The sequence below is a fragment of the Antechinus flavipes genome, chromosome 2 (genome assembly GCF_016432865.1).
Source record: "Antechinus flavipes isolate AdamAnt ecotype Samford, QLD, Australia chromosome 2, AdamAnt_v2, whole genome shotgun sequence".
Taxonomy (NCBI): Eukaryota; Metazoa; Chordata; class Mammalia; order Dasyuromorphia; family Dasyuridae; genus Antechinus; species Antechinus flavipes.
The window spans coordinates 249,489,666-249,561,754 of NC_067399.1; positions in this window are offsets into that span (position 1 = coordinate 249,489,666).

Consider the following 72,089-nt stretch of genomic DNA (forward strand, 5'->3'; position numbering starts at 1 on the left):
AGATAACATATAATAGTAGGAAAAAGAATATGATTTTTAATAAAGTGATTCATTTTTGAATTTCAGATCTGTCATTCTTATATGATCATATATGTAAGTCTTTTTAGTGTAGGGTATCAATGTAAAATGAAAGTATTGGAGTAGAAAATGTTTGTTTCCTTCTAGTTCTAAATTTTCCTGATCTATATCTGGCTACTGGACCCAGATGGCTCTGGAGGGGAAAGTATGGCAGGTGACCTTGCACAGCCCTCCCTCCTTTAAATCCAATTCATTTGCAAGTCATGGCATCACCTCCCTGATGCTATAGTAATCTTCAAGAATGAAGGATAAACAACAAAAACAATATATCTCTTGCTACTAAGGGGAAGCCCTTTTTTTCCTATTCACCAAAATTTTCCTATTGACCAAAATTTTCTTATTTACCAAAATTTCCTGGCTCCTTTCAGTATCCAGAAACAAAACCCACTAATTTTATTTTATTTTTTTTTTAGGAGATCTTTATTTTATTTTATTTTTTTACAACATTATCCTTTGCACTCGTTTCTGTTCCAATTTTTTTCCCCTCCCTCCACCCCCTTCCCTAGATGGCAAGCAGTCCTTTATATGTTGGATATGTTGCAGTATATCCTAGATACAATATATGTTTGCAGAACCGAACAGTTCTCTTGTTGCATAGGGAGAATTGGATTCAGAAGGTATAAATAACCCGGGAAGAAAAACAAAAATGCAGATAGTTCACATTTGTTTCCCAGTGTTCTTTCTTTGGGTGTAGCTGCTTTTGTCCGTCATTTATCAATTGAAACTCAGTTAGGTCTCTTTGTCAAAGAAATCCACTTCCATCAAAATATGTCCTCAAACAATATCGTTGTCGAAGTGTATAATGATCTCCTGAAAACCCACTAATTTTAAGAAATTTCTGACTGGCAACGTTAATTGCATTTTGCTAAGAGAAAAACATAAAACCTCAAACAAGATTTTTATATTCTTTTACTGGAAGAATTTTTCTTTTCTCATCATACACTGAGGAAGGAGAAAGGATGCCACCATTCAATACAATTCTATTCCACAAACATTTACATAGTGACTATAATGTGTATAGAAGGACACTCATCTAGGCATTTAAGGAGATCATAGAGATGAATAAGTTTCTTCTTCAAAGAGTATATAATTTAGTTAAAAAAGAAATTCATTGTAAAATTTCTAGTTAAAATAAATTTCAAAAAGAGAAATCCTAAAATCTTAAGTAGTCAAAAAATAGGATACTTGAGTTCTTTTATTCATACTACCTCATAACTGTAGAGTTAGAAGGGATCAGAACTCACCTCAAGTGCTCCTATATTTAGGAGGCCTTTCCTGACACCCCAATCCTGTAATGCCTCACTCAAATCTTATCTTGTATTTATATTGAAGACATTTTGCATAGACCCATTTATATATCTGTTGTCATCTCCCCCAATCCCAAAGTAGTGTTGCTATCAGAGACTGTCATTTTTTTACCCCTTTGTATTGTTTTCACATAGCAAAATACCTGACACATAGGCATTTAAGCAATATGTGTTGCTTAATTGTTTTTGAGAGCTCCTTTCATCCCCTTGAATTTTCAGATGAAACATGGCTTCAGCTGATCAAATTGTTTCTTGATCTCTCTATTGAAGAAAAATGGCATTTTTAAATAAAGTTCAATATCTTTTTGATTTAAGCTCCATGGGTCTTCCAGCAACACAGATCAGTATTAGGAAATGTTCTTTGTGATTTGCTATGGTTAAAAATAAAACAAACAAAAATAAAATATGATTCTGATGCAAACCAATGATGACTGTTTCTGTGCTTGGAAAGGCTGAACCTCAGGGAACATCACCAGAACAGTCTATCACCAGGCTTTTATACCTGAAGACTTTAGAGCTCAGTAGGACCCATAAAAGTCTAAGCTCTTCTGCACATGCCATGAGACATCAAAGCAGGATATTAGCAGAGGATTCACCCTTATGATGGTAACCCACTTTCTATACTACTTTACTGTTTATCAAGCACTATCTTCATGACACTTCTGTGTAATAGGTAATTAAAATATCATTACCTTCACTTTTCTTTGGATGAATATGAATCTCAAGCAGATTAACTGACTGCTCACAATTATAGCACCAGTGGAGGTCAGGACCAGGATTAGAACCTAGTGTTTTTGAATCTAATACAACACCATTCTCCCTGTCATAATTCACATCAATATAGCATTTTAAGATTTTTATAGAGCTTCTCTCACAAAAATCCAAATTAGCCTTATAAAAATGAAAAAACTGAGATCTAGAGAGTTTAAATATTTTGGCATAATTACATAGGTGGTAAGTATTAGATATTGGGATTTAAACCGAGGTATTCATGACTACAAGTCTCTTTCCACCTTAGTTCTAGCCCAAGTGTTTGATGCCAATGGAACTTGGATTTAATTTGTAGGAAATATAATGAAGGTGTCTCCATAAACTTGAATCAGAATTAAGGTCCACTTTCAGGTTCACCTCTTGGAAAAACATTCTCCTTCACTTAGCAGGGCAGCTAACACTCCATGATAACATTGCTATCTACACCAAGTATAACTAAAAGCCATTTTAATGTAATAACTGGAATCTTTCCTAGAGTAGGTGCCTTGTGTATGAAGATATAGGCAAACATTCTATTAAAGCAGGCATATAGATATATCTGCTCTGGCACTTTCATTTACATAGTAAAGAAATATTTTGCTGCTACTTGGTCCTCAAAATAACTGCCTCAGAGATGTTTGCTAAAACAGATGAATAACCTTAGCATCATTTTGAGTATGATATGCAACAATTTTAAACATTATCCAGTAAATCGCTTTCTTATTGACAAACTATAATCAGCCCTCAAAATAAATAAGGGTAAACTCAGAACAATAAAAGAGAGATGCAAAGCCCTCATTTCCCACAGTCAGTGGGGAATAAAATCCCTCTCACATATGAATAAGGAAAGCAGCAGGGTCATTTAATCTCATATTTTTAGCTCAAAGGAATGGGAAAAAAAAAATCTACTCAAGATATGTACTTTTCCCCTCCATTCCTCAGTCACATTCACTGATCCTGTTTCCATTAACAGTGATAAATAAATAAATAAAAAGATAGATAGATAAATGTGGCTCAGCAATCAGTACACAAAATGCTAAGATCTTTAAAATGTGTTTGTATAGTGCCCTATCACAGAAATTGGAATAGGAGAAGGAATGTAATGACATCTGTGCTATCAGATATAACACAATAAAGGAAAACATAGCTGACATTAGTGAGCACAGATTAGTAAATGGAAGATAGAGAGTTTTCTTCATCTAAAAAGGAAAAATATTTAAAATGACTGCAGTCAAAGGACATTAAATGTCTTGCTCTGAAATTCTGCAGGTGGGGAGAGTTTGGGGTCAGGAGCAAAGAACAGGCTGAATGGGCTAAGTTGCAATTGCATTCATTGTACTCATATCCTCCTCCCAGTGCCATCAATTTTTCATTAGCTTTGGAATTCTCACCCAGGAAATTTCCCTTGCAAAGCTGTACTCAGGGATCTGGCATCCTTAGAAATAGGTCATAAGTTCATAGGATGATAGATGTGAACTAGAAGTGAATTCAGAGGGCAGCCAGCCCAACTTTCATGAGGAATGATGTAAGAAAAATTAATTGTGATGAAGTTTTATAATGAGGGCACTTGATTCCTATCATAATCAATTTCTTCATCTGTAAAAAAGGAATAATAAGGAATCATTTCCTAGTACTGTTTCAAGGGTAAAATGAGGCAATATTTGTAACTTGCATTTGCAAATGAGATATTTGTAAATAATATAATATTCATATTTGCTTCATAAAACTTAAAGGTGTAAGTAAATGCTAGTTATTATTGTTATCATTATTATTATTTGTTATATTTCATAAATCTGAAGATGATAAAGCATTTCACAAATATGAACTCTCCACAGAAGACAAATAGGCATCCTGGTCTTTTTCTCAATTGTTTCAAAAACCAAACCAGAGTTTTAGAATACACACGCACACACACATTTTGCATGTGCATGTGCACCTGTGCATGAGAGACTAAACATGCGTGCTTGTATTAGCAACTATCTTCCATTCAGATATGAAAGCTAAAAACTAAGGATGAGAATTCTGGGAGTATCTTGGGAGAACAACCAAAGTGACTCTCATTGGTGCGTTTTCTTTCATTCCTTTTTTTATTATTATTGCACAGAAGCTTTGTTTTTGATAGGAAAAGTCTATTTGAGCATAAACAGTTTATGAACAGTTTGTAATGGAATGAAGGATGCCCCACTATATAGATGGACTTTTTAGCTGCCTCTTCCATACAAGGTAACGAGAGGCATTAAAAATACATTTGCCACTGATAGGTTGAATTCATTTTGGCTGGCATAAATAGGACAGATGAGCTATTCAAATGTCTGAAGAGTACCATAGAATGAAATATTGATCATCTTCTCATGGTCCCTGCATAAGGGGCCAATAATTTGTTTTCTCTCAGTACTAGTATTTGGTGGCACTTATAATGAATTATACATTGCAGCTCATATCCTTTGCCCATTTCTATTTACCTATCAAGCCTGAAATCTCATTTGTCAAAGCTTTAAAAATCCATGAATTTGAAGCTACACCCCTTTTCAGAGAACCTAGAATTGATAACTCAGGCATCCTCTAGAGAATTGGAGATTAAGTACCTGTTATAACTTGGCTTCTAAGTATGCAAAATAATGTTCATTTTTGTCATAATAAATGCCCCCTGTGTGTGGATGGACAGGAACACTTCCCTCATTTATCTTCACAAACTATGGGAACAGTTTCCTCCCTTTAACCCTGGTGATTTCAAGAAGGAATCAGGATCACAGAAATATTGTAGCCTTCAAGATATGAGGAATGCAATTTAATTTTTTTTTCTTTCATGAAGTCATTCCAGATATTCAATTAAAGTAAATAAATTGTTATTAAGGGTGTCCCATGTTTAAGGCACTATCCTAGGAATACATAAGAATAAAATTACAAAATAATTCCATGCCATAAAGGAATTTAGATCCCACTGAAATCCAAATTAAAGTTTTCCTATTAAACAGAACCACTTTAGCACTATCTGATGATTTAAAAAAATATTTGGATGAGGAATTCTAAGTTTTCTTTAGCTTGGAAATTCTAATCCTGACCCTCTGGATTCATAATTCATGTAATGTAAAGTTCCAGAGCATATTGAAAGAAATCACTTTTTTTGTTTTCCTAAGTGAATAAGATTATTCCTCATACCTGGAAGGCCCTCCCTTTTCACCTTTGACTCTTGGAATCATGAGTTCTCTTTATACCTCAAGCTCAAGTTCTATCTTCTACCTGAAAGAGCTAGGTGATACTGTGGATAGAATACTAAGTTTGGAGTTAGAAAGATGTGAATTCAGATTTGGTATCGTATATTTCCTAGTTGTATAAATTATTTAACTTCTGCCTGTTTTCTTAATTATAAAATGGTACATACAATAATAGCATCTAATTCTTAGAATTGTTAGGAGAATCAAATTAGAAATATTTGCAAAGTACTTAATGCTTGCCTGGAACATAGTAAGTAGGTGCTTAAAGTCTTTTCTGATACTTTAAATATCTTTGTTCCTTCCAAAGTCCCCATTTTGTATACAGATACATATTTGTATCCCTGTATACAATGTTAGATTCCTTGAGTTCAAATGTAAGGGGAGTAGATTTGTGACTTTGCTAGCATAGGAAACTTAAGAGGAGAGAAATTCCTTCTACCAATAAAGGTAGGCAGTTTTTCTTCTTAGGGAGCTGCTTAGAACATTAAAAGTTTAAATAAGAACCTCTTGCTCATAGGAAACAGAGTCAGTCAAGCCAGAGTTGGAGGTGGAGCTCTTCCTAGCTCTTAGACTCACTTTCTATCCCTTACACCAAACTACCTTTGAAGTCAGTGGTCATTTTTGTTTTTCTATTCTTCTCAGCACTTAATGCAGTGCTAAGAACATAAAAGTTGTTTAGTAAATGCTTGTTGATTGATTGATATCTTCCCATTTTCAGTTTTTAAGAGGCATTTCCTTCATTTTTTTTTCCACCAATTTGCTTAATATGGCTTCAAAATTGGGTACTTGTGGCAACAATAACAATAATGATTGGTAGCTCTTGTTATAAAGAGCTGTAAGTTTTTTTTTTTTTTTTTTTAAGTACTTTACATGCATTAGCTCATTTGAAACTTCATTGATATTGGATTCCAGTAAATCACTTGTGTATACAGATTTATGAATTGGCTTCTGGGCTAATCTAGAGAACAGTTTAGACATTCCATAATGATTACCTTTAGAGCCCTCTGATACCATTTAAAAGTTCTGCATAAACACCAAAAAAAGAACATGAATCGTTTCAGCTATTAAGTCAGGTTTTTTCCTGGAGACATTTAGAAAAGAGCTACAATTCAGCTTTTTCCAATAGTCCAAATGAAGGGTTTTCTTGACTTTTTAAAAAGCTGAATAGGCTTCAGTTCTTCATTTTTTAAGCTTTGCTACTTTTGTCTGTGGCAAAATGCTCATCATCTCCCAGAAACCTTAATTTGGACAGATCTCATTATGGTCACATTAGAAACATAAGATTAATGTCTGTTATTTCATTAAATTTATATTTGGAAAACAATAATAATCCTCCATTAGTATAAGTTTTTCAGGTTTCTTCATATAACTGGCTATCTAATGAAGAAAGGAGGAATATATTACGAAGAAGAGAAAAATGAAAGTATATTTTCTCCTTAAAAGTTACACTGTTCTTTGGCTTTGAAGTTTATCACTTTGACCATAGGACCTAGGCTCTTGGTAGTCTTATCTTGCTAAGAGCCAAAGATACCATTCACTTCCTGGTCATTTAAAAAACATGTTTTTCATCATACATCTTTCCAAATCTACTTGTTTGGTTGTGTTCTCTTAAGGGCAAAAGCCATTTATTTTGCTTCTATCTGTAATGTTACCTTTTAACACAGTGCTGGCACATAGTACATGCTTAATAAATTTTTTTTTTTTTTTTCTCATTCACTTCCTGAGCATGAAACAGAGAATACTTCCAACTATAATTATTACCTCTACAATCTAATCCTTTCAAAAACTCTCATGCTTAACTGGTTTTGAACTTGGAAGATTTTGACTTCAAATTCCAACTTTTTTTTTCTTCTCTATACTGCTTTCTCAGTATTAAGAATGACTCTGCTCCTTTCCTTCCAGTCTAGTTGAGATGGGTTCATTTACAATGCAGATTATGTCTCCAGAAACCAGAGAACTAAGAAAGCCTAGGGTTTTTTGCCAGAAGTTTTAAATAGGTCATACAGAACCAAGACTTAGTTACTACATAATGCTATGTACTATGTCGGAAAGCAGGACATGATCAGAAGTACTGATTAAGACTTTCTTAAGTCTTATCTGATTAAGAAAGTTCAATGAGCAAGTAAAAAGATATAGTTTGTTGATCAAGGAGACAGTTCTAAATCAGGAAAAACAGAAAACATTTGAGTATAACACAAGGTTTGACACAATTTGCAGGACAGTTTCTTGGGTATATGGTTGTTGTGTTTTTAACTTCCTCAACATGTGACCCTGATTTCCATTTCTCCTAAATTTGCTTCAGTTGTTTAGCTCTCAGCCGGCACTGACAACATTTTTCTCTGAGGAAAATAGCCTGTTTAAGCTTCAGCAGGCAGGACCACATCATATGCTTTGTATCTCCAGTCTGGAGCACAGCATTTTGATTGATTGAAATCTATAAGCAGCTATGTGTAATCAGCTACCATTTATTGAGTGCCTCCTAACTCTGACCACAGTGACTGGAGTGTACATGCTAATAACAGGCTGAGCAAAATCATTCAGGCCTTTACCCCCTCCAGATGGATTTCAAAACTAATTTTGCAAGATGAAAAGTGGAATGGGTGTCTGTCATGGTAGCTGAAGATGTAAGAAAGTGGGAAGGTTTATCAGAAGGCACAGCCATTTTAGATGAGTCTACTAAGAAATAATGGGATGGTTTCAGCCATCTTAACTCATTTTCCCTTGCCTATGAATTTATGTTTTGTGATAAGGAAAGCTAGAAAATCCTGTTTAACTAAGTTGGTGGCCAGAGTCAGTGGAAACTGGTGCCAGAATCACAATCCAATGGATTGAAATTGACAAGGGCAGTGGTGACATCTGGGATTTTGTAAGAAGCATGATTGACTAGCCTGAGTTAAATAAAAAAAAAAAATCACTGCTAAAATTTGATGGAATATAGCTTCTAGGGAAGAGAGCAACTCTTTTTAAGGTCACCTGACCTTAGGGTGCTTCTGTTCAACAATCTGTCAGTGATTCTCAAGTATTATGGCTTTGGAATCTGTGGTCTGAGGGTCCTTCTCTCAACCTTAGAGTACTATTGTTCTAGCAATCTGTCTGTCAATGACTGTAAAAGTTCTCTGGCCTAGGAATATAATAGTATTACTTTCCTTAGATTTTAGGCAAGACATATTAGTGATGCTAAGGCCCCCTGACTTTAGAGCTCTATTGTTCTCTTTCAATGATTCTAAAGTCTTCTGGCTTTCAGATAGTTCTGGGTCTGCTGGTCAGTGACAACCAAATTCCTGAGACCATTTCTCAGTTCTACTTTAAAGGTTATGAAATTAACACAATAATGACATGAAGAACTGGATAAAAATGTCTCCTTTCAGAGACTTATATGAACTGATACTGAGTGAAATGAACAGGACTAGGAGATCATTATATAATTCAACAACAATACTATATGATGATCAATTCTGATGGACTTGGGCATCTCCAGCAATGAGATGAACCAGATCAGTTCCAATAGAGCAGTATTGAATAGAACCAGCTACAACAAATAAAAGAATTCTGGGAGATGACTATGAACCATTACCTAGAATTCCCAATCCTTATATTTTTATCCACCTGCATTTTTTTATTTTCTTCACAGGCTAATAGTACACTATTTCAAAGTCTGATTCTTTTTGTACAGCAAAATAATTGTTTGGACATGTATATTTATATTGTATTTAATTTATACTTTAACATATTTAACATGTATTGGTCAATCTGCCACGCGGGGAGGGGTTGGGGGGAAGGAGGGGAAAAAATTGGAACAAAAGATTTGGCAGTTGTCAATGCTGTAAAATTACCCATGCATATAACTTGTAAATAAAAGGTTATTTTAAAAAGTCTCCTTTCTTTGAGTACCTTGTTAAATTCTTTTTGAATCTAGCTTGCTTCAATTGGTTTCACAATTACAATAAACTTTGCCCCTTGATTTGGATATGGCTTTAAACCTGCAAATTCTTTTGAGATACTTTGCTATACCAGTCTGTGACCCCCAACTTTTTGGGGTCCCTTCCCCATCTTAACAGTTTTGTGTAAGATTATAGTCATACAGGCAAAGACTAAGAGAGAGCAAAATCATCTATATTATTGATGTCAATAGCTTGCTCACAGACTGGAAAAACATAACTGAATCAGTAAGGTAGGAAATTCAGGTCTGATTACAAATAGGGATCCAGATAAATAGTGAAGATAGAAGGAATTGTATGATGAAATGAGGTCAGGGCAAGTGAAGGAAACAAATAGAAGATGAGATGTTAGCAGGGACATCTTAGTTAGTTTGTTGCCACCCTAAGAGTTTGTGTTCCACTATTAGTGACTTTTATCTAGAATTCATTGGACCTTTCATAGTTATTCTTTCTGTAATGTTAAGCTTTCATATGCACTATTTGTGCTCAACCTGTGTTAGAGTCTTCCAAGTTTGTGTTGGTCTGATCAGCCACAGTCAGACACACTATAAACTTATCCTGAGATAATGATGTAATTTTGATTTCTTTCAAGAAAGAAGGGCAAGATGATTAAATTTCTAGATTTTGAAGGGTCCAGTAATCCAGGCAAAATTCTAGTATGCTGTGGTACTAAAATATCTTAAAGAGTACAGTACAGTGGAAAGTATTATTCACTTTAAGTCAGGTCATCTATATTACAATCCTTTCTTTATTATTTATTTACTTTGTGACCTTAATCACGTTACTCAACTCTTCAAGATTTCATTTTATCGATAAAAATAGTAGCTAGGATTCAATGGCATTCATGGTTCCTTTCATCTCTAAAACTATCTCTTAAACTTTCACAACTCTTTGGCCAAAAGGGAGTTTTTTTGCAGATTTAATCCCTCTATGAGTTGAGTAAAAGCTGATTCCTCCTATTCTTGAAATGTTTTTCACTAGATTCTTCCTTTGGGGTGGTTGAGTCCAACACTGTGACATTTAGTCTATATTCAAATGGAGATCTGTGTAATCTATAAATACTTATCATTTAGGATCTACTCTGCCACATCAGAAGATACTCTATCATTTTGGTGGTATTTGAGATTTTATTTGAATAAATGTTTTCTACCAAAACTGGTTTCCATTGCCTCTTCATGACACAGTTTTTTAAAGGTGTTGCCTACTCAGCAAAAAATTCTCAAAAAGTTCTTCCAAGCTGAAAGGCTTTGAATAGACATGTGGTGATTAGCATGATTGTTATCTTAGGCTCATCCCAGCAAACAGGTCCATCCTTAGAAAATTAATTTGGAAGTGCTGGGCTTTTTTTTTTTTTTTTTTTTGCATTCTCATAAAAACTATCTACTAAGGAATTGAGGGGTTTTACATAATGGAGAGCCTATTCACATCAAAGAAATCAAATAGAGAGACTACCTACAATGACCTCCTGAAGTTGGATTTCATGAAGAACAAAATAAGTCATAGACATTCCAAGTCAAGAAATAAAAAAAAATAACGTTTGTTTTACATGTAAAATTATCCTTAGAAGGACTTCTGGCTGGGGGTAGTGGGAAAGTAAAGCAGATGGAAAGAATGGATTAATTAATAAATCATATAGTTTGAGATTCAGCCTAAATACTATTCTATACTGATTATGGAAAACCTGGCTATTGAAATATATAATGTACATGAATAATTGCAGATGATCTCTATTCTTCTCTTCTTCACTTCTAACTCAAGTGGGTGGGAACAGCTTTTGTCAGCTATTGGTAACTTGCAATTTAGAAACAGCCAGGTCTGTTTGTTCTTCTTCTGATAATATGTTCTCTGTACTCACTTACCTTTGTCTAGTTACAGAATTGCCTAAAAGAGGGTTTTAACTCTCCTTTCCCTTGCCTAGAGATTACAAAATGATTGAATGTCATGTCTATGTCAGTAGGTTGAGTGCCTATTTTTCTTTAACAATGATGACTCATTATTAAGACTAAGCCACAGAATTACCTATTCAGAAGCTACAAAATTAGTAATTACACGTGTTTCTTCATGTTGTACTTGTGCAATGTGGTGGAAGATTTAAGTTTGTGAAAAGAAAATTGATATTAAAAAAATGAGTGAATACACATTTTGATGCTCTGTGCAATTTTTCCATCTTGTTTATTGAAATTGTAATTAATGTACTGCAATATAGCCGACATTCATAACTATTAATTAAACTCATATTTAATTAATGCCAAATAAAAGATTTGTAAGTGAACGCTTGTGTACCATAAACCCAACTTATAAGAACACCTCAAAGCTGTTGTTCTTATTTCATTAAGAAGCTTTCCAGCAAGAGAGAGGTTGTGGGAGGGAGACTTTATTGGAAAATGAATGATTTGCTTAAAAAAAAAAATAATTTTCCACCCTACTTTTTTTTGTCATTGTTGAAAAACTGTTCCCCTGGGGCACAAAGAGTCCTTACAACATGGCTTCTCTAGTTTTGTCCTGCAGCTCAGACATATCCCTACCTACAATCCTAGCCTTTGATAATCATTTGGTTTCCTAACTGGCCAGAGGTAGAAGAACAGTCAAGCCAACTGTTGTTAAAGAAAATATATCTGGCATTCTAATTACTGCCCCAGCAGATGGCAGTATTCCCTATAACTTTGTCCAAATATGGTAGTAGTCCATATTGTATGGGCAATTCAGCTTTGGAAATTTTCCTAAGAAGGTAAGCTCCTAGATATAATTCATGGAGATTCCTAGGCATCAGAGAACTGAGAGAATGAAAGAAAAAAGAAAATACAAAACTAAACATGGCACTTTTCTAGTTTTAAGGTGTGTAAAAGACAACAGTCATCCTGTGATGGAAAGGCAGAAATATTATAATTCCCTTTGTACAGATGAAGACACAATTTTAGAGAGTTTGTGACTTCCTACATAGCTAGCAAATCCTAATAACCAGCACTCAAATCCAATTTTTGATCCTAATGTACTTTCCACTAAACATTGTTATTAAAAAGAAACATTTAAGATGGCAAAGGGTGACTATATATAATGTTACAAAGATAATTATTAGCCCATTTTATTCCACCTAGCATGACTGTGCTATTGAAATGTGGCTTTCCTTCCAAGGAGAAATAAAGAATTCCTTCTCCCTAACCCCCAAGGAAATTTAAACATTCACATGGTGCCTATGAGAGAGATAGAAATAAAGATAGAGATAGAGAGAACATTACAAACAAATAAACACTTATAGAAAGACTAGGGGATATAAGTATAGATGTTTGGCTCCCAGCTTGGGGAGTATTGATGAAATACTTTTCAGGGCACTCCATTTTGTAAGAGCCTAAACATAGTTCAACTTGTCAGGTTCTCTCTCTGCCTGAAGGATAACACCCAAGATAGCTTCGTATGGGCAACCAAAATTGAGAGAGGAATGTTTGGAATCAAACAATATAATATCCCTAGGAACTACTTACTTTCTGTAGACAGTAACTGGCAGTCAACTTGACTCACATTGTGTTAACCTAATGGAAAAGTCAATCAGAATTCAAGTTCAAATTAAGAAGTTCAGCAGAGACAGTGATGGAGTGAATCAAGGTTTATTGTAGGAATACATAGGGGCAGGATTCAGCCAGAAAGTCTAAAGGCAAAGAATAAAATTTCTTACAAATTCTGACCCATTGATATAATGGATCCCATATTTCTGATTACAGAACACATTGATGCCTTGCTTAATGAACAAAACAGAATACATGACCATAGCCACAATCCACTGATTAGTGAAGTGAGGTCATAGGAGTGAAAGTTGTTTTTGTTCTTTTAAGAATTATTTTCAAGCTTTTTGTTCCTCTATTTTAATATTTTTCTAGATATAATAACCTCATACCCTGGAACTGAAATACCTTGTAGTGAAAAAAACAAAACACACAGAATTATTCCAAAGCAATTTATTGAGTTAACATATTTGACAATGTATGAACTACTGTACATGGCAGATTTTTTTTATCCCATTGGGAGGTTAGAAAATATTTACTTAGTTGTTATTGTTTTGTTTTTAGACTGAGTCTAATTCCTATAAAATGGAAGATTACCAGTTAGTTTGTCACCTATTTCAATATGTACTCTTCCCTATGTGAACTTTAAAAATGTATCTACAAAATTTTGAGATATGAGATATACAGAATTTCTTAACTCAACTAGGAAAATCAAAAGGTGTGAGTAGTTAATTATTGGGAGTCAGAAGTTTAGGAAAAAAATTCAAGATATGATTATATGATTATATTGAGGACAGCTAATGAGGATAATGTTGAATTTGGACCTTGCAAACTACTTCACAAACCAACAACATAACTGCTATAAATTTTAGATACAATCCAGTAGATTCAAACATATTTTGTCTTCTATTGTTTCCTAACATTTCATTTTTATATGACTTATTTCAAGATTGTAAACTCATTAAGTATGTCATTAAACATATCTATATCTTTTGTGGTTAGCACAGAATTATGCAAAAGTTGGTGTCTAATATAATTATATACCTTTTTTGCCCTATAAAATTACCTTACCAACTCAATTTTGCTTTCATTTTAACTAAGTCCACGATTATTTAAGTACAGTTTGGTATGTTTAGATAGATGATGTCCCCATACTTTTCCTGGACTGCCTTTCTTTTTTTATTATTATTATAGCTTTTTATTTACAAGATAGTTGCATAGGTAATTTTTCAGCATTGATAGTTGCAAATCCTTTTGTTCCAACTTTTTCCCTGCTTCCTTCCACCCCTTCCCCAAAATGGCAAGTTGACCAATACATGTTAAATATGTTAAAGTATAAGTTAAATACAATATATGTATACATCTGGACTGCCTTTCTTACCTGCCTTTTTCAGGTCTATGTTTTAGTGTATAAGGTCTAGATATTACCACACTATCAAATTTAATAGTCTGACTCCACTAAGCCTCATGTCCTTCCTATGAACTTCTTCCTCCCCATGTCTACATCTGCCCAAATGTCCTTCCCTATCAATGGACTCACATCTCCATTGTGAATTGTCTTAATGGCCTGCCTGAATATGCAGTATTGGGAACAATTGAAAGCCAGAAAGTAAACCTTGGCAAGGAAAGCAGCCAAAAGTGGCTGGCACAAAGACAACTGCTAGATCGGAGGCTTTGAAAGCTGAAGAGGAAAGGGCATGCCATCTCATTCTTAAGGTTCTCCAAGAAATTCTCCACTTCTATAGTGTTGACTGGAGATAATTCTATCAGAGCATCCAGGAAGTCCTTCATCTCATCATATACTTATGTATACCTATATATGTATGTGTGTATGTATCTATCTATATATCTATATAGATATATATATGCATATATAGCTTCTTATTATTTCTTGATTATTCAGTTGAGAAACAGATTTACCTAAGTAGTTTCCTCAATGTCTGTAGAGAATGCATTTCTTAGGCCTCTGTAGAACCAACCCAATTGATTGATAAACCAAAATTTACAAGAGTATTGAGAAACTGGAGAAAAAAGAAACTAAAAACAAAAAGATTATTTGGATGGCTGTTCCAATGGTTCAAGTGAAAGATAATTAGAATCTAAATTACTGTTGTAATTTATTTTTACATTTCCATGATAGTCATTTTATAAGTTCCTCCCCCCCCCAAAAAAAAAATACACAGTGAAAATTTTAAAAAGTAAAAAAAAAAAAATCGCCATTCACACACTATTGATTCTTTCTCTGGATATATATACATTTTTCATCATAAGATTTTCAGAGTTGTCTGAATCCTTGTATTGTTGAGAACAGCTAAGTCATATGGGTCATAATCTTACAATGTTGCAGTTACTTTGTACTTAAAACATTTCACTTTGTATCAACTCATGGAAGTCCTTCCAGGTTTTGATCAACCTGCTTATCATTTCTTTTAGCAAAATAATGACATTATAGTTACATGCAACATTTTATTTAATCATTTCTCAATTGATGGTCATCCCCTCAATTTCCAATTTTTTGCCACCAGGGGAAAAAAGTTACTATAAATATTTTTGTACATATAGGTCCTTTTTCTTTTTTTTTCTTTTTATCTTTTGAAATACAGACCCATTAGTGGTATTGGTATGTCAAAATATATGCATAGTTTTATAATGCTTGGGCACAGTTGCAAATTGCTGTAAAGACTGGTTGAATCAATTCACAACTCCATCAACAATGCATTAATATTTCATTTCCCCAACATCCCCTCCACCATTTTCTGTCTTTTGAGCCTATCTAATAGATAAGTATCTCAGAATTGTTTTAACATGCTTTTCTCCAATAAATAATATTAGAACATTTTTATATAGCTATAAATAGCTATGATTACTTCATCTGAAAACTGTTCTTATCTTTTGATCAGTTATCAATTGGGTAATAGCTCTTATGTTTATGAATTTGACTCAATTTTCTATATAGTTGAGATAGAAGTCTTTATTAGAGAAATCTGCTTCAATTTTTCCCTGCAATTAACCTTGCTAACTGTATCCATTCCCATTCTATTATCTCTCTCCTTTTACCCTGTACTTCCTCAAAAGAGTTTTGCTTCTGGCTTATTTCTTCCCCAAATCTGTCCTCCCTTCTATCACCCCTCCTCATACACACATACTCATACCTCTTATCTTATCTTCTTCTCCTCTGCCTATTCTGTAGGATAAGATATATTTCAATATCCAATTGAGTGAATATATTATTTCCTTTTTGAGCCAATTTAGATAAGAGTAAGGTTTACGCACTCCCTTTTACCTCACAACCTTTTCTCTCTAGTATAAAGTTTTTTCTTGACTCTTTTATGTATAATTTTTTATGACACTTTTGTAATCTTTTATGATACTTTGCCCTATTCTATCTCTCCCTTTTCTTTCATCTCAGCACATTGCTTTCTTACCTCTTCATTTTATTTTTTAGAAATCATTCATTTACATTCAACTAACAGCTTTATCTTTGGTCTATATATATTTCTTTTAACTAAAAATGACAAAATTCTTATAAAGTCAAAGTATCATTTTCCCATGTAGGAAAGCAAAAATTCAAACCCAATTAAGTTCCTTATGATTTTCCTTTCCAGTTTATCTTTTATGCTTCTTTAGAATTATGCATTTGAAAGTTAAATTTTCTATTCAGCTCTGGTCTTTGCTTGAAAATCCTTTATTTCATTGAATATCCAATATTATGATTATGCTAACTTTTGCTGAGAAAGTGTTTCTTAGTTAATCCTAGCTCCTTTGTCTTTTAAATCTTCATATTTCAAGTCTTCTAATCTTTTAATGTAGAAGCTACTACATCTTATGTTATTCTGACTGTGTCTACATGATACTTCCACTCCATGATTTTTGTGGAGTTTGATGCTCTAAAATTTATTTTGCATCAAAATTTAAAGATATTTGAAGGGCTTTGAGGAAGAGCTCAGAAGAGTCCTTGTCTTTAATATCTTGGTTCTACTCTCCAAGATGCAAAAGTTGAGAATAAATAGGATTTTACCACTAGTTGGACATAATGGAACCTAATGGAATGGAGAGAATTTGAAATGCTCTCTCTCTTCTTCTCTACCTTATTTGGCATCCCTAGGTCCTCTCAAGATTCAATTTAAGTCACACATTATATATAAAGAATTTCTTGAATCCTTTCCCCATTTGTAAATACTCTCCCCTAAACATGGTATAATCTGTATTTGATTTGTTTCCTTCCAGTAGGAAAAGCTCCTTGAGAACAGAGACCATTTTTAAAATTCCCACAATACAGCACAGTGCCAAGCATCTAGTAGTTGTTCAATAAATATTTGTTAGCTTGAATTTTTTAGTTGAACACATTACAGACTATAGACTTATTGAGAGCAAAAACATAGTAGAAAGAATCATCAAGAACACTTGTCACTGTCTTACGCCAGTTTGTTTTAGTCCCTAGAAACCCGTGCATAATAGGGGAAGAGAAGGGAATTAATAAGAATTTATTAATTGCTTATTATCTTCAAGAAACTATGTTAAGTACTTTACAAATATTATTTTATTTGATCCTTACATCAACTCTATGAAGTAGGTGGTGGGAGTTATTATGAACCTTATTTTATCTTTGAGGAAATAGATACTAGCAGAGGTGAAGTGGCTTGCTCATTTAGCCAGTAATATCTGATGCTGGTCTTCAACTCAGTTCTTCCTGGATCTGGGCCTACAACACTTTGAATTGTAGTACATAAATTGTAGTATGAAAATTGTAGTACTCCCCAAATTGGAGTATGTAAAAGAGGAAGAGACTGAAAAAAGGGGAAAACAATAATAAAGTTTAGAAATAATACAAGCATGAGTTGAGAAGGACAAAAATTAGGAATAAAAATGTAAGTAAAAAGATAGAGTTGGATCTAAGAAATGAAAAAAAATGAATTATTGAATGTGGGATACAAAGGTGAGTTCAGGATCAAAAATGAGTTTGAAGGCTTTGAAACCCTCATAACTGACCAAAATCAACATACTCAAATAAATATTTGTTTACTCAATATCCTGTAACATCCACCTGTACATTGGGTTTTTTGTGCATTGGGAGCCATTCTGGCTTTTAATTTATTTGTCTATAAAGTGATTTTATTCAGTCATTTTATTTTCAGTCAGGTGCAGATCTTTTTTTTTTTTTTTTTTTTACCTTATTTGGGTTTTTCTTAGTAAAAATACTGAGGTGATTTGCTATTTCCTCCTCCAGATCATTTTGAAGATGTGGAAACTGAGTCAAAACAGGACAAGTGACTTGCTCAGGTTCACACAGGTAATTAGTGTCTGAGGCCAAATTTGAACTCAAGAAGATGAGTGCTCCTAAATCCACTCATGGCACTTTATCCACTGAGCCATCTAGTTGCCTCTACAAAATGTACTGTTATACTAAATATTTTTTTGAGTTTCTTTTGATTGTATAATGTCTTTTAAAAATGAATGTGTTTGTGTACAGATATACATACACACATCTGTCTATCAATCTAATCTGCTCTATCTATCTATCTAATTAGTCTACTATATTATATCTAATAATCCATCCAGGCAAGACAAGTAGCGGAGGATAGTACACAATAGACTTCATGATCATCAATCCATGGAATGAAGCCCCATTTCTGATACATACTATCTGTGTAAGCCTATGCAAATTTACTAACCTGATATTAACAGGAAATTTACTAAGCCTTTAAGTCATAGAATAGTGTTAATCTCCATAAGCAGAGTGATCTACCCTTATTGGAGAATTGTGTACATCATTGAAATTGCAGGTGTAGATTAAAAAGGAGGGGAGAGGGGCAAAAGAAACAAAGAAACAAAAACCTACCTTTCCATAAAACTCAATAGCTTTTTAAAATATAGTCTGTGCTGACTTAAATACTTCTTTAGAAAGGACTGAGAAAGGAAACGTAAAGAGATAACTGAGAAAATCCATAGATCTTAGTTCTAGTTCTTTATTACACAACTTACTAAATACAACTGACTTAGTTTTGTTTTTGAGATTCAAACTCCTCAAATCTAAATTAAGAATAATATCATTGGGCAGCTAGATTGTACTTGAATAGAGCACTGACTCTCTAGTCAGAAGGATGTGACTTCAAATCCAGCCTTTGACACTTAAAAACTAGCTGCATGACCTTGGGCAAGTCACTTAATCCCACTTACCTAACAATCTTTTTCACTTAGATTGTCATCTTCAGAATGTCATTGTTAAATGCACTTGTTTAAAATTTTTAACTACAAAACCCTACAGAAATATGATAGCTTTAAATATTATTCTTCAATAGGATGTGTGTATATATATATATATACACACACATATATAGATAATATCATGTATGTGATAGATGCTTAAAAAATATTAGTAGAATGCATCTTTTTTTCTCTCCAAATGCACATATAGGTATATGTGTGTATATGTGTATGTAATATATGTATATGCACATACACATATACACACACACACACAATTTTGTTCTCCAGTGAAAATATATATTTCATACATTTAACAGATGTTTATTAAGTATTTATCATATTCAAGGGATTTATAAAGACCTATTACAAAATTCTTACCTTCAAGGGACTTACAATCTTATCATAGAATTTACAATTACCAATGGCATTACCTTTCTCAGAGAAAAAAAAGAGACTGTATTGGAAGCACAGAGCCATAGACTGCAAAACTGGAATGAGATTATCTAGTCCACCCTCCTCAATTTACAAAAAAGAAAACTGCTAGTTATTCTGTGAAAACATTTATCTAGAACCAGGGGAGTCTTTTCTGAAGCAATATGAAGTACAATTCCATGGGCTGCTGGTCAGAGGAAAATGTTTCTTACTATCAAGAAACATATAAAATATCCTGGGGGTGAAAGGGAGAAATTGAATGCCAAGAGCATGAAGCCCAAACTTGGAAATATTTAATCTTTCTCTATTTGGTAATCCAGATGTTTACAGCGGAAACTTATACCTTAGAAATCATCACAAAACACTGGAGAGATCTGAGAGAAGCTTAAGTACCTTTTACTTTCCTGTTATTTTGGGTGGAAAAACCAACAACAACAACAAACAATTGTTTATCTTAAAAAAAAAAAAACACTCAGTTAAGCAATGATAATAAAATATAATGAGCAAAGCTTTTTTGACTTTTTTAGATCCCCTTCATTTGTGTAAATTTGGAGTAATTGTAAAGATGAAAAATGTTAAATTTAAACAACTCTACACATCTACTCTCCTACTTTAATTGAAAATAATTGTTAAAACTCATTAAAAAGGACCATAAAACTTTAAAGCTGCAAAAGGGAACATGGAGATCATTTTGCCTAATGTCCATATTTGACAGATGAAAAATTTAAAACTCAAAGAAAGAAAGGAAGTAACTTACTTAAAGTCACTGATTTGTTCAAATCAAGAACATATTGTCACAGTATATCAATATCACTGACTATGCGTACTCTACTAATACACATTTAAGCTCTCCTTGCTTCAGGTAGTTGATTTTGAGTTCTCAGGGACAAAATACTGAAACTCTTAGACAGTTTTTTAAGTGACTTTTTTGTTAAAAAAAGAATAGAAAAAAAAAAAGAAAACTAGAAAAGGAAAACAAAACAGGACAAAACAGAACATTTTCATGTAAACAGAAGAACATCAGGGAGGATTCAAAATATATTACAATAAATTTCCAGTTCAAGAAATGATATTTAATACTAGAAGTGATTATGTTCATAGATACACATCTTTTCTTTCCTGTAAATTGTTCTATTGTCTTCTGCTATGTACATTTTATAATTCATTCTTTTAATCCCCCTTTCATCCCTCCCTTCTCTTCCAAGCAGGCTATAGTTAAGCACAGATATAGTTAAATTTACATATGTAGATCTATATACACACATACATACAACCTACCTCATACCTTCCTGCATACACACACACACACACACACACATACACACACACAGAAAAAAATTAACACTCACCACAGACCCACATATATCTATATATGATGCATATTTATATGAATATATATATATGCACCTATATATACACAATATAGAATAGCATTCATACATATCTATACATACTCATACACACATACATAACATATATATTTACGCACACACATGTACCTATATGTAAATATGCATCTACTATAATATTAGTATGACTGACATAATATCATTACTCTTAACTTTTTCTCTCTTGACTTTGTCTAAGATCAGTGATTACTAATCCTATTTTTTTTTCAAATAAATTCTATGCCTGATCCTTATTGTAGTGTTTGTGAAGATCTTTTTGTGCTAAGTCTTTTGCTTTAATTTTGCTTCTTAACTTTCTTTGCTATTACTTAAACCTTTTCCTTCCCTCTCAGACCATCCCTCCCCTCTAATTTCTTAATATATTTCAGATAGTGCTATCTCCTTCATGGTATATATGTAGTAGTACCTATTTAACCCATTCAAAATATGAATAGATTCTCAGAATTTTGAGGCCTCCTCCCTCTCCAATAACTCTGTCTATTCTTCTTCTACACCACATTTGTATAATATAATTACTATTTTTACCTTTTTCCAGCAGGTTTTGATTTTGAGTCAGATGATGCTCAACTCCACTCCAGTCTTTCTTTTGAGCTATCCAATTGCTGATGTCAATCAGCTGATGTAAATATATTTTCATGTGAAAAAGAGAAATAATTGTCCATATTGAATTCCTTGAATTTGATTTTTGATATTGATTCTTATGTTAAAGAATTTGCCTCTATCAAGTTCAGAATTTGACTGAACGTCTTGAAAATCTGCAAGTTTGTTGAATATCCATTTTTTTCATTCAATATTTTGAATAGTTTTGCTGGATATTATATTTTTGGCCATAGGCCTACTTCTGTTGATTGTCAGTAAATATAATTATAGGACCTGTGATCTTTTATTGCATCTGCTTATATGTCCTATATAATTCAAATTAAAGCTTCAGCATACTTGAATTGTTTTTTTTTTTTTTTTAATTTCTTCTTTCTTGAAAATTTTTTCTTTTATGTAGTAGTTTCAAAATTTGGCCATACTATTCCTTTGTGTTTTCCAAAAAGGATTTCTCAGAGGTGTTGATTGGTGTATTTATTTATATTTCTATTTTTCCCTCATTTTTTTTTCATCCCAGGACAATTTTTGTGAATTATTTCTTATATTATTATGTCAAGGTTCTCTTTCTTGTTCACAATTTTTAGGTAGTTCAATTTTTCTTATATTTTTTCTTCTTGATCTGTTCTTCAGATCTTTTGTTTTTCTTATAAGCTATTACATATTTTTTTATTGATTATAAACTGTTTTGTTATATCTTGGCCTCCATAGCTTTATTGGCTTTTCCCTGCCCAATTCTAATTTTCAAAGAGTAATCTTTGAGAATCTTTTTTAATCTTTGAGAATCTGTATCTTCTTTTCTAGTTGATTAACTTTTCTTTTATAACCTTGCCTTTCTTGAATGGACTTTATTTATTTGTTTGTTTGTTTACTTTAGTTTTTCCTCAATATCTCTTATTTGATTTTTAAGCTCTATTTTGGGTTCTTCTATAAATTATCTCTGGGTAGGGAACCATTTAGTGGTAAGCTTCAAGGTAGAAAAAGCTTTTTTTTTTTTTTTTTTTTTTTTTTTTTTTTTTTTTTTTACTTTAGTATTCTTCTCTAAAGAAGAACCATGGCCTTCCCTGTTCCCATGATACATTTTTGTTTGGCTTCTTTTTTCTTTTTTGGTTCTTTTTTTTTTTTTTTAAATGAGAAGTATTAGTGTAAGTACTTCTAATTATGAGGTGGAGAGATGGTGCCTCTAGCTTCACTTCAGCTCTTTCTTTTGACCTGGAACCCCAAACCAAAAGCTCCATCAACCTTAAAGGGCCAGACCCACTGTCTTTGCCTTCACTGGGTATGCTGGTTCCTTTTCACCCAGGTTTGCATCTCTGTAGCACAGATGGGTTTAATGTTCTTAGTCAGCAGGGGTTCATTCAGTCTTCCAGACCTAGACTCCCAATTCCACATGCTGTCTGATATGTGAAAGTTTCTGTGTTACCATCTGCAGCCAACTTGGTGTTTCTGTGGAGCTAGCCTGGATATGTTTGTATTTCATACTGATTATTCCCCAGTTTAGAGTCTTTCTTCATATTTTCTTGCCTTGTACCATAAGGACTCCTGTTCTGCCCTGTCTTCTTGATTTTTCAACATCTATGTTCATCCCAAGGCACAAATTTGTTCTCTTTGTGGGGAAAATCTGGAAAACTCAAAATTTATTGACCTTCCACCGTCTTTCCAGAATCATCCTTTTTATCCAGCTGTTTTGATGATACATCTTTCCAAATCTAGCTAAACTGGTCCTCTCACTATAGACACAGAAGCTTCCTTATTTAGACCTTGCTTGAAATCTTTCTAGCTTTGTAGCATAGGATAGAACTTTCATTCTTTTGAGAAACTTGTGCAGAAGCAGGGATCACTTAAATGCTAGAATGTAAAACTAAAATACAAATAGCATAAATAAAGAATCTGACAATGATGCTACTTAAAGGATAATAGTTATAAAGCACAGAAAAATCTAGACTTAGAATATTTACCTTAACATTATCCTCAATATGTTTTCTTATTTTTTCTTTTTGTTCTAGCTGGTATAGCATAAGTAAAATGTTCTATGTGTCTATATGTGTACAATAAAGTATCCCATTTGAATTAATCTAGCTAGGAAACTGCTTTTCAAATACAGCTATCATACTACAGTGAAAATATTTTAGAGCATAAACAGCATAAACAAACAAAATAAAAAAAAATTATGGTACTGTTTACTAACAGATCTATAATTACAAAATAAATTAACCATGAAATGAAACACTAGGTTTTCTGCAATATTGTTATGAAAGATGGGGTGATTTTTTTTCAAATTAATTTATGAAAAGCTTTGTAAGTGAATTATTGCAAAGGATATTATGATGTTGATTTTTTAAAAAAGAAAACAACAACAGAGGATATATAGATTTGATTCATAAATTTATGTTTGTGTATGCATAATTAAAATACTGAAAAGCAACCATCCGCTTCAAAGGCAGAAAAATAACAGTATGGAGAAATAAATCATAAATGCTGTTAGATGAAGGATTATAAGGGTGATAGATCTGAGGTCTGGAAATTGAAGATTTTTCTTATCTACCAGAAAGGTCAGAACCCTGCAATCTGAAGTTCAGTTCTTAGAAAACAAGTGACAATAACTCTGACCTATTTCCATTTCACTCAGTGCATTACAGTGACCAATTTTGATGTTGATTGGGGTCAAGACATAAGGACTGGGGCACAATGAGTTCTGCTATGCAAAGGATCCCTCACCATATACTCCCAACCCGGAGCCTGTGTAGCTTTGGCATCCTTCCAAGAGGTGGGGAAAAGTGAATTAGCTTTCAGTGAGATCCATGGAAAGAGTTATCATTCTGCAAGCAGGAAGAAAAAAATGACTAGGAAAATGCCCTCATAAAGGAGAAAAATCAAAGCAGTTCCTATAAAAAAAAAAGAGCAAAAAGGACATGAAATAGTGGGAAAGCATTGCTTTTGAAGTCCAAGTTTCATGCTCTACCTCTGTCACTTTTACCCATGTGAGCCTTATGTTCCTTCTCTGAAATGTAAGGAGTTGTGTTAAATGGTCCACTTTCATATTTTACAATTCCAAAATTCCAAGAATGATTTTAATTCTTACAGAAAAAAAATTTAAATTATATAAGCAGTTCAGATAACATAAACCTAAACATGTATTTGTATATACATGCATATATGTATATAAATATATGAGGAAATAAATGTGTGCATTGTACATACATTTATATATTTATTTATCTATAAATATGTATGTGGAGACAAAAATACATATTTACATATTTGCTTAATGTGTATTGTTTGGGTATATGTATGCTTTAAATTGCATTAGAGAAAATTGTCATATATATGTACATATAATCTCAATGACATATTTCATTATATATTTTCTTCTTTTTATCTATATCATTAATATATAACACATGTCCATAAATATCCATATACATGTATATGCATACCTATACATACCTAATAGACAGAAAGATAGATGGATGCATGGATATAAATATAGGTATACACATATATATTTGTATGTATATTTATGCTCCATGCTTTGAAGTTAGGTTCATAAAGATAAAGGTGGATTTATTCTGTACCACCAAATAGTTTATAATACAATAAAAGGATGACAGGTTAAACTAATGATTCTGTTAGTATATGACAAGTACATCCAAACAGAGTTGAATCAAATCCACAGAAAAAAAATTAGGGGAAGGGAACAAGTATTAACTGAACATCTATTATGTGTTAGGTATTGTACTAGGCATTAAAAAACAACAACAGAAAACCTCCTTGATCCTGATAATAACCCTGGGGTGAGAGGGTAGATGCTATTATCTTCATTTTACAGGTAAGGAAACTGAGTCAGACAGAGGTTCAAGCAACTTTGCTTAAGGTCACAAAACTGCTAAGTGAACCTTCCTGACTCAGACCCACCACTTTGTTTACAGAATCACCTACTTCTGTGCAAGCTTACTTCTAAATGAATAATAAGGGAAGACTTCATAAAAAAAGTATCCTAGATAGGCCTTTAGGAAGCAAAACATTTCAAAAGACATTATGTAGGAGAAATGTGTTTAAAGTACTTCCAATGCTCCTCCATCTTTCATTCTAAAAAAGGATTGTTAGTAATCATATCATTAAAATATCTTTCATATTAGTTTCCTATTTCTTTAAAGTCAATTTCCCCTCTGAAATCTCAGAACAAAAAATCTAATCCCTCTTTCTTCTAAATTATTTGAAAGGTTCCATCCAAAAATGTATGGTACAACTCTGATCAATACCTAAATTCTATTCTTTATACCCTCTAAAATTATAGTCACTTCCTTCTAATTTCCTCATAATTTCCATTTCACTAAGTAGTTCATTTTTGTTCAAATTTAAAGCACATCAACAGTTTCCATTTCATTTTATCTGATTTTTGAAGACATTATCATCAAGACATATTAATAATTTATCAACTGCTCTGCTTTTCTAATCTGATGACTGATTAGTAGAAGTCCTACTACTCTCATGTACCTTGATGACAAATTGTATGACTTTTGGAATACAGGGGAGCTGTTGGAATACATGGGAGCCACCTGACAATGGCTGCTGGAGATCCAACCCAGACTTGCAGAATGGATTTTCTCTTGTGATAAGATGATACAAGGAGACAGAGACAGTTGCTGTCTCTCATCAGTCTCCTGGAATTACCCGGACTAAAAAAGTCTTACTGGGGATATTCTTTCTTTCCTTCCCCACAGGTTACCAAAGGTACTCTGGAAGGATCCTTCTCACCAATACCTCTGGTTCTTCTTGTAATTCTTATGCTTCTTTTATCCCATGTTCAGATGCCATATGTTCAGGTAGCTCCTGTGTATTTCCAACAGTTTCTGTTGGAATCTTTACAAACTGCTAACTTATTAGAGAAGATATTTTGGGCCAGAACCTGAAACAAGGTACTAAGTAGAACTAATTAATACAATGCTTGTATTTACACCTTTACTCATTGGAATTCACAAGCATGGGAGATTCACAAAGTAAACTTTGTAACTTTGTGAATTCACACCAACCTTGAAGCTCTGAGGGCCACAACAAATTTTGTCCCAGTTCTAAACATATCTTAGCTATAGATTTCCAGTCATTCGGGGTTAAGATTTCATAAGACAAATTACCTAGTAACATCTTAACATAAGAGGATGTAACTCCATAAAGAGTTCAAAAGAACTTTTAAAATCTTCAGGAATCATTGGATTTCCTAACACAAGATGAGACTGTTTTAGTTCTTGAAAAACCAGCAAGAATCATTGGATTTCTTGAGATGAAAAATTGTTGATGAGACTATTGCAGTGCTTCAGAGCTTACAGGAACTATTGGATTCCTGGAACATGAACTAATGGACAATGGATTCCTTATGGACTATTTCTAGGACTTATGGACATGTATAAATTCTCAGGTTGATTCATGTTATTTGTTACATCACTACTTGCCTGTGTTATATTGCTATGTGCTTATGTGTTTTATGTATTTGCAAGAATCATTGGATTTCTTGAGATGAAAAATTGTTGATGAGACTATTGCAGAACTTAAATTTTCATGTTGATTCATGTTATTTATTACATTACTTCTAGCCTGTGTTATATTGCTATGTGCATATGTAAATTATGTGTAATGCCTCCCATATTGATGGATTTATGTATACCATGTATATCTGTTTCAAAGTTCTGGCCCATATTGATGGATTTAAGTGTACCTGTTTCAAGTGAGCCCCTTCAGAAACCGGCTAATCTGATTTGATTTCCTATTTCTTTTGGTGTTTTCACCTCCCTTCCTGAGGTGTCAAGGAAGGTGTGATCACCTTTTTTGGGAGGGTTCTCACCTCCTTGAGAAGTCAGGGAGGTCATGACCATCCTATGTTCTAAAACAAAAGAAAGGGAGAGATGTTTCAGGTTCTGGTCCAAAATATCTTCTCTAATGAGTTAGCAGTTTGTAAAGATTCCAACAAGTTCCCATGCATCCCAACATATGACAAACTTCCTAAACAAATTATCCGCTACTTCTTGCTTAGTTTTTAATATAATCTTCTTATATATATCTTCTTATTCTTATATATCATATATATATATATATATATATAAATCTTCTCTTTTGTTTGTCTGTTGATTCTTGCCCATATGACCCTTACCTTGTTCATTAATTTCCACAGGGTAATTCTCTTTTTTTATTTAAATTATTCTTTTTGCTCATTTCCACAGTTGTCATGATCATACCACACTGTTCCTCATAGATACCTATGAGATATTATTTACTTTTTTGTACTAAAAGTTAGCTTCACTTTGTATATTAGCCACAATCTCTGCTTTATGGTATAGATGTTTGACTCTCTGAATATTTCATATTCTGCTCCTTTGCCTTATTTTATCCTACAAAATAATAGAATTTCCAGTTACTATTCATTTTCCTTCATTATACATGCTGCTGTCTTCTGTCTCATATTTGCAAGTTTTGCCTCGATAATATTTCCCTCCTTTTTGATTTTCAATTGAATTCCATCTGTATTAGACCAATAAGTTTTCCTGGGGCTCTGCAAACCCATTCCCTCTTTGATCAAAAGTTGAGTATTCTTATATATTGAGCCTTGGTAAACAAAGTCAAAATCCATTCTCCAAAACCATATAAACTCTACTGTTAACATCTTATATTGTTCTTTCTCTTCCAAAATCCCTACCTCCAGACAACAGCTATGATGAAAAATCCACCTGAGATTCAAAGTTCTTAAATAATCACTGATAGAAATGCATACTATCAAAAAATCTAATTGCAATAATAGCAACAACAATAATAATAAATTTTAATTCAACCAAACACATGCTAGTCATATGCTATTTGTAGGGCTTGAAGTTAAGCTCTCACACATATATTAACAGAAATGGATCAGATTTAATAGGCAGGATTTAAAAAAAAATGTTTGGGAAGACAGAAGAAGAGATATAGACAAAGGAAAAGGAGCTACTTGATATGAAGTAAATTGGAAATTTGAGTGGGAGAATAATCAATGGTATTGTAATGCCAGAGAAACTGATCAAGACAGAGATTAGAGACCAATTTAATAGTTTATTAAATGGAGAGATATACTGGGACCAAATGGATCTTGGTCCCAGGGCTGGAGGAGACTATCATCTCAAAGAATCCAGCACTAAGTATTAGACAGCAAACTTTTTTTATAGGATAACAAGAACAATGACATAATGGGGGAAGTACCTGGATGGGGATAATCTAATGGGGGGAGGCACCTAGGATGACATAATGGGAGATACTAGAGAGGCTCCTGATATTCTAATGATGTCTAAAATGGATAAAGACCTTTATCCCATTAAACATTAAGAGGGAATAAGTATAGCCTAAAGTCTAAGATATAAGACTTTTATCCTATCAAACATTAAGAGGGAATGGTTATAACCTGAGGCAGAGTAACTAAATCAAACATTAGGAGGGAAAGGTTATAACTTGAGGCAGATAGGACAATGGGGAACCGAGGTCAGGACATCAAAAGGGAACTGTGGCACAATAGCATGAGATCCCAGAGAAGATGTGAGGGTATTAGCAAGTGAACAGGTATAGGAGTTAGCCTTGGCAATAAGAAAATAGACTGAATACCCTGAAAAGAAAATACTTTATAGTGAAGGATAAAAAGATGGCAAAGACTTAATACATTGTTTCATTTTTTTTTCTAATTGTTTCCTCTGTGTTAATCTCAATCATTTTATTTCTCAACTGTAAACATAAAAATCACCATGCAAATATATTTTGCCTCTATGTGCTCTATAATCAGTTTCTTAAACTGTAGTTTGCAACCCCATATGGGGTCCTATAACTGAATGCCAATTATGATTTGTTATCAATAAATGTTTGCCTAATTTATATACTTATGTACCCGAGGTCATGTAAAAAATTTCTTGGGCAAAAAAGGGTCATGAGTGGAAAAAAGTTTAAGCAACCCTGTTGTATAATACTTCAATCAAAGTTAACTACAAAGGAGCAGGGAATAGGGTCTACTCCTGTGATTTCATTGGTATCTAGTAGTCTCAGATGAGGAAATTCCAACTATATCAGTTAATCCCTTTTTGTTATTTTTAGTCTTAGGCAGTTACTAAAAGGACTGCAAGCTTAAGTCATTATCTTGAATTTCACACAGGTATTATGCATGAAATTGGGGACTTAAACCCAGGTTTTCTGTCCATTATATCATAGCTGCCTAATTAAGGCTTACTATGATCTTCATTCTGTCATTTTCCCTACACTATCTATTACGGATGAAATAAAATTTCACGTCTTTCAGACTTCTGAATTCAAGGTCCCCTGATGTAACATAATATTTTTGGGAATAAGAGTGAGCACCTGGTTTGATGCTCTAGATGCATTATGGTTCAATAAACTTAATTAGCTTATCTCAAACACCCTCCAGGAACTAAATACTGACTATCACTGATCTCACTGGGCTATTGAGAGAGTTCACACAGAATAAAGCAAATAATAATGTTAATGATGATGGTAATGTCACCACTAAAGATCTACTCCTATGCTAAAATCATAGTGCAAAAGTGACCTTGGGTTATCAAAAGTTATTTTAGTATAATTTTTACTTATATTTAGTTAAAATATAGATTTTAGTTATATTTATTGAAACCATAACTTTTCGTAAATTTTACCAAATAGGAAGGACTGTGAATATAATCTTATCATAGACCAATTATGATATGGTAGCAGGATCAATTATGTACATCTCAGAGGAATGAATACAGGATTTAACTACTAGATATTAGATGATTTTTCAGACCATAGCAAGTAGATAATCAAGTTCTTAAGAGAAGAATGGGCCATCATTTGGACCATTGGAGACTATAGTCACACAATGAAATCAAAGATTGTTATAGCTTATTACTCATATTGTTCTTCAATATTGAGGAGTAAAAAAAAATTGAAATACAAATTCCCAAAAGACAAGATGCTGCTTCAAAATATTAGAACAAATTTGAGGTATTTTATTGAAGGGATATAAGCATATATCTTTATATATGCATACAGTATAAATATATAGACATTTATACATACACATATATAACAGATACACAAATCTGAAAAATCTAAGGACATAGAGTATAACTAAAGATGAAGATGGGCATTAAGCCAGAATTTCTAAGCAAAATTTTTTCCTTTAACATTCTGAGGAATTCACTCACACCAAAGATGACTGTCTTTTCAAGTAGATTCTGTGGACATATATAAGGGATGCTGGGGGAAATTGCAAAGGACTCTACAAAATGAGAAAAGTATCTCTCCCCCAAAAAGCCACATTTGTTTTTTCAATATTACCAATCTATATTTTATACTCCTCTTTAACCTTGGTACTTTTATTTGGAAGGCACATTAATAAATAGTTCAAAAATATCTTATCTCAGCAGAATTCAAGAATAGGCTAAGGCTAAAAGTAGCTCTTCCTTTTATTCATAAGCTTTATATTGAGGATAGAGGATTCCTTAAGGCTAAAGGGATCCAAAGGGAATTGTAAATAGGTAAAATGTGTAGAAAGATGCCTCATACAACTCTTCTGATTTGTGACAAACTCTGGTGGCTTTAGGGAAATATCACAGCTGAAGTTGATCTTGGATGAGAAAACTTTGCTGATGATGAGTATTGGACTGAAATTTATTGTTTGACAATTATTTACATAAAGTCCATATTTTTTCCCCAAAATTTACTTTACACCTTGTCTTCCAATCAATCTATCACATGTGCTTTACACCTGTTCTGTTTCCCCATTTTTATCTGCCAGAGAAAGTGAAATTTTTGGAGTGAATTTCAATACATATATATAGTGAAATTATGGCATGTCCAGTTAGAAAATTTCTAATAGACATATTTGGCTAGAATGTAGACTACATAAAGGAAGATAATGGGAAATAAACCTAGAACAGTAGGTTGGAAAGAGATTTCTGGAGTGCATTAAATATTGCACTCTAGAGCAGAGGTGTCAAACACATTGCTGGAAAACCACAAGCAGTCCATAACATTCTAGATTGTAAATCAAACTAGATTAAAATGCATTTGAAATATATTTATCAAAAATTTTTGAAAATACAAAAAATATATTTGTATTTTAATATTAAGCCAATAGGTCTCATGGGGAATACTTATGTATGGATTAGTGGACCTCATTTTTATTTGAGTTTGAAACCACTTCTCTAGAGAAGGGATTTTTAAACTTTTTGGATGTGCAGTGCATGAAACCAACAAATCTCTTCACAGTAATTTTTAAATGCATAAAATAAAATGCACAGTTCTGCAAAGGAAAATAATTTTATTTAAATACAGTTATCAAAACATATATTTTCTAAAGTTTAGTGATCTCAGATTAGTAAATCCTACACAATAGCTTGTCCACTATTCAATAAGCAATAAGAAACTATTCAAATGTCGAGTTGTTATTTTCTCCACAAGCATGGAATATACATAGTATGATCTGTGTAGTACATATATTAGAAAGAAAATGTTTATATACTTCAATACCAATTTTGATGAACCTATTCCTTCTTCATAAAATACAGGCTTCTTGACCACATTTACTTAGGAATCACAGCTCTCATAATGTCAGTGATACTTTTAGTTTCTTGTTTATGTTTTCTAGATATCAAACTTCTAGAAAGGAAAAGATCACTATTCTATACATAAGCTTTCCTAAATGTTGCTTGTTGACAGTTTTAATGTTACCTATGTTTTAATGGATTTTTCTTTTGCTAAATATTTCCCAATTCTCTTTTAATGTGGTTCAGGCCATGCTTTGGAGCATTATAAGTTGTATGTGTCTGTAGGCCATCTATTTGACACTTCTACTCTGTATCACCTCTTCTGTTACCTAGTTTGAACTTTTTTTAAGTGTTTATTAACACTTGAAATTATGAATTTCATAATTATTTCCTTCTTGGATATTATTTCCTGTGAGTTATAGGTACTCTCTATTTATAGTATTTTGTTGTCATGCTACACTTATGTCAAACTATTTTAACAGGTTGTTTTGTGGGCACCATTTTTTTTTTCATTTTTAACTTAGTCATTTTGATTAAAATCATTAATCTCAAGTATTTCTTAACCATGTCTCATTAGAAAAACTCTATCCATAACAAAGAACCATTTTCCCTATAAAATGGACAGGGAATCCAAATTCTGTTCTTTACTACCTTATTTTTTACCAGTTGCTCACTTAAGCTTCCTTTCTATTCTAAAGAAATTATATTTATTCTACAGCAATCATAAAAATATAGCTTTTACCAATAAAGTTTTTATCTCACCCAGGACTTCAAAAAACATAATAAAGCTTCATAAATGCCTTCTTGACATATTTGTCAGAAGTTTTAGTATCTTAATCTCTTGTAGAGTCACACATTAAGTGACAGAGATGGAATTTGAACTAGTCTTCCTCTTCTGGCCCACAGATTCAGAGATCTACCCAAAGTGCCATGATGATGCTTTTGAATTACTCAATCCATATATATATATATTTATATTTATATTTATATACTTATGTGCCCAAGGTCATAATAATTGTTTGTTATTATTATTATTATTTTTTGCTGAGGCAATTCGGGTTGCATGGCTTGCCCAGTGTCATACAACGTGGAAGTGTTAAATGTCTGAGGCCAGATTTGAACTGACATTAGGGCTGGTGCTCTATGCAATACAACATCTAGCTGCCCCTCAATCCACACATATAATTTAAATCCCATAGAAAATTAATAATTAGTTTGTCCCAGAACAAGACAAAAAGAAGAATGTATATCAATTCCATCTAATTGTGTAGAGATTACAACAAATACAAACTGGCAAAGACCACTCTATATTTTTCCCTCCTTCATGTCAAATAACAAAACTTACCTTTAATATATTTTCACTTAATGTTATTTTTCCAATTACATGTAAGAATTGTTTTCATAATTCATTTTTATTAAAGATTTTTATTATTCAAAACATAGTCGTGACAATTCTTCAACATTAGCCATTGCAAAATCCTGTGATCCAATCTCCCCCCCCCTTCCTCCATACCCTCCCTTAGAAGGCAAGTAGTCTAATATATGTTAAAATGGTAGAAATATATGTTAAATCCAATATATGCATATATATTTATACAATTATCATGCCACACAAGAAAAAAAGTGAAACAAAATAAAATGCAAGCAAACAACAACAAAATGAGTGAAAATGCTATGTGGAAACTGCTCAGTTGCCATATTCCTCTCTCTAAGTGTAAATGGCTGCCTTCATCACTGAACATTTGGAATTGGTTTGAATCATCTCAATTGAGAGCCATGTTTATCAGAATTGATCATTATGTAATCTTGTTATTGCTGTGTATAATGATCTCCTGATCCTGCTCATTTCACTTAGCATCAGTTCATGTAAGTCTCTCCAGGACTCTCTGAAATTATCTTGCTGGTCATTTCTTACAAGACAATAATATTCCATAACATTCATATACCATAACTTATTCAGCCATTCTCCAATTTATGGGCATCCATTCAGTCTCCGGTTTCTGGCTACTACAAAAAGGGTTGCCTAAAACATTTTTGCCCATATGGATCCCTTTCCCTCTTTTAAGATCTCTTTGGTATATAAGCCCAGTAGAAATACTGCTGTATCAAAGGGTATGCACAGTTTGATAATTATTTGAGCATAGTTTCAAATTGCTCTGCAGAATGATTGGATCCATTCACAGTCCCAACAACCATGTATCAGTGTCCCACTTTTCTTACATCCCCTCCAACATTTATGATTATCTTTTCTTATCCTCTCATCCAATCTCACAGATATATAGTAGTATCTCAGAGATGTCTTAATTTTCATTTCTCTGATCAATAGTGATTTGGAGCACCTTTTCATATGCCTAGAAATAGTTTAAATTTCTTCATCTGAAAATTGACTGTTCATATCTTTTGACCAGTTATCAATTAGAAAATGGCTTAAATTCTTATAAATTTGAGTCAATTCTCTATATATTTTAGAAATGAGGCCTTTATCAGAACCTTTGAGTATAAAAATGTTCCCCAGTTTATTGCTTCCCTTCTAATCTTCTCTGTATTAGTTCTGTTTGTACAAAAACTTTTAAACTTAATATAACCTAAATAATCTATTTTGTGATCAATAATGGATCTCCAGTTCTTCTTTGGTCACACATTCTTTCCTTCTCCACAGATCTGAGAGGTAAACTATGCTATGTTCTTCTAATTTGTTTATAATATCATTCTCAATGTCTAGATCATGAGCCCATTTCAAACTTATCTTGGTATACATTGTTAGGTGTGGTTCCTAGTTTTTGCCATGCTAGTTTCCAATTTTCCCAGCAGTTTTTGTCAAATGGTGAATTCTTATCCCCAGAGCTAGGGCTTTGGGTTTTTCAAACAATAGATTACTATAGTCAATGACTATTTTGTCCTGTGAACCTAACCTATTCCACTGATCAATTATTCTATTTCTTAGCCAGTACCAAATGGTTTTGATGACAGCTGCTTTATAATATAGTTTTAGATCTGGTACAGCTAGACTACCTTCATTTGTTTTTTTCCCCATTAATTCCTTTGAAATGCTTGATCTTTTTTTATTCCAGATGATTTTTATTGTTATTTTATCTAGGTCAGTAAAATAGTTTCTTGGGAGTTTGATTGGTATAGCACTAAGTAAATAGATTAATTTAGTTTGTATTTTCATCTTATATTTGTTTGACTTATCCAAGAGCACTTCATATTTTTCCATTTGTTTAGATCTGACTTTATTTGTATGGAAAGTGTTTTGTAGTTTTGCTCATATAGTTCCTGACTTTCCCATGGCAGATAGATTCCCAAATATTTTATAGTATAGATCTCTTCCTATTGGATTTTGTTAGTGATGTATAAAAATACTGATGATTTATGTAGATTTATTTTGTATCCTGAAACTTTGCTAAAGTTGTGAATTTTTTCTAATAATGTTTTAGTTTGATCATCTAGGGTTCTATAAGTATACCATCATATCATCTGCAAAGAGTGATAATTTGTGTTCCTCATTACCACCTCTAATTACTTTCTCATTACCTACTTTAGTCTTTTTCTTCTCTTATTGCCAAAGCTAGTATTTCTAGTACAATATTAGATAGTAATGGCATTTCACCCTTGTTCTCATTGGGAATGGTTTTAGTTTATCCCCATTACATTTGATGCTTGCTGATGGTTTTAAATAGATGCAACTGACTATTTTGATAAAAAGTCCATTTATTCCTGTTCTTTCTAATGTTTTTAATAGGATTGGTTGTTAGATTTTCTCAAATGCTTTTTCTACATCTATTGAGATGTCATATTATTTTTGTTAGTTTGGTTATTGATACAGTCAAGTAGGCTAAAATTTTCCTAATATTGAACCAACCCTGCATTCCTAGAATAATTCTTACTTATTCATGGCATATTATCCTGGGGATGACTTTCTACAATCTCTTTGCTAATGTTTTGTTTAAGATTTTTGCATCAATATTCATTAGGGGAAATTAGTCTATAATTTTCTTTCTCTGTTTTCAATTACCTGGTTTAGGTATCTGTATCATGTTTGTGTCCTAAAAGGAATTTGGTAGGAGTCCTTTTTCCCCTATTTTTTCAAATAGTTCATATAGTATTGGAGCTAATTGTCCTTTATATGTTTGGTAAAATTCACATGTAAATACATCTGGTCTTAGAGATTTTTGTCTTACAGAGTTGATGAGTAGCTTGTTCTATTTATTTTTTAAAATGGGACTATTTAAGTAATTCATTTCCTCTTCTGTTAATCTAAGCAATATATTTTTTTGAAGGTATTCCTCCATTTCAGTTAGGTTACAAATTTATTGGCATAAAGTTGGACAAAATATTTCTTAATTATTGCTCTCATTTCCTCTTCTCTGGTGGAAAGTTCTCCCTTTTCATTTTTGAGAATGACAATGTGATCTCCCTTTTTCCTTTTTCTAATCAAATTAACTAAAGATTTATCTATTTTCTTGTTTTTTTTTCCCATAAACCAACTCTTTCTTTTATTTGTTAATTCAGTAGTTTTTTTTTTTTTTTTAACTTTCAATTTTATTTATCTTTTTTTTTTTTCTTTTTAGAATTTCAAGTTTGGCATTTGATTGGGTTTTTTGATTTGATCTTTTCCCAGCTTTTTTTTTTTTTTTTTTTTTTTTTTTTTAGTTGCAAGCCCAATTGATTGATCTTCCCTTTCTCTATTTTATGTAAGTAAGCATCTAGAGTTATAAAATTTCCCCCTATTACAGCATTGGCTGCATCCCACAAATTTTGATATGTTGTCTCATTATTGTCATTCTCTTGGTTGAAATTATTAATTGTGTTTATGATTTGCTGTTTCACCCATTCATTCTTTAGGATGAAATTATTTAATTTCCAATTACTTTTCAGTCTATTTTCCCCTGGCCTTCTATTAAATATAATTTTTATTGCATCTTGATCTGAAAAAAAATGCATTTACTATTTCTGCCTTTCTGCAATTCACTTTGAGGTTTTTATTTCCTAATATATTATCAATTTTCATATATGTTTAATGAAGTGCCAAGAAGAAAGTGTACTCCTTTCTGTCTCCATTCCATTTTCTCCAAAGATCTGTCGTCATAACTTTTCTTATATTTTGTTTGCCTCTTTAATTTCTTTCTTATTTATTTTGTGGTTTGATTTATCTAGTTCTGAGAGAGCAAGGTTGAGATCTTCCACTCTTATAGTTTTGCTGTCTATTTCTTTTTTGGAGCTCTCTTTACTTCTCCTATAGGAATTTAGAATTTAGATTCCATATGTACCACTTGGTGCATATATGTTCGGTATTGATATTGCTTCTTTATGTATGATACCCTTTAGCAAGATATAGTTTCCTTCCTTATCTCTTTTAATTAGATCAATTTTTGCTTTTTTCTTGATTTGAGATCAGGATGGCTACCTGTGTTTTTTTTTTTTTTTTTTTTTTTTTTAATTTCACCTGAAGCACAACAGTTTCTGCTCCAGACTTTAATCTTTACTCTCTATGTATCACTCTTTTTAAAATGTGTTTCTTTTAATGTAAACAACATATTGTAGGGGTGTGGCTTTTGATCCAGTTTACTATCTACTCTTGCTTTATGGGAGAGTTCACCCCATTCACATTTACAGTTAAAACTACAAATTCTGTATTTTCCACCATCTTATTTAGCACAAATTACACTTTTCTCTTTCCTTTCCCCTTTCCTCCTCCCTAGTATTTTACTTATGAGCAAAACTTGCCTCAAGCAGCCCTCTCCCTTTATAGCCCCTCTCCCTTTCTTATACTTTTCCCTTATTATTTCTGTTTTTCCTTCTATTAGCCTACCCTTTCCCTTTTCTCCTTTCCCCTTCTCCTTTACTATAAGGTGAGAGAAGTTTCTCAGTGAAACTAAATATGTACAGCATTCTTTCTTTGAGCTAAATCTAATGAAAGTAAGATTCACAGAATGTTCATCCCTCTCCTTTCTTTCCTTCAATTATAATAGTTTTCTTTGCCTCTTCTTGAGATGCAGTTTACCTCTTTTTACCTCCATGTTCCCCTTTTTCTGGTATAATCCCCTTTTCACCTTTAGTTTTTTTAAATTATAATAGTAAAATCAAATTATGCATGCACTAGTTATGTATATCCATACGAGAGATAAAGTTCTCAATAGTTCTTTTCTTATTACCTTTTATGCTTCTCCTGAGTTTTATATTTGGAAGTCAAATTTTTTGTTCAATTATGGTCTTATTATCAGAAATAAATGTAATTCACCTGTTTCATTGAATGTCTATCTTCTTCCCTGGAAGATAATATTCATTTGGTTGGTTACTTATTCTTGATTGTAATTCAAGTATCTCTGCCTTTCAGAATATCAGATTCTAGATTCTTCAGTCCTTTAAGGTGGAAGCTGTTAGGTCCTGGATAATCCTTATTGTAGTTCATTGGCATTTGAATTGTTTTGTTTGTTTGTTTGTTTGTTTGTTTTGTCTGGCTGCTTGTAATATTTTTTCCTTGGTTCAATATTTTTGAAATTTAGTCACAATATTCCTTGGAGTTTTGATTTTGGGGTCTCTTTCAGGAGGTGTTCAGTGAATTCTTTCAATGGCTATTTTACTTTTTGATTCTGTGAAATCAGGGTGGTTCTCTTTGATGATTTCCTGAAAAATAATGCCTAGGTTCTTTTTTTCATCATAATTTTCAGGAAGTTCAATAATCTTTAGATTATCTCTTCTAGATCTATTTTCCAGGTCAGTTGTTTCCCCAAGTAGGTATTTTACATTTTCTTCTATTTTTTTTTTTCTTTTCTTTTTTTTTTTTTTTTTTTCTTTTTTTTTTTTTTGGCGGGGGTTTTGCTTCACTATTTCTTGATGTCTCATTGAGTCATTCATTTCCATTTTTTTCAGTTCTGAATTTTAGTGAATTATTTTCCTCATTTACATTTTTAAAGTTCTTTTTGTATTTGTTCAATTGAATTTTTAAATGATTTGTTTCTATTTATGTTTTTTTTTTTTAATTTCACAAATTCTGTTTTTAAGGATTTATTCCTTTTTCCATTTTACAAATTCTGTTTTTCAGGAGGTTGTTTTCTTTTTCAATTTTGTCAGTTCTATTTTTAAGGAGTTATATGCTTTTTCCATTTCACTAAGTCTATTTTGTAATGAGTTTTCTTCAATTTCTCTGTTGCCTTTTCCTAACCCTCTTGTTAAGTTCTGCCTTTCTTTTGCCATTTTTCTTCCAGCTCTCTTTTAAGATCCTTCATCATTTCTTCTAGATGGGGACTGATTTACATCACTCTTTAGGGCTTCATCTGGAGATGATCTGTTTTTAGTCTCCTCAGCATTTGAAATCTATTCTTCTTTTTCACCATAAATACTATGATCAGAATTCTTTTTGCTTTTTTTTTTCAATTAAAAAAAATTGAGATCTGCTTTTAGGCCAAAGGAGATTGTTGAAGCTTCCTCTACAAGTGGCAATAACTGTGCTGACTGACTTCAGGTGCTGGGTGGGTATGGCCAGGTCTCATGGAATTCTGGCATTTTCTGGTTCACTATTTACCTTTTGTGTTTGTGTTAGATGTTTTATACCTTCTCTGCTGATCTAATGGTTTGAATCCAGGGCAGAGTAATCAGCACTGTTGTAGAATGCTCTCCATCGGAGTGGAGCCCGTACCACCCTGGGTCTGTGCACTGTCTACACTGGCACCTGTGCTGGGCCTGCTTGTGCTTGGCCTGCATCCCTCCATGCCTGATTGAAATAGATCTTTCTTGGAGAGCTTCAAAATTATCCTTTACTGGTAATTTGCTACACTCCCAATATTTGTGTATTCTGTTAGTCAAGAACTAATTCAGAGACTGGATTTTCTAATTAGTCTGAGGGCCATGGAAGAAAGTCATAAGAAAAATGTGTGTCCTCTCCCCCATCTTGGCTCTGCCCATCTCATAATTCATTTTTGTATGATTTTGAGTTCCATATTTTTCTCTCTCTCCATTCCATCTCACCTTCTAAAAACAGCAATCAAAGTGAAATAGGTTCCACATGTACAATCACATTAAACATATGTCCACATTGGTCATAGTTTGAAAGAAAAATCAGAATAAAAAGGGAAAAAAAAAACATTGGAAATGGAGGGGGAATGGGAAATAATATGCTTCAATCTGCATTGACTTCATAGTTCTTTGAATATGGGAAGCATATTCCATCATGAGGGAATTATTTTGAATTGATGTATTGTTATGAAGAGCTAAGTAAATCATAGTCGATTATCACATAATATTGCTGTTTCTATGTATCATGTTCTGATTTTGCTCATTTCACTCAGTATCAGTTCATGTAAACATATAGAGAACTGAATTAGATTTGTAAGAATACAAGTATCTTCATTAATGGTTAAGTAATTAAAGAATATTAACAGGCGGTTTTCAGATGAAGAAATACAAACTATCTAAAGTAATATGGGAAAATGCTCTAAATTAACATTGATTGGGAAAAAAAAAACAAATTAAAATAACTCTGAGATATCATCTTACACCTATCAGATTGGCTAATAGGTCAGAAAAGGAAAACTATAAATGTTGTTCAAGATTTTTCTGAAATCTGCCTGCTTCTACTTAAAAAAAAAATAGCATTTCAGCACACTTGTACACCATGGATTGTTCAGACATTCTCCAAAGGAATGGAATCTCAACAATATCAAATTCTATTCCAATACAAAAAGAGTTGTTATAAATATTTTTGTACATGTAAGTCTTTTTCCTTTTTTATGAACTTTTGGTGATAAAACGTAATAGTGGTATTGCTGGATTACAGACGGCTAGAACTCTGGAAAAGTATACTTCAAATAAGGACACTTAGAACAGAGTGTTTACTCAGTGTGATTGGTGAGATAATGGTTCTCTAGTTTATGTATATTTAGGACTTAGTATGGCAATGTATGATTCTACAATTGACACATGCTCAGAGTGTTATAGTGATGTAATTGTACTGAAAAATTTAAAGGCTGAGAGGACTGGAAATTAGATATTCTATCTTTAACCATCCTCCTGGTGGTTTTCCTGCCCCCTGTGCTCCTCCACTAAGATCAAGGCCAATCCTGAGATGCTCCAGAAAGCTAGCCTGGACATTACATTTTGGTGTCCAAATGTGAAGCACTGAAACAGTACACTACATTTTGAGGCTCTGGATATAAAGACTTACACTCAGCAGTTTGATTTTCACAGTCATAAGCTCAGTGGAGAAGTCCCTGTGACGTGGAAATAGGATGAGTACAAAAATAGACAAGCAAGAAACTTTGGCAAGGGCTACACTAGTCACTTTCATTTTTCAGCTGAAATGAACAAATACTAAGAAAAGATCCTTCCCCATCCCAAGGGAAGTGTGTGGAATGCATAGTTAGGTTAACAAAGAAGGCAACTTGGTAACATGGAAGCAGATCACTGGACTCTTAAATATATTAGAGTGCATGTCTCCTTGGCTATCTAAGGAAGAAAAATTAGAGCCAGATATGTGGAAACTAGTGGAAGAGCAACTAACTGAGGATATATATATATATATATATATATATATATATATATATATAACATACTTTTACTCTCTATGTATCACGATGTATTTGATTCAATTCCTGAGGAAACATATATATATATATATATATATATATATACAACATAATACAATTGTCTTTAAGGAATCCCACAAGTTTTAAAATAAAGAAAAATTCTAATGTGAATAGCCAGACAAGGAAGTGTGAGAAGAAAGAGCAGTAGGGGGAATAGTATTTTAGTTAGAGAGTTGGACAAGAAAGAAATAACTTAAGGACAGTGCTGATGAGCTTAAAGAGTGTGGTGCTTCTCACTTTCCCAGCTCAGTTTCACTTCTGCCTACACCCAAGCAGGTCTACCCTTAGGGCATTCCCCATATCCTGACCCTCCCCCCTCAATTTCCCCTTGGTAGGTGGAGGGAGAAGGAGAAGGGGAGGGGCAGTAACACCATCAGCACCACCCATAAAGCAGTTTTGTCCATTCCCTTATGACATGTTTACAAAAGATATTAGTTCAAGCTAAAGAGGAAGGACAGGATACATTTCATTTGAAAATAGAAGCATATCCTGTGATTGAAGAGTTTGACTCTTCCTGTCAAGAAAAAAGAAGATACACTCCTTTTAATCTGGAAAGTATCAAATATCTGAAAAAGGCTTGCACTCTGTGGGTCTACATCATCTTATGTTATGATGGTATTACAGAATTTAGCTTATGAAATTTTAATCCCTAGTGATTGGACATCTATAGCAAAAACATGTTTAGAATCTGGACAAAACTTGTTATGGCTTTATGAGTATAGTGAACTCTGCAGAATACAAGCCCACTGATATAGGCAACCTGGAGTTAATATATCAGTTATCTTTGAACAACTAGCAGGTTTAGGTCCTTAGGTAGACATTTAAGAGCAGATTAGTTACCTTGTAGCAGCATATGAGTAAACTGCTTCTGCTGCTATTAAAGTATGAGGCATCCTCCCAGGATGAAAAGATAGAGGAGAAGCCTTCGCGAAAATAGCACAAGGTCCAAATGAACCCTTTGCTGATGTTGTGGGACCATCTGCAGACAGCTGTCATATGAACTATTGGTGAAAATGCAGCAACAGAAATTATGATAAAATAACTTGCTAGAGAAAATGCTAATGAGGTTTGTACAAGAATTATACTAGAACTACTCAAGGATGCTATTTAGAGGAGATCATAAGATGATGTGCAACAGCACAAGTATTTTTTATATTCAGTCTATAATGAAGGCTTTCCAAGATCTGAACATGGGAAGACAGGATCTCTTTTGACAAGGGACTTTCAGAGAGACTCATCAATGCTTTCAATGTGGTAAAATAGAGCATCTAAAAGCTAAATGCTGGCATAAAATACAGGGTGGGAGAACAAGACCCAAAACTTCATGTCAAAATGCAACAAAGTCTTCCATTGAACATCAGAATGTAGATTGATTCAGGGAAACAGGAAATGAGGCTAAACTCCAAGGTCCCAGGCAAAAAAAACAAACAAACAAACAAACAAACAAACAAACAAACAAAAAAAAAAAACACTTGGAACTTGATGGCAGCCAATGCTACACCCAGAGAGTCTTTAGAAGTTCAATACTCTGACATCATCAATGAGCTGAGAAGCAAGCTGATGGGACAAAGATATTACAATTGGGGAGAATAGAATTTTATGCAGCTGGGATGACTGAGATATCACCTGGAAAGGTGAAATCTGTTCCTCTCCAGCCTAGCGATCCTTTGCCTCCAGGCACAGTAGGGTCCTGAGAATGCTTACAAAACAGTGTCTATCCATACATGAATTTGGGAAATTAGGGAATGTGTAGCTAATATCCCAGTCACTAATACAGGTAGACAATGTGTGACTTATAATCTAGGAGAGGTAGTAGCATCAGGTTTACTAAACATACTCCTAATAGGCAATTTGGTGATGTTTATCCAAATTTTGACTCTCGACAACAAAATCCAGGAATTTTCTGGATTGCAGCTGTTATAGCTGACCATCCTATGCTCACTATCTATGTAAATGGTATATCATTGAATTGGTTGGTAGACACAGGTACAGATTGGACAGTCATTAGAGTTGATAGTTGGCCCATTTGATTTTGAGGTTTTTAATGCTCTAACACATGATTATTATTTTTTTTTGTATCAGTTGCATGAACCACTGAGAAAAAAGTAAACTCCTTTATGTCTCCATTCAATTTTCTCCAAAGATCTTTCATACTTAACTTTTCTAACATGTTATTTATCTCCTTAATGTCTTTCTTTTTTGTTTTGTGGTTCGATTTATCTAATTCTGAGAGAGCAATGTTGAGATCTCCCATTAGTATAGTTTTGCTGTCTATTTCTTCTCAGCTTCTTTAGGAATTTGGATGCTATACCAATTGTGCATATATGTTTAATATTGATGTTGCTTCATTATCTATTGTATCCTTTAGTAAAATACAGTTTTCTTCCTCATCTCTTTTAATTAGATCTATCTTTGTTTTTATTTGATCTGAAATCAGGATTGCTACCTCTGCAAGAACAAGACCCCAAACCTTATGTCAAAATGCAACCGTCTTCCATTGAACATTGAACATTGAATAGATTGATTCAGGGAAACAGGAAGCGAGGCTAAGTTCCAAGGTACCAGACCAAAAAACACTTGGAGCTTGATGGCAGCCAATGCTACACCCAGAGAGTCTTTAGAAGTTCAGTACTCTGACATCATCAATGAGCTGAGAAGCAACCTGATGGGGGAAAGATATTACAATTGAGAAGAATAGAATTGTATGCAGCTGGAATGATTGAGATATCCCCTAGAGAGGTGAAATCTGTTCCTCTCCAGCCTATAGAGGCTTCCAGGCACAGTAAGCTTGACCATTTCAGCTCCTGCGAGTGCTTACAAAACAGTGTCTACCCATACATTGATTTGGGAAACTAGGGAATGTGTAGCTAATATACAGTCCCTAATACAGGTAGATAATATGTGACTTATAACCCAGGAGAAGTAGTAGCATCAGCTTTACTGATATACACTTCCAATAGGCAATTTGGTGATATTTATCCAAATTCTGAGCTCACTAGATGCTAATTCCTTCTTTCCCAAGGTTTTGGCTCTGTAGCACAGTTGGATCTAGTGTTCCAAAGCAGCTTCACTCAGTCCTCCCAGACTCACACTTCAATTCAACAAGTAGTCATGAAAGTCTCTGTGCTTCCTGCTGAGGCTCCAGACACATCCAGATAGGGCTCAAGAAGCCTAGTGAAAAGTCTTTCTTTAGATCTTCTTGGTTTGTATCAGGAGAACCACTGTTCTACCCCGTCTTTTTGATTTTTCATCAGTCAATGTTTACCCTGAGGCACAAAAAAATATGTACTCCTTCATCTTCCTGGAATCCTCTCCAGGAGTTATTTTTATTAGCAATTTTTTAAACCTTTTTTTTTTTTTTTTCCATTTGGCTAATTATTTTTAACAGTGTTATTTTGTTCCATATATTTTACTTCCTTTAATCTCCTTTACCAAACCATTAATTATCTTTTCATATTTTTAATTGCCCTCATTTCTTTTTTTAAAATTTGTTTTCTACCAGTCTCTTTTATTTTAAATTTTTTTTTAAAGTTCTTCCTGGAATTTGTGTTGATTTTGTGAGAAATTCACTTTTTCTTTCCTTTCATTCTTTGCTAGTAGTTACTTTGACAAGGTTGTCTTCTGATTTTGTCTTGATATTTCCTCTCACCTTGATAGTTTCTATGTTCAGGGTTTTTGTTTGTTTGTTTTTGGTGTCTGTTCATTTTTCCCTGACGTAACTTTCTTGACTTTATGTTGAAGTTGTATATTTTTCTCAGGAAGGTGTCATGGCCCAAAATTTGAAGCTTTTTTTTTTTTTTTTCACTGCTTTTTTCAGAGCTAGTTCTGGTGCTTTGGAAGTTTTTGATGTTTCCAAGTTATGTGATCCAGGGAAATGTGTGATTACTGCACATTGTGCAGTATGAGAGCAATCAATATTACTTTTTAGGGACCTATTTCTTTGCGATTGAAAGTGATATTCTCCTCAGGGCCCGTCTCCCTTATGACTGAAAGTAATACCTCTCTTGAGGATTCCCGATCTTTTGTGACTACAAAAGATACTGATCCCCAGGGACCACACTATCTTGGGACAACAAATCATCCTCTCCTCTCTGGAATTCTTACCAGGACATAGGTATAAATGGTGAAGTAGCCAAACAATGCCTTGCTTTATACCCAGTGTTAGCACAGAAATCTCCTGTAGTCCTTCTCTGATTAGATGCCTTATTCTCTCTGATATAACAGCTCCTGAATTTGCTATTGTTGCTACACCACTCTTAAAATCCACCCTTGTCTTACCATCACATGGTCTCTAGGCCAGCCCTCATCTCAACAAGACCTTTCCTTCCAACCTCCTAAGTTATCTTGGTCCAGAAAAAAAATGTTTCTCTTCAACTTTCCATTGGTCCTGCCACTCAAAAATTTTATTTGAGGAATTATTGTTGGAAGAGGATATTATGTGAACTTGGGTACTTCCTCTATTCCAATATCTTAATTCTGTCCCCAGAAATCTAACAATAAACAGCAATATAAAAGAATTCTTTAAATCACTGATCATAAGATTAATGTAAATTAAAACAGTCATCAGCCTTCGCTTCATATCCTGTAAGCTGGCCAAAAAATAAGAAAGATGGGATTATTCAATTCTGAAGGAATTAAAGAATGTAGTTTCATTCTTCATTGTTGTTAGAAATATAGAACAGTAAAAACATATTGGAAAAGAATTTAGTATTATTTCAATAAAATGACTAAATTTGACCCAGAGATTCCATTCCTAGGCTTATATCTCAAAGATGCCATTGACAATAGAGAAAGTTACCATTAAAGATGAAAATGTTTATGACTGTGCAAACAAAGCATATGCTCATTGATTGAGAAATAGTTAAGCAAACATCTTGTGTGAACATAATGGTATTGAGCTTTAAGAAAGGAGTAATATAATGAATATAAAAGATCATACCAAGATCTGCACCACAGGGTTGGAATCAACTAAGCAAAGCCAGGAAAACAATATACATTGTGACTTCAATGACATAAATTGAAATGATACCTATCTATATCTATATCTATATCTATATCTATATCTATATCTATATACATATGTATAGGATGGAGCATGTGTGTGTGTGTGTGTGTGTGTGTGTGTGTGTGAGAGAGAGAGAGAGAGAGAGAGAGAGAGAGAAAGAGAGAGACAGAGAGAGATTGAATGAATATGGATTTGGATATAGATATGGATATGTCTCAAAATTATAAATAATATAGCTTAAAAGAAAAAAATTTCTTCATGTTATCTTTTTGCAGGAGTTCTCAAGCAATTGACATTGCAGAGATTTTCAGATTTTTTTGTATTAGTTATTCTGATTGATCAATTATTCTGGATTTTTCCTGTTCTTTTTTTTTTTATCCTTTTGTTTTTAAAAATAATATTTGTTACATGGGATGGATCTCTTGGAGTATAATAAGGAGAGAAACTACAAAAAATTGTGAAATTTCAAAAGGCATTAAGAAAACTTATTTAAAACAAAATATAAATGAATAAAAATCATAAAAATGTTGCTATTCTTGTTCATTTGTTTTAGTCATGTTCAATGCTTTGTGATACCATTTGGGTTTTCTTGGCAAAGATATTGGAATGATTCATCATTTTCTTCTTCAGTTTATTTCATTTTATAGATGAAGAAACTGAGGTAAACTTGGTTAAGTAACTTGCCTGGTTTCAGACAACTCACAAGTCTCCAAGTCCAGAGTCTTCGTGATTATAGGCCAGACTCTCTATTGTACAACTTAGCAGTCGATAATGTGAAAGACAAATGGCAAAAAGTTACTAACAAATAGTTTTGAGAAGAACAGCTTAAAAAAAAAAAAAAACTTTAAATTAGAGGTAGTGTGATCAAGGGGTTAGGAAGTATGATGATCTTCTTGTCCGTACTAGAGCTCCCTATAGTATTGCTAACCTTATTGATAGCCAGAATCCCCCCCCGCCCCCCGCCCTTATCCCAAGCACCATCCTGAATTTAATTAGGTGTCAGTTTATAAAGTGGTAAAAGTTATTTTTATTTCTAAGCCTCAACTTTTCTTGTTTGAGAAGATAGACTAATGGAAAATAAGACTTAATGGTTAAAGAAAATAAGATTCAATGGCTAATTTTTTTTTTTTTTGAAATTCTGCATCTAAATGACTATACTGAACACTTGACAAAAAAATTTAAACTCTTTATATTTGCCTAATATGAAATTAAAAGTAATGACTGCAGATCAAATTACAATATTCCAATAGAAGAGATTCTCAATATATTTTAGCTTGTGTGCATTTATTTTACTTTAAAATTTAATTTCATTTTCTTCCAAATGTGATTTTGAAACAAGAGACAGAAGTATTTTGTTTTGCTCGGGCAACATAGCCTTAAGTCCAAGTTAAATATATTGTTAGAATTCAATATGCATATTCCAAATTGGAGTCTAAATGGGTGAAAAAACGCATGAAAATTCTATCTCACCCATTAAAATACTAATTCTTCAGTAGTGATTCTTTACTTCATTTTTTTTTTTGCTTTTAATAAATTCTCTACAAATTAATTTAAATATTTAATGTTTTTATTTATTTTTTATTATAGCTTTTTATTTACAAGATATATGCATGGGTAATTTTTCAGCATTGACAGTTGTCATCTCTCAGAGTTCTTTCGCTGGGTATAGCTAATTCAATTCATTACTGCTCTACTGGAAATGATTTGGGTCATCTCATTGTTGAAGAGGGTTATGTCCATAAGAATTGATCATCATGTAGTATTGTTGTTGAAGTATATAATGATCTCCTGGTCCTGCTCATTTCACTCAGCATCAGTTCATGTAAGTCTTTCCAGGCCTTTTTGAAATCATCCTGCTGGTCATTTCTTACAGAACAATAATATTGCATAATATTCATATACCACAATTTATTCAGCCATTCTCTAATTGATGGGCATGCCACTACAAAGAAGGCTACCACAAACATTCTTGCACATACAGGTCCCTTTCTCTTCTTTAAAATCTCTTTGCAATATAAGCTCAGTTGTAACACTACTGGATCAAAGGGTATGGACAGTTTGATAACTTTGTGAGCATAGTTCCAAATCGCTCTCCAGAATGGCTGGGTATATTCACAATTCTACCAACAATGTATCAGTGTTCCAGTTTTCCCATATCCCCTCCAACATTCCGCCTTATTTTTTCCTATCATTCTAGCCAATCTGACAGGTGTGTAGTGGTATCTCAGAGTTGTCTTAATTTGTATTTCTCTATGACTTGGAGCATCTTTTCATATGGCTAGAAATAGTTTCAATTTCTTCAGTTGAAAATTGTCTGTTTGTACAAAATCTTTTCAATTTTTTATAATCAAAATTTTCTATTTTGTGATCAATAATGATCTCTAGTTCTTCTTTGGTCATAAATTCTTTCCTCTTCCACAGTTCTGAGAGGTAAACTCTTCTATTTTCTTCTAATTTATTTATAATCTCACTCTTTATGCCTAGGCCATGAACCCATTTTGACCTTATCTTGGTGTATGGTGTTAAGTTTGGGTCAATGCCTAGTTTCTGCCATGCTAATTTCCAATTTTCCCAGCAATTTTTGTCAAACAGTGAGTTCTTATTCCAAAAGCTGGGGTCTTTGGGTTTGTCAAATACTAGATTGTTAAAATTATTGACTGTTTTGTCCCTTGAACCTAACTTATTCCACTGATCAACTAGTCTATTTCTTAGTCAATACCACATGGTTTTGGTAACTGCTGCTTTATAATATAATTTTAGATCTGATACCGTCAGGCCGCCTTCATTTGATTTTTTTTTTTTTTTCATTAGTTCCCTTAAAATTGTTGACCTTTTGTTTTTTCCATATGAACTTTGTTGTTATTTTTTCTAGGTCATTAAAATAGTTTTTTGGGGAGTCTGATTGTTATAGTGCTAAATAAATAGATTAGTTCAAGTAGTATTGTCATCTTTATTATATTTGTTCACCCTATCCAAGAGCAATTAATATTTTTCTAATTGGTTAGATCTGCCTTTATTTCTGTGGAAAGTGTTTTGTAGTTTTGTTCATATATTTCCCGATTTTCCCTTGGCAGATAGAGTCCTAAATATTTTATAGTATCAGTAGTTAGTTTAAATGGAATTTCTCTTTGTAACTCTAAATGTAGGATTTTGTTAGTGATATATAAGAATGCTGATAACTTAAGTGGGTTTATTTTGTATCCTGCAACTTTGGTAAAGGTGTGGATTATTTCTAATAGCTTTTTAGTAGAATCTCTGGGGTTTTCTAAGTATACCATCATATCATCTGCAAAGAGTAATTATTTGGTTTCCTCATTACCTACTCTAATTTCTTTAATCTCTTCCTCCACTCTTATTGCCAAAGCTAGCATTTCTAATACAATATTGAATAGTAACGGTGATAGTGGGCAACCTTGTTTCACTCCTGATCTTATTGGGAACGGTTCCAGTTTATTCCCATTGTATATGATGATTGCTGATGGTTTTAAATAGAGGCTACTGACTAATTTAAGGAAAAGTCCATTTATTCCTATACTCTCAAATGTTTTTAATAGGAATGGATTTTCTCAAATGTTTTTTCTGCATCTATTGAGATGATCATATGGTTTTTGTTAATTTGGTCAATTATGGTCAATTATACTAATAGTGTTCCTAATATTGAACCAGCCCTAACTTTCTGGTATAAATCCTACTTGACCATGGTGTATTATCCTGGGGATGATTTTCTGTAGCCTTTTTGCTAATTCCTTATTTAAGATTTTAGCATCAATATTCATTTGGGAGATTGGTCTATAATTTTCTTTCTCTGTTTTCAACCTACCTGGTTTAGGTATCAGTACCATGCCTGTGTCATAAAAGGAATTTGGTAGGCCTCCTTCATTCCTTATTTTTTCAAATAATTTATATTGCATTGGGGCTAATATTTCTTTAAATGTTTGGTAGAATCCATATATAAATCTATCTGGTTCTGGGGATTTTTTCTTAGGGATTTGATTAATAGCTTGTTCTATTTCTTTTTCTAAAATGGGACTATTTAAGCAATTTACTTCCTCCTCTGTTAATCTGGAAAGCCTATATTTTTGGAGGTAGTCATCCATTTCACTTAAGTTATGAAATTTATTGGCATAAAGTTGGACAAAGTAACTCCTTATTATTGCTCTAATTTCCTTTTTATTGGTGGAAAGTTTTCCCTTTACTTTCTTGGCAGTTCTTTATCTTTTTCAATTCACAAATTTTACTTTTCTAGGAGTTCTTTAACTTTTCCAATTCACAAATTCTGTTTTCCTACATTTCCTGGGAGTTCTTTACCTTTTCCTATTCACATTTCAGAAAGTTATTACTCTGTTGCATTACTTCTCTTTCCTTTACCCATTTTTCTTCTAGCTGTCTTTACAGATTTGTTATAGTTTCTTCTAGGAGAGCCTTGTGTGATGGGGACCAGATTATATCCTCCTTTGGGGTTTTGTCTGGAGACTGTCTGCTATTAGTCTCCTTAGGGTTGAAAACCTGCTCTCTTTCAGTATAGAAGCTATTGTTTGTCCTTTTTGATTTTTAAAAATTCATTTTGTAAGCCTTTAGGGTCTGCCTTCAGGGCAAGGAGGTTACCAGCTTCCTCTGCAGAGCAGCAATAGGTCTGCAAAGAGAGCAGGAGTGCTGTGGGAAAAGTTCTACACTGGAAGTGACTCAGGCTTGGGTAGTTAAGAGTCCTGCTGTGCGGATTAGCAACTGTCCTCAGCTAGAGGCTGAGCAGCGAAAGTGTCAGTACTCCAGGCAAAAACTCACTGTGAGTATTAGCAGTTGCCCTGCCCCACACAGCACAGGAAGTGTCTCTTCCCAGGGGAGTACAGTTGTGCTGTGGAAGTTCTATTGCCCCAGGCCAAGCCCCACTCTGTGCAGATTAGAGGTTGCCCCAGGCTGTGCCTCCCTGTTGTACAAATTTGAGACTGCCTAGGCAAGCCCTGTGCTGCAGAATGTGGCTGCACAGCTGTGCTGTGGTCTGTGCTGGTTCATTCCCAGTTTTGGGTGGGTATAGCCAGATCCTGTTAGGTTCTAGTGTTTTTTAGAGTACCCTCTACCTTTGGCTTTAATTTCTCTGCTGGGCTACTGCTTTGCAATCAAAGCAGAGCAGTCAACCTATGGTAGAGTCCTCTTTGTAAATTTTCCAACCACGGAGACCACCCCCATTCTGTCTGCTCAATATACTAGCCTTTGGTTCTATCCCTGCTTGCAGTGGTCTGCTCCTGCCACTCAGAACAAACCTTTTCTGGTGATCTTCCCAATTATCTTCAGCTGATAAGTTGTTGCACTTCTTAATCTTTGTTAATTTTACCAGTCAAGTGCTATTTTTGAGGCTGAATTTAATAATTAGTAGTGAGAGTATGAGAGAAGCTCAGAAAGACACATGTGCCTTCTCCACCATCTTAGCCCCACCCCTATTCAATGTTTTTTAAGAAAGAATTGCATCTTATTTATGACCATATGAAATAGTGTACCAAATAATTAAAGACTAGAGAAATGTGAATCAAAGCAACATTTAGGTTTTACTATATACTCAACAAATTGGCAAAGCTAAGAAAAGATGTGAATGATAAATATTAGATAAGGTTGTAGAAGATGAACAATCTACTAAAGCTATGGATTGTATTTTGGAAAGCAAATCAAAATTTTGTAAAGAAACTGACCAAAATGGCTCTATCATTTGGCCCAGAAATTCTTCTGGTAGGTTTATAAACTAAGGAGTTTAAGTTAAAAAAGAAATATCCTGTATAACATAACAATCTTATTGCAGTATTTTTTGAAATAGCAAGAGCTGAAATCAAAATAGAATGACATCAATTTGTAAATAGCTAAACAAGTGGTAATACATGGAAAATATCTCTAATATAATTATTATGAATGCAAAGAAACATGGGAGAATAAATATATGACCTAATGAAAAGTGAAATAAACCAAATAAAGAAAACAATATATACAATGATTGTGACAATGTAAGTGGGAAGAACAAAAAAAAAAAACAATTTATACTGAATGCTGTAAAATTATAATAGCATATTTTAGCCTTGAAAAAGATATATTAATTGACATCTTACATTCCTTTTTAGAGATAGGGGATTATGTGTGTTTAACACCAAAGTCTTTAAATATATTGGTTAGTTTTGGTAATTTTTCATAAGTGATGACTCTCTGGGAGGGAAAGGGAAAAAGATTTTGAAAAAGTATATTATATAAAAGCTATCAATCATGCTTCTTTTAAAAACCATTTTATGATGTATATATTTTTATGATGGTTTTATTCATGTGGTGTTTACCCATCTACACTTATGTCCCTTAGGAGTTTATAATGCCAAGTCATTCTTTCCAAAGGGAGAGATTCTTACAAGACTCTTGTCATAGAACATAATTCGTTCACAAGAGAGCTATTATCCAAAGGAATATTGTAATTCAAGGTAATTACTTTCTAAATGTGAGTCTACATCTTAAACAAATAGACAAAAAGTAATCATCTTTCACCTGGGCTATACTTCTTCTGAAATAAGTAAGGATAAAGGTCTAGAGTTCTCTCATCTTGAAGTAATTGACTTCTGTACTCAAATTTTCTTTAAATCTTTAGTCCCACCATGAACGGAACATTTATAGCTCCTTAGCTATTTAGAGAATGTGAGGTCAGGGGGAAACTCTGAGGAAATTGTCTGGGTCATGTAGTTCTCATGCTGCCCTTTTTGAAAAGAAATTTGCCAACATTTTGTATTCCTGGGAATTGTTTCCCTTAGTAAGAGAGAACAGAAGGTGGCAAAATAAGCAGATTTGAAGGTAAATTATTCAGAGTTCCTTTTCTCTGGCACTGACTTTTTATTTTATTTTATATTTCTGTGAGTAGGGTAGCTTACTGCTTTGGTATTGAATATCTACTCTGAAGCTATAGCCTTAACTTGAGTGACATATGATAAAACCCCTATCATCTAGATGTCTTTATTACATGGAGTCCACTGTCTACAATTTAAATTTTTATGATAATAATAATTTATTTATCTAGATAATTTTTAGGTCAGTCAACAAGGGTATATAGTACCCAGCATTGTGCTAAACCTTGAAAGGTATAAACAAACCCCCAAATAATTTCTGCTCTCAAGATGCTCATAGTCAAATAGTAGAGGCAACATGCAAAAAATTATATATTAAAATAAAAATGCAATTTTAGACCTACACAAATAACTAAATGTTATAATAGGATAAAGTGCTGGACTTGGAGTCTGAATTCAAATCCTATCTCATATACTTGGTATGTGAAAGTGAGGAAGTTTTTAAACTTAGTTTGCTTACCGATAAAATGAGGGGTTTGACCTCTAAAATCTTTACACCTCTAAATTTAATATTTTATCACAATTATGATGCATCTAAAAGAGGGATGGATTTGATACCCGGGAAGTCCTGAGTACAAACCTTTTTCTTACATTTAAAAATGTTTTTGATCATAGCAAGTTTTTTTTTTTTTTTTAACTTATTCAAACCCTGGTTTTCTCACATGTAAAATGGAGTGGGTAATTGAAACAATATATTTTGTAAATTTTCAAAATATGTATAACAGTTTTTATATTGACATTGGAGGTAAGGATACTGAGGTTTAAGAAAGTTGTCATTTGAAGGAGTCAGTGCAGTTTACAAGGAGAAAGTAATGTGGACCAGAAGATTTAAAATGGACTATTATAAAATCAGTATTTCCTCAACATTAAATTTCAAATCTTTGCCAAAGTTCCAGTGTTAAAGGGAGTTAAGAAAATACAGTAAAAGTGTCTAATTTTATGCATTTCTGATAAAAAATGAAATAGGTGGCTTATATGAAATATATCCTTGTGTTACCCAGGGGCAAAATTACCAGATGCAGGTCCATTTGTGGTACTCAATCACCTATAACCTGATTTTTTTTTTTTTTTGCATCATTCTGTTATGGAAAGAACAACAGACTTGGAATCAGGCTATTTATGTTTATAACCCTACTTTGTTTGCCCTCTGTGACCTGCACAAATTTTTAGATCTTTCTTAGTTAACATATTGAAAGCTCTGAGGAAAATTAATACTTTGCTATATTCATCAATAACCAATATTTCTCTGTCATCCTCTTTTTTTTTTTTTTATTGACAGAGCCAATTTCAGAAAAGTTAGATTAAGGTAATTGTTTCCAGTCCTCAAAGCATTTTCTTGTTAACCAGCTTGGGGAGGACAGGGTATTGCTTCTTTTTATATAGTAAGCACAGAAGTCAGCTTGAGCTAGGCCCTTCCCAGGGGATGATTCTTGTCTCCTGAATTTTCCTAATCAAAGTTAGAGTGACTTAATCTACATGAGGGAACCAAACTAAAGAGAATCGGATTGAGATGGTTTTCTAGCCAATATTGCTAGAGCATCTGGGTCTCATGAAGCCACTAGTATTTCTTAAATGTCAAAGGGACATAATCAACCACACATGAAGACCAGCCCACTTTCCCTAGCTGCAGGATTAGTCATCCTCCTTTCACCTCTCAATCATGAAGTTAAAAGACATAATTAAAATATTCTCCAATGAGGATTGCCTTGCATTTGTCAGGAAGGTATAAATTAGAAGAAAAGTAATCCTAGATTAAAAAACAAAACAAAAACAAAACACAAAAGAAATGTCAGTCCTCATACCAGTGTTTTTAGGACAAATGGAGTTGGACCAGAGACTCCATTATTAATAGATTCATCACTCTATTATTGAACTGTTATATAAAGGAATTGTATCAGTTTATATTTTATTAAATTCCACTTGTGACATACCTTATTATGTGTATCTTATGCAGGTATTAAATAAATGTTTGTTAAGGCATTGATGTGAATTATTAATATTGGCATATTAAAATACAATTACATTTATATGATTATAAATTCCAAGTATAATTTATAAACTAAAATATCTATCTATATCAGTATTGGGCAATATAATCTATGAATAGTAGGTATGTAATCAATATGTATGGAATGAATGGAATGAAACATTCTATTCCTTTATTTATTCTATATCTCTATTTATTCCATTCCTCCTACCTGTCTCCATTTTGACTAAGTCATACTTTAAGAATCAGATCAAATTGTTCAATCCTTGCATTTTCTTTGAAGTCCCTTTTAATCAAATCAGATGAATTCAGAATGATCTCCTCTTGTTCCAAATTTTCCTATATTTAATGTCTGTATTACTTGGTTCTCATAGGGGAAGAGATGTTAGAATTTAGGGCCCTAGTAGCTCATAGAGGTCATCGAGTCTGATCTTATTTTATAGATGAACAAACTGAGTCCAGGCAAAATTAAATTACTTGCCTAATGTCAAATCAATAGTAAAAAGAAGAGCCAAGATAACTAGCCATGGAAGGTCATGTGTGGTGTTTGTGATTTCACCAACTAGATAAACATTTCATGGAAGGCACCACCCACACACTTAGTTTTGAGTATCCTTGAGTATGCTTTGCTCATAGAGGCTATTCAGTAAATTATCTATTCAACACATACTATATATTCATCAACTAAAAATTATTGATATGAATTAGTGAATTATTAATTGCAATTCCTTGCAGAGAGTTAGTACCTTAGGCATGAAATGAGAAAAAACACAAAACTCAGAAGATCTTCTGGATCTTGCTTGTACAGAACCAAACTGTTGTTTGGTACTTCTAAACATAATTTTGATAGTTTCTTCCTGCTGTATCTCATGGAGTAAGTATCTAGTAATAATGATAATGATCACAACAAAGTCTCAAATTGAAATGACACTTTTAAGTGTTGAAAGGAATCAGGCATGATAATTTCCCCAAACTGAAGCTACCACATAGCTCAGACTGTGAACCTATGGAGATTCTTAAACTAAAAGACATGATGCATAGAGAGGGAGCTCAGAGGCATACCCTGGGACCTTGATCATGTTTAGGGAACAATGCCCAACTGTTCATACTGCCAAGTTCAATTCTGTCCATACTACAGAAAAGACACCTGCTGGTCAGAGAGAGGAAACCAATAGTGTTTCCACATCATACAATTCATAATACATCTTTGAAACGCCGATGACAAGCTCCTGGGGAGTCATGGGGTTGTTAGCACTAGGAATCATTTGCAGACATAATTTTAGTTATTCTTTGTTCTAAAAATGCTTCATTTTCCTTTTGTATTTCATCTGTGTAAAAATACAAAGAGCTGTTGTTGGTTAACCTGCACATCCTTCTTAGAGCAATTCCTTGTCTTTGTCTGACTTTCTCTGTGCCACTGTCAGGAGCTCATTTTCTCTAAGGGGTCACTGCTGAATCCTGGGGAAAATAGCAAGTTGGAAAGATTTTTACAGCACAGGCAGTGTCTTTATTTTGCCCCTAAAACAAGCTTGTGATTTTTCAGAATGGTCCTTAAGTAAAGTCACTGAAACATGTTCCCAATCAGAGTAAAACCTCCATATAAGCTGAACACATTGTTCTGAGATGGAGACTAGAATAGCCTATGCTCTCTTTTTCCTTATGTTGTGGGATACAGGAACAGGACTGAATTTATTCTGTGTCACTTCTTTCTAAAGCACAGATATAATATTGTGTAGCATAAATTGGGTCCCTGCCTTATCACCACACTATCCTATAAATTCTACAAGGACATGAGTTAACTTTAATCTAAATTTTCAATCAATCCTGGGATTTATCACAATGGTATGAATATGGCATTATTTTAATAAATGTTTACATAAATGAATGCTGTACCTAGCTTAATACCCATCACATAGTGGATACTTAATAAATGTTTATTGACTGACTGAATTTGAAATCTGAAGATGTTCGGCCATACTTGGGCTCTGATTCTTTCTATCTATGGGGAGAGGGGGGTAATTCAGTTTTTGAACCTCAATTCCCTCATCTTCAAAATAGGCATAATAAAAAGAGATAATACATATTAAGTACTTAGTAGTTGTAAAATATTATTTTTTCTTCCTGAATCTGAGGAGCATGTAACAGCTATATTTCAATTCTTCTATCGTGTTATCTTTATCTTAAAAAGTCAATCATTCAGACAGGAATAACCTCTTATTATGTACTAATCATTGTTCTATATATTAGAAACACAGACAAGAAATACCTTTTTCTTCCTTTTCATTATCCTCCCCCTCCCGCAGTTGAACTAGTCCTAGTAGCAAAGAAAAACAGTTAAACAAAGAACTCTTTTAGAATGACCTCATCTAAAGCATATACACCATTCTGACTTAGTAGTTCTTGGTTTCTGTTGAGAGAAAAGAGGAATATTTCATTAGGTGTTGTCCCTTTCTTACTTTTGACATATTGGGGGGAGCCAAACCAAGATGGAGGAAAGTAGATAGATCTATGTCAGACCTCTTCCTGGCTTCCCTCAAATAAACATCAGATCAAGACTCTGAATGGGTTTTATAGTGACAGAACCCACAAGTATATAGAGCATAAAAAGTTTTCAGGTGATATTTTGAAATAACTTTAGGAAAGGTCTGCCTCAATCTCTTAGTGGGAGGAGGGTGTTGCTGGACAGTACAGGTGCAGGGCAATGCATTGTAGTAAAGGGAGACCCAAGGTGGAGAGACTTCTGCTTTTTGCAGGAATGTAGCTTGAGGCTCATAGCCAAAATATGGCAACAACAATACAATATGATGATCAATTCTGATGGACATGGCTCTCCTCAACAATGAGATAATTCAAACCAGTGCCACTTGTTCAGCGATGAAGAGAGCCATCTACATACACCCAGAGAGAGGACCATGGAAACTGAATGTGAACCATAACATGGCATTTTCACTCTTTCTTTTGTTGTTTGCTTTTATTTTGTTTTTTCAGTTTTTTTTTCTTCTTGATCTGATTTTTCTTGTGCAGCAGGATAACTGTATAAATATGTATACATATATTGGATTGACCATATATTTTAACATATTTAACATGTATTGGACTACCTGCCATCTAGGAGAAGGATGGGGGGGAAGGAGAGGAAAATTTTGAACCAAAGGTTTTGCAAGGATCAATGTTGAAAAATTACCCATGCATATGCTTTGTAAGTAAAAAGCTTTAATAAAATAAAAAAGAAAAAAAAAGACATCAAATTATCCTTTTTGCAGATGATATTATGGAATACTTAAAGAATCCCAGAGAATCAACTAAAAAAAAAACTACTAGAAACAATTCACAACTTTACCAAAGTTGCAGAATACAAAATAAATTCACAGAAATTACCAACATTTCTATATATTACCAATAAAATCCAGCAGTAAGAAAATAACTGTAGATAATATAAAATATTTGGTAGCCTTCCAATGCAAAATCAGAAACTACATGAGCATAAATACAAAATATTTTCCATACAAAATAAAATGTAATCAGTTAAAAGAATATTAAGTCGTCATATCAAGTGCTGAGCTTATATAACAAAATGACACTTCTACCTAAATTAATCTACTCATGTGATGCCATATCAATCAAACTCCCAAAAAATATTTTACAGAGGTAGAAAAATAATAACAAAGGTCAGCTGGAAAAACAAAAGGTCATGAATTTCAAGGAATTTAATGGAAAAAATGCAAATGAATGTGGCCTAGACTTACCAGACCTAAAACTATATTTTAAAGTAGCAATCATCAATATCATTTGGTACTGGTTAAGAAATAGAGTCATTAATCAGTGGAATAGGTTACATTCACCAGACATAATAGGCAATGACTATACTAATCTACTGTTTGATTTACCTAAAGAACCTAGCTCCTGGGATAAGAACTTACTATTGGACAAAAATTGCTGGGAAAATTGGAAATTAATATGGCAGAAACTTGGCATTGACTCACAACATTTAGACATAGTGATACTTCAAACGAAATAGAAGAAGAAAGGTTCATCTGCCTTTCAGATCTGTGGAAAAGGAAAGGATTTTCAGGCAAAAGAGAACTAAAGTATATTATGTAATGCAAAATGAATAATTTTGATTAGATTAAGTTAAATAAGCTTTTGTACAAAGGAAACTATTGCAGACAAAATTAGATGGGAAACAGTACACTGGGAAAACATTTTGACATCCAAAAGTTCTGATAAAGACTTCATTTCTGAAATATACAGAGAATTTATTTAAATTTATAAGAATACAAGCCATTCTTCAATTGATAAATAGTCAAAAGCTATGAAAAGACAATTTTTATAAGAATAAATTAATTTCTGGTCACATGAAAAAATGCTCTAAATCAGTATTGTTTGCAGAAATGCAAGTTAAGACAATTCTGAGGTACCACTACACACCTCTCAAATTAGCTAAGATGACAGGAAAAGATAATGAGGAATGTTGGAGGGGATGTGGGAAAACTGGGACACCGATACATTGTTGGTGGAGCTATGAATAGATCCAAACATTCTGTTTGGAATAGTTTGGAACTATGATCAAAAAGTTATCAAACTGCATACCCTTTGATCCAGCAGTGTTTCTACTGGAATTATATCTCAAAGAAATCTTAAAAGAAGGAAAGGGACCCACATGTGCAAAAATGTTTGTGACAGTCCTTTTTGTAGTGGCAAGAAACTGGAAACAGAATCTATGGGAAAAAAGGGAGTGACATAGCTAAAATAGGGTACACAATGATGAATCATAGACACCCTTTGCCTTCGAGGAGGAAATGTTTTATTTGTGAAGTTAATGTCAGGGATGCAACATGACCGGTCCTGTTTTAGGTGATGTATGATCTATTTTACAGCTCCAATTAAAATTCAATAATACTTGGGACCTAGAATGTATTTGCCATTAGTGCTTATTATCACAATGATAGAGAGCAGAGCTCTAAGAGATAAAGATTTGGAACAAGTGAGTTTATATGGAAGAAGGTCAAAAGTATCTAAGAAAGCTAAAGCAACCCAGGAAGATTGAAAATCTATCTATATATTTTTTGGATAACTTGAGTGTCTGTAGAAGAAAAGAAAGGCACAGGAAAGGAAGGAATGAAAAAAAAAAGTAGGATATAAGATAAGAGAAAGATGGAAGAAGAGAAGCTATTGAAAATAATATTTTATTTTTTGCAATTACATGTAAAAGTTGTTTTCTACTTTTTTGAGACAAATGCTTTTATTATTCACATTTTACAGTTGAGGATACTGAGATAAACAGAAATTAAGGCAAAGTCATCTAGCTAATAAGTGTCTGAGGCTGGATTTGAATTCAGGGCTTACAGACTCCAGGCCTAGTACTTTAGCAAATGTGCCACCTCGCTTCCCAGGTGAACATAAAAGTTTCAGATTATGTCCTATTTAGGAATTTTACATATAGGAGAAATAATTCTATATAGGGATAGATCTTTTTTTTTCTTTTATTAAAGCTTTTTTATTTACAAAACATATGCATGGATAATTTTTTCAACATTGACCCTTGCAAAACTTTCTGTACCAATTTTTTCCCTCTTTCTCCCCACCCTATCCCCTATTTATGTTTAAAAATAAGATTTTGAGTTCCCAAATATCTCTTTTCCTTTTTCCTTTCCCCTTTCCCCAAGATAGCAAGCAATATTTCTACATAAGTCACCTTGTGAAAGAAGAAACAGAACAAAAGGGAAAAAAAAGCATCAAAACAAAAACAATTGAAAATACTATTCTGCAATTTGAATTGGGACTCCATAGTTCTGTTTCTAAATGCGGATGGCATTTTCTATTATGAGTCTTTTGGAATTGTCTTGGATCATTGTTAATCATAGTTAATCACTGCATAATGTTACAGTTACTGTGTACAATGTTCCTCTTGTTCCAGGAGCAGCTACTGAAGAGAAAATTCATATTTAATCTCTAGTCAGCCTTGTTCATAGGATTCTCTCGTAGGAGGTAGCAAGATGTAGAATATAGTGGAAAGGATATTGGGCTGAAAGACTTACCATTAACCTTTTGTGGTTTTCATTTTCCTCATTTGTTAAATAAAATATCTTTCTAAGGTATCTTTCAGATCTAAGAAAAAAATGGTCTGAAATTGCTGAATTATAGTTCTTCATCAAAGTGGTTCTAAGCAAAGTACTAGTTATAATGAATCTTAATGATTTGATTCATGTTTCAAATTGCATTTGCAAATATTTAATGCATATTTTAATTAAAAGGAATATTTTATTAAAAGGTCTTTAATAATAATTGTTACAATACAAAAAGATTAATGAGACGTGGTTTCTTATAGCTGCTCCAATTTGTAACTACAACAATTTTTGTATGCTCAAAAGTATTCAGCAAAGCAGATGTGAATGAAAGCAGTGAAGTTTACCTTAATAGCTGAGAATTCCCTTTGAAGCAGTTTTGAATAGAAATCCATGCCAGCAGGACTTATTATGAACTAAAAATACACACACACACACACACACACACACACACACACGAAATCCTTAAAAGCAAAATTGGACCAAAAAAGATGCGATAGCTATTAATCTTTCAATGAGTTTTCTGGAAGTGACAATGTTCTCTACTTTCACCATTACAGAGCATTCTTCATTGTTACTAAAAATGAGACTTCAAATCAAGAAGACACATTAAAAATTTGCTTACATACGTCAGGAATTAAGTTAAGAAAAAAATATGTGTTGTTTACAAATTTACAAAAATGCATCAGTTTTTCATATTTTTAAATATCCTCTCCATCTTTGTTCATTTTTACTTTCTGTTTCAATAGCCAATCTAGATTTGAAATAGTACCTCAGAATTGCTTAATTTGCATCTCTCCAATCAATAGCAATTTAGGAAAAAATACATAGATATAGTTAGTTTTGATTACTTCATCGGCAAACTTTCCATATCTTTTGATCACTTATTAGTTGAAGGATGGCTATTATTTTTATAAATTTGACACAGTTATTATTTGAGAAATGAATTCTTTATGAGAAAAAGTTGCTTCAATTTGTTTTCCCTTACAATTAGATTCACTCTCTCCTTTTACCCTGTTCCTCCTCAAAGTTATTTTTCTGATTGCCACCTCTCCCAGTTTGCCCTCCCTTCTATTACTCCTTTCTCTTATCCTCCTTTCCTCCTACCATCTTGTAAATTTAAGATAGATTTCTATCTACAATTGAGTATGTTATTCCCTCTTTGAGGCAATTCTGAGGAGAGCAAGGTTCACTCACACTCCTACCTCCCCTCTCTGTAAAGTTTTCCTCTGTAAAAGCTTTTACTTATCTTTTTATGTAAGATAATTTTTGTCCATTATACCTCTTTCTTTCTCTCAGAGTATTCTTCTTTCTCATTCATTAATTTTATTTTTTAATATCACTTCATATTCAACTTGTCTCTCTGTTCTCTGTATATATAGTCATTTCAACTGATCTATTAATGAAAAATTTATGAGTTATAAATATCACCTAGTATTGTAGGGATTTAGACAATCTAACTTATTAAGCTCCTTACATTTTCCCTTTCCTGTTTACCTTTTTATGTTTCTCTTGAGTCTTGTATTTCAAAGTCAAATTTTCTATTCACCTCTGCTCTTTTCATGAAGAATTCTTGAAAGTCTTCTATTTCATTTAATCTCCCCCCCCCCTTAAAGGATTATACTCAGTTTTGTTGGATAGGTGATTTTTAGTTTTATCCTAGCCCTTTTGTCTCCTGAAATATCATATTCCAAGACCACTGAATTTTTTATACATAAGCTGATAAGTTTTGTGTTAGCATGATTGTGGCTCCATGATATTTGAATTGCTTCTCTCCAGCTGCTTGCAATATTTTATCCTTGACCTACGAGCTCAGAATTTGGTTATAATATTTCTATGAGTTTTTATTTTGGGATCTACTTTGTGAGGTCTTCTGTTGATCCTTTCATTTAAAAATTATTTAATTATTCAAAATGTAAAGACAAAAGAAACATTCCCATGTATACAGCAGAGTATAGTAAAGGATTCAAAGTATGGAACAATAAATTTCCATTTTAAGAAAGTCTATATAATAAATACTATACATTGTATTTAGAGTCCATCTTTTTTTGTGGTTGTTTACTTGTATTTTTTCTTTTGTTCTTTGCTGTGATCTTTTAACTTTCTTCAGTTTTCCCTTTCCTCCCCTCATCTTCCCCCAAAATGTTAATTAAGCAAGCATAGAGATATTGATACACATATATACACATACATCTATATACATATACTTATGTAGTGTTCTTGTTGGTTTTTTGGAGGTCTCTGGACCAGCCTTCCTTTCAGTTCAGTAATCACCTGAGAATAGTCAGGTGTTAAAGTCCAAATTTTTTATTGTGTCCTTGCCTGGGGCTGGTGAGCTTTCTGGAGAGCCTTTCAGACCTGCCTTGGTCTCAGTGGGGGAAGTGCATGAGGCCAGCCACCACAGTGATGTGAGATGAAGTGAATGAATCTGACTCTGACCATGGCTGAGTTTTCCCAGTTTATATGCTCTACACTGGGTATAAACCAGTCATTATACCACTAGGAAACCATTATTTGTTGTAAGATTAAATTAATCATACTGAACTTAGAGAACTATTAATCACCATGATAAACTAGATAACCATTGTCTTATCAATTCCACTGAGTTAGTATCTTGTAAGAATCCTTGTTTCAAGTAAGAGTTCTAGCCTATAACATATATATATATATATGTATATATATATATATATTATATATATATATATATATATATATATATATATATATCCTGATCATTATTATTATGCTGGTTTGTATCTCTTATTTTCTATCTCTATGTATTATTTTGTTTTATAGTAACTTTCATTACTATCACTACTTAACCTGTTCTATATGCCCTAAAATTCCCTCCCTTAGCTTCTCCTTTCTCCCTTTCCCTCTATGCTTTTCCTTCTCTTTATCCATTCCTATTAATCTACATACTTCATTCCATCCCTGTAAAATTATATGCCCTTCTATAATCTACCCCGTTATCCTATTCCCTATGTCATGTATTGTTCCTTCTTTAACCAATTCCTGATGTGAGTGAATACCACAAATACCAGTACTCTTCCCCTATCTAATTTTTCTGTGATTGTTTTGCCTTTTATATCTCATTCATATAGCATAATTATTATTTTTTATCTTTTCCTCCATGGCTTTGCTTTTGGGAATTACATTGAATCCAGCTCTACTTCAATTTTTCTTTTGAAATACCCTGATTTTTAATGACAATCTTAGACATATTGCTCATGTTTCCACTTATAAAGCAACCAATTTGTACTTATTGAGTTCTTTGTAATTAGTCTTTAATGTTTATATTATATTGTTCTTGGATGTTATAAATAATTTTTTTATTAATTTAGGACCTTTTACAACAAAATCCTGAACATCTGTCAATTTATTGAATATTTATTTGATTTTTATTGAGAATTATTGATCTTCCTGGGTGAAGCCAAGCTGCAGAGAGCAGACATGACTTATTGTGACCTCCACTGATCATCTGTCAAACATTAGTAGATTAAGTCTCTAAACTGATTTTGGAGTCAACTGTCCCACAAAAATTTGAAATACAACACATTTTCAGAAGAAGATACTTAGGAAGAACTTCAGAACAGCTCTGTTTCAAACAGGCAGGGGGACAGTCTGCCAAGCCCAGACCACAGCACAGGAAAATGGAGCAATGAGCTGGTGTGGGAGTTAGAACATTGCAGCTTCCATGCAACTGGAAATCTTTTGTGAGCCTCTTAGGCTACTCTGTCCTGGTTGCAAGCAGGTGGTTTGGCAGATTTGCTACAAAAGGCAAATTGTAAACCACTGAGCTCTGAAAGATCACAAGACCTAGCTGCAATTACCCAGTACCAGAAATCAATTAGCAGCAGAACTGCCTTTGGGCAAACTAAAGCAACTGTTGATCCTTTGTATTGAGCAGACCTCAAGGCTTAAAAAATGAGCAAAAAATCCCAAAAGAACTCTCACAACAGACAGCATTGATGGAGAGCGAGAAGAACAGAACTCAAATCCTGAGGTTCCTAAATAAAAATCAACTCCAGATGAAGCCCCAAAGGGAGATGTGAGCTTTAAAGACTTTCTTGAAAGTCTTCTTGAAATCTTCTTGAAAGATTTCATTAAGGATCTTAAATAAGAGTTAGAAGAAAAATGAGGAAAGAAAATGACATCTTTGCAAGAAGGGATTGGAAAAGCATATAACTCCCTAAAAAATAGATTTGATGAAATGGAAAAAGAATATAACACCTTACAAAATAGATATTAAAATGATACCAATTTGTTGAAAAAACAACGTTTACAAAATGGGAAAAAAATTCAATTAATAAAACAATTCAATTGGCCAATTACAAAAGGAACTAAAAAAGGTAACTGAAGAAAATATACACTAAAAATTAGAACTGGACAAATAGAAGTAAATAATTCAGTAAGACTTCAAGAATCCAACAAAAAAATGAAAATTTTATATGTATATACATATATATGTATGTATATATATATATATATGTTTGTGTGTGTGTGTGTGTGTGTGTGTGTGTATATATATATATATATATATATATATATATATATATATAAAATGAAAATTATAATATACCTTCTAAGAAAAACAATCGACCTGGAAAAATAGATCTAGGAGAGACAAACTAAATATATTGGTCTTCCTGAAAGCCATGAGGGAAAAAAAGAACCTAAACATCATCTCATAAGAAATTATATATAAAAAAAAACTGCCTGATGTCTTAGAATCAGAAGGTAGACCAGCCATTGAAAGAATTTAGCAAACATTTTCTTAAAGAGAACTCAAAATTAAAACCCCAAGCAATGTTGTGCCTAAATTTCAGAACTATCATGCCAAAGAGAAGATATTGCAAGTAGACAGTAAGAAACAATTTAAATACCAAAGGGCCACCATTAGGATTACCCAGAACCTAGCAACATCCACCTTAAAGGATTAAAGGACCTGGAATCTGATATTCTGAAAAACAAAGGAATTTGGATTATAGCCAAGAATAAACTATCTAGCTAAAATGAGCATTATCTTTCAGGGAAGAAGATGGGTATTCAGTGATATAGGTGAATTTCACCTATCTCTAATGAAATGATGAGAATTGAAAAAAAAAATATGATCTCCACACTCAGACCTCAGAAGAAACATAAAAAGGCAAAAAGGAAAGAACTCTTGAGAGCTATATTTTTGTTAATCGTATACTTAGAAAGTGTGGGTGTAATTTGATTTTATGATAATATGAAAAAGAAATTAGATGTGTAAAGTCGATTATACTGGAAAAAAGAAAATGGAAGTAAATGAGGGAAATTACACCTCATGAAGAAGCAAAGAAGATTTATTATAGTTGAGGGAAAGAAGGGAAGAGGATGAGCAGTGTGAGAATCTTATTCTCATCAGATTTGTCTCAAAGAGAAAATATTAGACATATTTGATTTCACTGAGAAACTTCTCTCACCTTATAGAAACTGAGTGGATGCCCATCAATTGGAGAATTGTGGTATATGAATAATATGGAATATTATTGTTTGGTAAGAAAAGACCAACAGAATGATTTCAGAAAGGCCTGGAGAGACTTACACAAATTGATGATGAGTGAAATGAGCAGGACCTGGAGATCATTATATACTTCAACAACAATACCATATGATGATCAATTCTGATGGACCTGGCCATCCTCAGGAATAAGATGAACCAAATCAGTCCTAATGGAGCAGTAATGAAGTGAACCAGCCACCCCCAGCTAAAGAACTCTGGGAGATGACTAAGAACCATTACATCGAGTTCCCAATTCCTATATTTTTGCCTGCCTGCATTTTTTATTTCCTTCACAGGCTAAGTGTACAATATTTTGGAATCCGATTCTTTTTGTACAGCAAAATAATGGTTTGAACATGTATACTTATTTTGTATTTAATTTATACTCTAATATATTTAACATGTATTGGTCATCCTGCCATCTAGGTGAGGGGGTGGGGGAAAGGAGGGGAAAAATTGAAACAAAAGGTTTGGCAAATGTCAATGCTGTAAAATTACCCATGCATATAACTTGAAAATAAAAAAAAAATATATTAAAAAAAAAAGAAAAGTAAGAGGAGAAAAGGAAAAAAAAAGTAAGGGTTAGGCTAAATAGAAGTTAAAACAGAAATAGTAGGGGAAAGGCATAAGAAAGAGGGAGGGATTTTAAAGGAGGTGGGCTGCTTGAGGTGAGTAGTGCTCATAAGTAAGACATTGGAGAGGAGAAAAAGAGGAAAAGGAAAGAGAAAATAATAATTTGGGGTTAATAAGATGGCAGGAAAAACAGAATTAGTAGTTTTAACTATAAATGTCAATGGGCTTTAACCATAAATATGGATGGGGTGACCTCTCCCATAAAGTGTAAGGGGATAGCAGACTGGATTAAGAACCAGAAACCTACAATGTGTTGATGAGAAGAAACATATTCAAAGAAGAGCAATACATAAAGAGTAAAGGTAAAAGGCTGGAGCAGAATATATTTTGCTTCAAGTGAAGTAGAGGGGTAGCCATCCTGATCTTAGATCAAGCAAAAGCAGAAATTAAACTAATTAAAAGAGATATGAAAGAAAACTATATCTTGCTAAAGGGTACCATTGATAATGAACCAATATCAATACTAAACATATATGCATCAAGTGGTAAAGCATGGGAATTCCTAAAGGAGAAGTAAAGAGAGCTGCGAAAAGAGACAACAAAATTATAATAGTGGGAGATCTCAATCTTGCTCTTTCAGAACTAGATAAATCAAACCACAAAACAAATAAGAAAGAAGTTAAAGAAGTAAATAGAATACTAGAAGTGTTAGGTATGATAGATCTTTGGAGAAAATTGAATGGAGACAGAAAAAGACTATACTATCTTCTTGGGAGTTTGTGGAACCTATACAAAAATTGATGTCATATTAAAACATAAAAGATCTCAAAATCAAATGCAGAAAAGCAGAAATAGTAAATGAATTTTTTCAGAGCATGATGCAATAAAAATTATATTCAATAAAAGGCCAGAGGAAAATAGAAAAAAAAAAGTAACTGGAAATTAAATAATCTCATCCAAAAGAATGAATGAATGAAACAGCAAATCATAGACACAATAAATAATTATTTCCAAGAGAATGACAATAATGATACAACATAACAAAACTTATGGGATGCAACCAAATGTAATAAGGGAAAATTTTATATTTCTAGTTGTTTAGTTGCATAAAATAGAGAAAGAAAAGATTAAGGAATTAAGCTTGAAACTAAGAAAGCTAGAAAAAGAACAAATTAAAAACCCCCAATCAAATACCAAACTTGAAATTCTAAAAATAAAAGGAGAGATTACTAAAATTGAAAGTAAGGGGAAAAAAATTATTGAATTAATAAATAAAACCAAAAGGTGATTTTATGAAAAAAACCAACAAAATAGATAAAACTTTAGTTAGTTTGATTAGAAAAAGAAAGAGGAAAATCAAAATGTTAGACTCAAAAATGAAAAGGGATAAATTTTTACCAATGAAGAGGAAATTAGGGCAATAATTAGGAGTTATTTTGCCCAATTTTATGCCAATAAATTTGACAACCTAAGTGAAATGGAGGATTACCTACAAAAAAATATAGATTGCCCAGATTAAATGAAGAAGAAATAAATTACTTGCATAGTCCCTTTTAGAGAAAGAAATAAAACAAGCTATTAATCAACTCCTTAAAAAAAAATTACCAGGACATATGGATTTACATGTGAATTCTACTAAACATGTAAAGAACAATTAATTCCAATATTATATAAATTATTTGAAAAAATAGGGAACAAAGGACTCCTACCAAATTCCTTTTACGACACATACATGGTATCCATGCCTAAACCAGATAGGATGAAAACAGAGGAAGAAAATTATAGGCCAATCTCTCTAATAAATATTGATGCAAAAATCTTAAATAAAATACTAACAGAGATTAAAGAAAATTATCCCCAGGGTAATACACCATGATTATGTAGGGTTTCTGCCAGAAACACATGGTTGGTAGAATATTTGGAAATCTATTTACATAATTAACTATAAATCAATAACCAAATCAACTAAAACCATATGATTATCTCAATGGATTCAGAAAAAGCATTTGATATAAGCCAACATGCATTCTTATTAAAAACACTAGAAAGTATGATAATAATTGGACTTTTCCTTAAAATAGTCAGTAGAATCTATTTAAAATCATCAGCAAGCATCATATGTAATTGGGATAAACTGGAACCATTTTCAATAAGATCAGGGATGAAACAAGGTTGCTCACTACCCATTACTATTCAATATTGTAATAGAAATGCTAGCTTTGGGAATAAGATAAGAAAAAGAGATTAAAAGAATTAGAGTAATTAATGAGGTCACCAAATTATCACTCTTTACAGATGATATGATGGTATACTTAGAGAACCCTAGAGAATCAACTAAAAACAATCACAAATAATCTACAACTTTAGCAAAATTGAAGGATACAAAATAAATCCACATAAATCATCAGCATTTTAATGCATCACCAAAAAATCTAATAGCAAGAGATAGAAACAGGAATTCCATTTAAAATAAGTGTTAATAAAATAAAATATTTGGAAATCTATCTGCCAAGGGAAAATCTGGAAGTATGTAGGCAAAACTACAAAACACTTCCCACAAAAATAAAGTCAGATCGAAACAATTGAAAAACTATCAAGTGCTCTAAGATAGGTTGAGCGAATATAATAAAGATGACTACTATCTAAATTAATCTATTTATTTAATGCTATACCAATCAAACTCCCAAGAAACAATTTTACTGATATAGAAAAAATAACAAAATTCATTTGGAAGAACAAAAGTTCATGAAGTTTAAGTGAATTGATGAAAAAACTACAAATGAAGATGGCCTAGCTGCACCAAATCTAAAGCTATATTATAAAGCAGGAGTCATCAAAATCATATGGTACTAGTAAGCTAAGAAATAGAGCAGTTTATCAGTGGAATAGGTTATGTTCACAGAACAAAACAGTCAATGATTATAACAATATAGTGTTTTATAAACCCAAGGACCCCAGCTCTTAGAATAAAAATTCACTATGTGACAAAAAACTGCTGGAAAAATTGGAAACTTGTATGGCAGAAACTAGGCATTGACCCACATATAACACCATATATCAAGATGAGGTCAAAATGCATTCATGATCTAGATATAAATAAATAGGTTATAAACAAATTAGAACAACATAGTATAGTTCACCTGGTGTGTCGGTGGAGGAGAAAAGAATTTGTGATCAAAGAAGAAGTAGAGTACAATATTCATCACAAAATAAATATTTTAATTATATTAAGTTAAAAAGTTTTTGTACCAAAAAACAAAACAAAACAAAACAAAACCAAAAAAAAAAAAACTAATTCAGACAAGATTAGAAGAGAAGCAACAAACTGGGGAAATATTTTTACATTAAAAGGTCCTGATAAAAAGCTCATTTCTACAATATAGATAACGGACTCAAATTTATAAGAATTCAAGCCATTCTCTAGTTGATACATGGTCAAAGGAAATGACCAGACAATTTTCAGATGAAGAAATTGAAACTATTTCTAGTCATATGAAAAGTTGCTCTAAATCACTATGGATCAGAGGAATGTAAATTAAGACAACTCTGAGATACCATTATACACTTCTCAGATTAGCTAAAATGATAGGAAAAAATAATGGCAAATGATGGATGGAATGTGGGAAAACTGGGACACTGATACATTGTTATTGGAGTTGTGAATGGATCCAACCATTCTGGAGAGCAGTTTGGAACCATGCTCAAAAATTTATCAAACTGTGCAAACCCTTTGATCCAGCAGTATTTCTATTGGGCTTATATCCCAAAGAGCTCTTAAAGGAGGGAAAGAGATCCACGTATCCAATGTGTGTGGCAGCCCACATAATGATATCGTAGTTCTGCTCATTTCACTTAGCATCAATTCATGCAAGTCTCTCCAAGCCTCTATGAAATCATACTGGTGCTAATTTCTTGCAGAACAATAATATCCCATAACATTCATATACCACAATTTACACAGCCATTCTCTGTATCCATTCAATTTCCAGTTTCTAGCCACTACAAAAAAGGTTTGCTAAATTAATTCCTATACTCTCTAGTGTTTTTAATAGAAATGGATGTTGGATTTTATCAAATGCTTTTTCTGCATCTATTGAGATAATCATATGGTTTTAGTTAATTTGGTTATTGATATAGTCAGTTATGCTAATAGTTTTTCTAATATTGAACCAGCCCTGCATTTCTGGTATAAATCCTACCTGGTCAAGGTGTATTATATTGGGGATGATTTCCTGTAATCTCTTTGCTCATATTTTATACAAGATTTTTGCATCAATATTTATTAGGGAGATTGGTCTATAATTTTCTTTCTCTGTTTTCAACCTACCTGGTTTAGGTATCAGTACCATGTCTGTGTCATAAAAGGAATTTGGTAGGACTCCTTCATTCCCTATTTTTTCAAATAGTTTATATAGCATTGGGATTAATTGTTCTTTAAATGTTTCGTAGAATTCACATGTAAATCCATCTGGTCCTGGGGATTTTTTCTTAGGGATTTGATTAATAGCTTGTTC